This window comes from Caloenas nicobarica, chromosome 1 (assembly GCF_036013445.1).
Source record: "Caloenas nicobarica isolate bCalNic1 chromosome 1, bCalNic1.hap1, whole genome shotgun sequence".
Lineage (NCBI taxonomy): Eukaryota > Metazoa > Chordata > Aves > Columbiformes > Columbidae > Caloenas > Caloenas nicobarica.
The window spans coordinates 8481627-8552152 of NC_088245.1; the positions used below are offsets into that span (position 1 = coordinate 8481627).

The following is a 70526-nucleotide window of genomic DNA, read 5'->3' on the forward strand; positions in this document are numbered from 1 at the left end:
TTCTCCTCCTCCATGGCTAGAGGGCTTGCGTTGGGCTGGTCGAACGGAGCGTTTTCGTGTGCGTTTCCAAAGCAGGTGAGCAGGGCTGAGCAAGGGAAAGGATGCATCTTGGATGACAGGTTATCGGATCCGCTTAGCCTGCTTTCCACATCCGCATAATCAACAGGCTGCATTCACATCCAGAGGAGCGCCCAAAATGAAAGCCCAGGCATGATGTCATTCCAGCCTTCCTAAGAGAGAGCACCCCCTTTTCTGCTGTCGGGAGCATTCAGAAGCGGGGTACCACACCTCCTGCTCTGTCCTCCACCAAAGTCAGCCCACTATCTCCTCCCGGCCACCCACTCCTATTGTCTGCAAGCCAAAGAAGCACAGACAGAATGAAAACGTTTGCAACCCTTGCATGCTCTTCCCCCGGAGCTGTCAGCAGCTAAACAAAGCCCTCACAATAGCCCCATAACCCCGGCGGGCTATGGTTACAGGAGCGGACGCTACAGCATCAGGCGGTCCTCAATCAATAGTGCCGCGGCCTCAAGTTACCTGGCGAAAGAGGCATAAAGATAATGTAGCCCGAGCTCTCCAGCCATAACAGCATCAACACATGTATCAGTGTCATCATAGCAATTGTATAATTGGTTCCAGTTACGTCGCTTAGATATTTATTAGCAGTAAAACCCCAAATCGTCCATCTATCACTGCTGTAGATCAAAAATGTACTTTCAAGCTCTGGCTGGGCTGTTCGTTGTTAAGAAAGGAAACTGAGTGGCTGCTTTGTTGATGGAGGAGAAGACAGGGTGCTGTGTGGGCACCCCGTGTCCTGTCCAGCAGACACTCCAGGATCTGGCCCTGCAGCTCTTTCTCTGTCCATGCAGCTTGTTCCCCACCACGCAGCATCACTTCTCCCAGCTCCTCTCAAAGGCACCTGCTGCTCCTCCTGGCCCCTCCATTCCCCGGAAAAAACAGGGAAGCATCCTGCTAAAACTCATCTGCCGTCAGGCGGGCGTAAGGGGAGACGTTTCCTTTTTCAGTGTGCAGTGGCTCGATGCTGGCTACTAAAGCAAAAAATATTTGGGAAGTGAGGGAAGGGGGGAGAGTTTGTGATAGGAGCATCTGCCTCCAAAAAATCCCAGTTCTTTCTTTTTTGTGCTGCCACAAGCTTCCTGTGTGATAGTGGAGATGTTATTTGATCTCTGTCTCCATCTGTAAAAAGGAGGAGAGTAATCACTTCTTTTTTTCCACCCACTATACATATCCTGTCTCTTTATAAAAGGTAATAAACTCTTGAGGCCAGGGGCTTGCACTTATTTGCTTTTAAGCTGCTGATACAAAAGATCTCCGAATTCAAGTGTGGTGTATACCGGCTAAGAGCATCTAAAGAGAAATAATGAGTTTCCCAACAAACCCATACTCTTCCATTTATTTTTCTAGCTTGATTTGTTGTTAGTTATTGTTAAATGCTTGTAAGACCCTTGCTGTAACTATGCCTTTCATCTTACTGTAAGGTTTGACATTGAGCAAAAATGTAATATATTAAGAGAAAGTTACATTTCCAGTAGCTCATAAGGAACCAAAGCGCAGAAGGTTGAGGGTTAAATTCCCACTGTGGCAATTGTCAGTGCCCAAAGCAAAACAATCTCAGGTCCCTCATCCCCCAATAACCTGGTCCTTCTCTTTGTATCCCTTCCTAACCAATATCTCTTGTAGTCAGCTTGTCCAAATGGCCGGTGTTTGGCTTCAGAAAGGGCCAAAGTGGCCTCCAGCTTGAGCAGCAATGCGTTCTGAGCTGCAGGGGCCCTTGCTGTCCTGTATCACTCGCTCCCTGATTTGTAAATACTGCCAGGGTGGGGTGAGGACCGCACAGCTTCTGGGGTGACAAAGGTGTACCTGGTGACCTAAAAAAGCTTGAAAAATTGTAGGAGAGGATCTGATAGCAAACGCAAAGGCGGAAATGTGCTGAAAAACTGGAAATTCTTTAAGTGAAGTGTATTAACTGTGCTATAGTAATGGAAGAGGATGATTTTGGCTCAGGACCCATCTTGTTTCACTTGTGAGGTGAAAACATCAGCACTGATCTCAGTACTCCCCTTCCAGCGAGTGCCAGGAGACAAAAGACTGGCTGTGCAGATACGCAGCAGCTTCCCCTTGCTTCGCTTCCATCGGAGTGGACACAGGTCCTCTGGAGGTGGATCCATTGCAGATGGATCTGTTTGGCACCCACCTGGATGCCCTGCTCTCTGTGGGTGCCTGTCTGAACGTTGTGGGCGCTGCTTTGGGCAGCAAGTAGATAAAAGATCACGTTTGTTTGTTTGTTTGTTTTTCTCTGAACTTTTACATCACTTCGGTCCTTCACTGGATCTGACCTGGGATGCTTCTTTCCCTTGTTTTTCCAATTTATCAAAGGTAGGTAACAGTACTTCTTTGTCTCACAGATTTTAAACATTGTGAGTTGTTCCATTATCACAGCACTGCAAGCCTGATAGGATCAATCTCTGAGACCAGGGAAGTTCAGAAGCTGAGGAAGTACCCCCAGGCTTGGATATCTGAGTTTTACAGACCCGTTGAAGAGGTGAGGGTGACCCTGTGTCATAGAAGGAGTTTTCTCACGTAATTTCTAGTGACTCCACTCAGTTCTGGGCCCCCACAGCACAATGGGCACAGGCAAAATGTTTTCAAGAAATTACTGAAATATTCAGGTTCTCAGAAAATCAATTTGAGTCTAGACATAAACAAAAGTTTAGAGACTTTCTTATTTCTTGTAGAGTAAGTCCTTTCTAAGTACATTTCCCCTTATTAATCCTTAAGCTTCATAAAAACGTCTGAAACTAGTAAAATCCTCTAGGAGGTTTTTCTGTATTATCTTCTAAACTTAGCTCTACATTTCTGAGTGTTTATGTATTATCCTATGATTGAGCTAGATATGGTACCACTTGCATACTTGAGGTCTTAGTACAAGAGAATGTTGATAAAATCATTTCATCATGCCTGCATTACACAAGGGAGCTCAGGTGCTCTCAACATGTCCAGAAAATGCTGGATATTGGTTGCAAAAAGGTTTCCTAGCCCACCACGGCGGAGACTTCAGGTGTGGATAGACACCAGACAGGTTCCATGCCCGCGAGAGGTCCAACCAACAGGCAGGACTAATAGACCAAAGGAATAATTGCTTTTATCTGGGCGGCATTTGGTGGTTAGATGTGAACAGTAATTTCAAAGTGATGCACAACTAAGACTTTGGGCCATCTGACACATCTTTAATTGCACAATAAGGTGTCCTTGGTATTAAAATAATTATTTCAGCAAGTTAGTCAGCCAACGACCTGCATTCAATTCTTTCCAGGCCTTCAGCTGGCCATGCCAGCCTTTCTTTAGCTTTTTCTGAGAACCTTGTGAGTTTAAAGGGACACAGTCTACATGAAGGCCAGCTGCACAAGTGAGCCGTGACCACTTTAAGTCACCGTGCAGCACATGCCTGTGTGGAGAGGAGTTGTTCTAAAAATCAGGTGTCCCCATGTATTGCCTCAAAGGACGCTCATTGCCTCTTTGCTGTGAGAGCCACAGAGATGTTTTTTTCAGTCAATAAAAAGGGCTAAATGCTCCATTGTAACTGTAAGAGAAGTGATCAGGGCAAGGGTAATTAACCCATGAGTCTTGTCCTGAGTTTGAAGACACGAGAGACCTTCACAAGCAGAGAACGTCCAAAATGAATTGGTGGTGACATCAAATAGGTGACAGCCTTGAGCCACATCAGTCAGACCCAAGCCCAGCCTCCTCAGAGCTTGGGGCTATTTGGTTTTGGCCTAAGCCCATCACACTAGCTAATGCTAAAGACACAGTTCAAGGTTTATTTCGTTCAAGCAGATTTCCTTGCACAAATCAACCAGCCGTGCTAACCACATTTTTATGTGCAATGAGATATTATTAGGACAAGTGACAAGACTTGCTTTATTTCTCCTGAATTTGCTCATAAATTAATGACGAGCTAAAATGTACTGGCTTAACACCTCAGCAAGCTGGACACGTTGAGTAAATGGAGAAGGTGAATTTCACCTAACTCTTGACCTGTCTTCAGTATTATTCCTTCAAGATAAATTTTTCCTTCATGTGGTTTGATATTATACTCTCTTCTCAGCAGGAGACATGGGGTCAGATTTATTATAATATTTATTATTTCTTACAATATTATAATTTATTATTATTATTTATTATTTATTATAATGTTTATTTATTTAATAGCTCAGGCACCGCACCCTTACACCAAGGACTAAGCCTAGCTGATTATCTTACTTTGCAAGAGCCGGTTTTACAGTGGGCTTATATGTTGTCCCTTCTTCCTCACATGGTGCCCCTACAGTAGCACTGACTCTCCAAACATCTCCCAAACCTACATCTGTCTGTCTGGTGGAGGTTTGCCATAGCTCGGTGTTCCCCAGCATCTCCTCTTCCTCATCTTGCCATAAGCCCCAGCCTCTGTCTGCTGCCTCTGTGCTGCCTGCAGAAGGAATTATGTTCATTGCACCAATGTAAGTTAAATCTGAGCTGGCGATGGTGAGTAGAGCTCCACTGCCTTCGAATTAAGTTAAGAGGGTCTGAAAGGGCGATCACAGGAATTAAATCCAGTCTCCGGCTACCTCCTCCACCTCCTTCAGACTGTTCAAACTGTAGCTGAAAACCAGCTGAGCTTCTGGCTTCCCCTACTTCATATATACTTTCTGTATACACAATATATATATGTTCTATAGAAAAGGATGAGTAGGATGTGAACAGAGTCTACCTAAACCATGAAATAGAACGAGGAGCAACTTGGCACTATTTAGGCGGAGCTTAATGGAGGAGAGTTCAGAGACGAGCAATGGGGATGGCAGAGGGACCCGCTCACGAGGGAAGGTTTAAAGAGCTCAGCTGGACATGTAACGAGAAACCAATAAGATAAGCAGTAAGATAAGATGCTCTGTGTTTATCTGAGAAGCATAGGGATTGACATTAAAAAAAGAAGCCCATTATGGTAGTCAAAACATTCTCTAATAACCTGAGAGCTTCTTTCATCTCCAGTTGTACTTGCTTGTAGACATCTCTGGGTTAGAGGAACCATTAGGCTCATCCAGTTATGGCAGAGCCCATATTTCTAGACATGTCAAATTTAGGCTGATTAGCCAAAGAATTTACATCATAGTAAACCAGTTTTTAAAAATGCACAGGAAACTTTCTGAGTTTTTTTTTCACTAATTTTCTGAAATATCTAAATATTTTGACACTTTTAAGACTTAATCAAAATGTCTGATGCTTGAAGAATTCCAGCTAATTCTACAGCTCAAACATTTAACAGAACTGCCCCTTTTTGTCCAAAAAAACCTCCCAAAACATTCCACTGGAAATCTGAATTCTGACGCTGTTGAGCCGGCCTGTTCAGTTCCAAAATATTGCTCCCGGGAGGCTGCAAAAACCTCATGCCTTCGAACACCTAAAATCCAAGAGGACTAAACGATCGGCTGGAGGTAGACACTGAGTACACCCCTCTCTGTCTTCATGGGAAGGGCTATCATTTTGGGAGGCCATGAAAATGCTTATCCTGTTAAGGGATTCATGCTGACCACTGAGTAACTGGGAAAAAATGCAGGCAAAAAGTAAACCCAGCTGGAGAAATTACAGAAGGCTGGATTTGAAGGGCTAAACTTATGTCCTTTTCAACAAATTGTGCTGTCCTACTGCAGCATTTCAGAATAAAAAGCAGGTTAATTCTATAAAATTTGGATAGATACATGTGTGCATTCTTAATAACACAGGAGAGTTGTTCAGGTTTTCTATTTTTGGCCATGCAAATAATACTCTTACCAAACCAAAGTCCTGGACCTGGGACCCAGAAGCTCTTGTAAACCAAGTCTTGAGTTTGACATTGAAATGGGTACAACGGAGATGATAATATTTGTTTAACTATCTTCCAGCTAGGCAGGTTGCTTCCATCAGTGAAAGCTGGGAAAATCTGAAGGCTGCTTAATCAATTAGTTCTTTTAGTAAGTATTAGTAGTTTCCGAGGTGGAGTTAGAGCTGCCTTCTTTTAGTTATGTGTATAAATCCAGATGGCTTGACAGCAATTGAAATAAAACTTCTGTCTGAGCACAAGTTGTCCTTGAGACAGTGGAATTTCTTCAGTCTGTAGTTTAAAGGATTCAAGATTAAAAACCATATTATTGTTTTAAATGCCCTTTCATGCACTTGAAGATTCTGAGCCAGAAGGACATTTCAATATAATATAATCGACACTTTGTAACTGATCAGGTTCATTTAATTTCTGCACATTCCTCAATAACACAACCAGCCTTCACAACTTAATACATTTATAGCAATTTTCCACTTTTTACTCTCAACCACTGGTGTTAACATGGCGTGACTGCCAGCATTATGTAAAACAAAAGAGCGACGACAAAACATTTTCTTGGCTTTAGTGATCTTACTTTATACAGAGATTTCTTTTGAATATACAAATAAGTAGCCTCTGTGCAGCCCTTTTAAAATAACATAGACTTGCTTGATGGTCATTGTTTAGCACTCACCCCAAAAGACAGGTCACCTTCAAGAAATAAAAAGAAAGGGGATTATATTGTTTGATCAGAACTTAGAATCATAGAATAGTTTGTGTTGGAAGGGACCTTCAAAGCTCACCCAAACCAACCCCTGCCATGAGCAGGGACATCTTCACCAGCTCAGGTTGCTCAGAGCCCCGTCCAGCCTGGCCTGGGATGTCTCCAGGGATGGGGCATCCACCACCTCTCTGGGCAACCTGGGACAGTGTTTCACCACCCTCAGTGTAAAATATTTCTTCCTCACAGCTAGTCTGAATTACTCTCTTTAGTTTAAAACCATCACCCCTTGTTCTATGGCAACAGGCCCTGCTAAAAAGTCTGTCCCCATTTTTCTTATTGGCCCCTTTAAGCGCTGAAAGGCCACAATAAGGTCTCCCCAGAGCTTCTCTTCTCCAGCTGAACACCCCAGCTCTCTCAGCCTGTCCTCCCAGCAGAGCTGTTCCAGCCTCGGATCATTGCTGGGGCTCCTCTGGCCCCTCTCCAGCAGGTCCATGTGTGTCCTGTGCTGAGGACCCCAGAGCTGGACCAGCACTGCAGGTGGGGTCTCACCAGAGCGGAGCAGAGGGGCAGAATCACCTCCCTAACCTGCTGGCCATGCTTCTTCAGCCTCAAAAATTATCTTAGATGCAGCAGGCGCATCTCTGGACCCTCATGGCCTGATCCAGTGCCCCAGAGCCGTCCTCCATCCTCCCAGTCGGCTGCAGGGCAACTGCTCTGCTTGCACAGGTTGGCAATTGGATGCTGCAGATCACCAGATGCCCTTTTGGAAATGCGCAGGCTGAAGGCTACTTTCCCAGCGGGGATTTTCTCAAACAGCTCTGATTTTTACAGCATCCACATAACTGGTGTGGGAAAGGGGGGGTCTCAGCCTTCCGTTCTCTGGTCTGCAGCGGTGTTACAGCTCCCTGGAGCAACGGGCAGGCTCTGCTCTGGTGCAAACAGAAATGCCGACTGAGTCCAGCCTGGGGGAATCATTCACTGGCTGCCCCTTTCCTGCTCCGCTGGCTGAGCCAAGCCCGTTTCCAGTTGCACACCACAGATGGCTAATTAGGATCATGGAGAGAGGAAATTGTCTCTGTGGCCTTCTGCACAAGGAATGGGCTTTTCGTTATGCAGATGAGATCCATCGCTGTGTAATTCTGCAGTGTGCAGACACAGGCAAATGGACGGAGCCCACACGTTGCAGCCAGAGGACAGCACAGGACAGAGGCTACGGCACAGTCCTGCCCTCGGGGACAAAGAACCTGATTTTCACAGAATCACAGAATGTCAGGGATTGGAAGGGACCTTGAAAGATCATCCAGTCCAATCCCCCCGCCGGAGCAGGAACACCCAGATGAGGTTACACAGGAAGGTGTCCAGGCGGGTTGGAATGTCTGCAGAGAAGGAGACTCCACAACCCCCCTGGGCAGCCTGGTCCAGGCTCTGTCACCCTCACTGAGAAGAAGTTTCTTCTCATATTTAAATTGAACCTCCTGTGTTCCAGTCTGTACCCACTTCCCCTTGTCCTATCATTGGTTGTCATTTTGGGCATGGACAAAGCTGAGAAATGGAGCATGCAGAGGAAGGCAGTGATGTCTGCAAGCAGGAAAGGTGGGCATCCAGGTTTTTTTCATTCCCACTGATCTCTTCTTTAAGCCCTCCCCATACCCACCTAAAAATGTCATTAGTGCTGTTTAACTTCAAAGCACTGTCATTACCTCTCACCCTTAAAACTGCCTTTTGCTGCTTGACTGTGCTAATTAGAACGTAACAATTACCCCTCAGTATAAATTCATGAAATTCCTAGGACTCTGCAAGTCCTTCACCAACCAAGTGTTCATGGCTAGCAGAAAGATCTGCAGATCTGAGAGCCACGAGGAACCTTGCCAGGTACCCCGTGTTACATACAGGCCATGAAATCTCCTCTGAAATTTCTGAGGCAGGGAGAAGTACTTGTATTTCCTTCTTTCCTCACAAAGGTTTGAAAAGACATCATCATATAGGATTTCAGCCATATACTGTTCTTCGCCTTCTGTATACTTGCTGAACAAAACCTGGTCTTCACCTCAGCACAGCAGTGATTTGTGATAAAACCACAGTCAATTTAAAAGGGCAACATAGTGAGGTATTTCTAAAATGTATAATTGCATTTTGGTTTGTATTTCCCTGTAAACCTTTGGGTGTTTTGTAGAAACACTTCAAAAATGTTAACATTTCATTTACATGAAGAAAAACTCTTTTTTTCTCTGTATAAAGAAGTCATCTTTCTTGCTAAGAACATTTTTATGGAAAAAGAAGAACTACCAAAGCAATTATCATCTCAGGAAATTATTACTCTTTATTTTTTGGGAGCCTATTTTTAAAATCTCTAAATAAAACTGTACTTGCAACGGCCTTCACCAGAGCTAAGTGAATAATTGAAACAGGGTCCTCAATCATTTTGCTACTTTCAGTTTAATTTTGGCTATGTCTGCGCATCACTTGGCTTTGCCTACTTTGCAACATTCTTGCTTGCTGCTTGAGAAAATGGATAGCCGTGCCTGTGGCCAAGATCCTGTATTTAATCAAGAAACAAGATCACAGAATCGCAGAAAGGTGGAGGTGGGAAGGGACCTTGGGAGGTCATATGGTCCAACACTGTGCTCATCAGGGCTTCCTAGAGCCAGGTGCCGAGGACTGTGTCCAGGTGGCTTTTGAGTGTCTCCAAGGACAGAGACTCCACAACCTCCCTGGGCAACTCGTGCCAGTGCTCAGTCACCCTCACAGGTAAAATGTGTTTCCTGATGTTCAGAGGGAACATCCTGTGCTTCAGTTTGGACCAAGTACTCCAAGTGGGATCTCACAAGAGGGGAGTAGAGGGGAAGGATCATCTCCCTCAGCCTGCTGGCAATAGTTTGTCTACGGCAGCCCAGGATCCCATCTGCCTTCTCTGTGCTGCAAGGGCACTGTGCTGGGTCCTCTTCAACTTGGTGTCCACCAAGGTCCTTTTCTGCCAAGATGCTTTCCAGCTGGGTGGCCCCCAGCATATACTGGTGCCCGGGGTTGTTCCTCCCTAGGTGCAGGACTTGGCACTTCTCCTTGTTGAACTCCATGAGGTTCCAGTTGGCCCATTTCTCCTGCCTGTCAAGATCTGGACGGCAGCATGATCCTTCAGCGTATCAGCCACTCCTCCCAGTGTGGTGTCATCCAGTTTGTCACTGCATACAATCCATCTCAGGCAGAAGTGGGTGACTTAACAAGCTCCACTCATCGAGACCAGGAACAACAGCAAACAACTATCAGATCAACAGCCTCGGCTCCGACAGCAGAAGCTGGGAACCGACTGCCTGACCCGAAGCAGCGTGGGCAGCTGGTGGAGGTGGCTGCCCTTCCACACTGGGCTGCCTGCATCCAGCTCTGGGGTCCTCAGCACAGGACACACATGGACCTGCTGGAGAGGGGCCAGAGGAGCCCCAGAAATGACCCGAGGCTGGAACAGCTCTGCTGGGAGGACAGGCTGAGAGAGCTGGGGTGTTCAGCTGGAGAAGAGAAGCTCCAGGGAGACCTTATTGTGGCCTTTCGGTGCTTAAAAGGGGCCGATAAGAAAGATGGGGACAGACTTTTTAGCAGGGCCTGTTGTGATAGGACAAGGGGTGATGGTTTTAAACTAAAAGAGGAGAGATTCAGGTTAGACATGAGGAAGAAATTTTTTACACTGAGGGTGGTGAAACCCTGGCCCAGGTTGCCCAGAGAGGTGGTGGATGCCCCATCCCTGGAGACATCCCAGGCCAGGCTGGACGGGGCTCTGAGCAACCTGAGCTGGGTGCAGATGTCCCTGCTCATGGCAGGAGGGTTGGACTGTATGCCCTCTAAAGCTTCCTTCCAACCAAAACCATTCTATGATGGTTCCACGATGATGTTATGCAATACAGGCAGTTTCCAACCGACGGGCTGAAATACATGTGTGTAAATGGTGCAATGTGCTTGTTTAATGTTTGCTTACAGTGCCTGAGCTAAACACAGATGGTGGGGTTTGCTACTGCCTCTGCACCAGGGCTCTGCAGGCATTTCACTGCCTCAGCTCCTTGCTGAACCCTTACAGGCAACGATCCAAAGGCTATAATACCCTTACAACCTATCTTCCAGAACTTCAGGCAGGGGGAATGGTAACCCAGTTACAGAAGTTTTAACAGGGGTTGTAGTTTTTACAGACATTCGGAAATTTTCCTAAGCACAGGTGGTTCCTCGTCACGATGCGCTCAGTCCTCTCTCAGCTGAGCCTGAAAGATGGTTCATGATAGAGCTATTGCCATTAAACCTCCATAGAGCTTCCACACTTCAGGTTTCATTCCTTTGATCAAGCCTTTAAACTTATTTTTTGTTTCCCAACCCCACAACAGGTGCATACGCAGGTCCCAGGTGCAGCTTTCCACCGCTTGACTTGCCAGGGTTGGTTTTGCTGTCTGCAGCTGGCTGCCTGATCGAACAGGCAGGAATTCCCATCTCAGTGCCCACAATGCATCTAACAGCTGTCTTGCTCTTGTAGACTGCTCTGATTTTGACGAAAATGGTTTTGAATAGCTGCTTGCCCCTCACAACCAGCCTTCAGCTTCACAGTGATATAGTCAGGTCACGATAAACCACAGCACGGGTGTGTATGACTCCACCTTCAAGAACAAATGATTGGCAAGAACAAAAGTCACAGATGCATTCAAGGTGCTTCAGGCTTGGAAATTCTGGCCATTTAATTCACATGTCTCAAATGTGAAATTAACAGCCAAATTTAAGGAGCAACTTTGAAAACCTTACTGCAGCAAAATATCTTCTGAAGATGGGAGGCCACAGCAATCCATAGTGTGATTTAGATGTGGAAGAGCCGAGCCAAGCTGTGGTAGGGTTGTTTCAGGCCATATGAAAGAGTTGGTACTGCTGTGGTTAAAACTCCTGGTTCCCAGAGGCACATGAAAATGCCAGAATTGCAGAGTCCACTTTAAAAATACATCTCTGAGACCTTGGGCTTGTAAAACTGGAAAGTGGAAAGACTGAGGGGAAGTATTGTCCATGTTTCCGACATGGACCCGGATCTCCTCCCCGGCACCAACAATGCTGTTAACTTTCATGGAGTTCTTGGCTCAGCTCAGCACACAACCCGCCTCTTGTGCTCCTTACACGAGACACCTTCACCTATACACAGTAGCCGTGAGCACAGAAAGGGAGGTCAGATCCCAGCCTATGTCCTTTTGGCAGAACCCTCTTTTATGGCCCACTTGCCAGCAACAGTGACTAGTGTTTCACAACTTCCTCCTCTGCCACCAGCTCTACTGTGGGCGAACCAAGGCTGTTTCTTGGCATGGGATGTTGGGAGACAGACGGCACCTCTTTTGCCAGAGCCTGTGAAATGGTGGTCTCAGCAGCAGGGAAAAAAATAGCTTTTCAGGCTGCTGAGCTTGCTGGCATCAGCAAATGTGAACTTACAGAGCGAGAGAGCTCCAGAACGCTGCGGGCTGACGGCAGCTGTTTCTGCACCAGTGAGTCGGGTGCGGGAGTCCCACCTGGTACACAAAACATCTCCACTCCCACGTTCTGCCCAGAGTGAATATTTTCCTTCCTAATTTTAAAACTGCTACTTAAGAGCGTATGTGACTTGAGTGCATTTCCCTCTAAATAATTTTGCATAGGAACCTCCACCGAGCCATGGGACAATGGAAATTGTTCAGGCTCTGCTGAGCTAAATCGACTCATTGCAACCGTGAGTCCATCCTTTTGTGAACACCTGGCTACATGGTCACTCCATAGGCACATAAGTCACAGCTGAGCACACAAGAGGTCTTGAATGAGGATTTAAATACCTCTGTGTATTTTTAGATATACATATAAATATATATTCTTGGCCACAAGGAAAACTCTGGTACTTTGCAAACTTTAGACAACACAATTTAATCCATTTATTGAAATGCTTTGGTAATTAAATACAAATTTGTATATTTTGTATGTAGTTTTATACCTCACTGCAAAATTACGTAGTAGTTTTGGACAGGAAATGCATAATATCTTATGCAGACGTACCTGGGGGGAAAATGGAGGTAGACAAGAAGGTTTCAAGTAAAGTGTATTTGGCCACATCCCCAGAGTTAATACTCTGCTATTTTATGGAGAGCTAGAAAATCTTAACAAGCTGGAAGGAATAAGGAAAATGGATTTAACTTCTGCAACAGAGCACATCCGAAAGACAAGCAACATTAACACTACAGCAGGTCCTTGGTTCACTACTGATGTGGAAGTAGCAATTCTTCTCCACAGTTATCCTTACCAGCAAGAAGACTGAATTATGTGGTGTAGCTGATAATTAATTTTTACCCCACCCCCTCCAAAACATTTCTGTCAGTATTGTCATGGGGTTGTGCTGCCATTATCATGGAGCAAAGCGCTCAAGTAGCAGTTGGTTGGGCACCATCTTCTTTGGCACACCACCTCCAGAGCCGGCCTGGCCACCAGCATGTGGCCCACTGTGACGTGGAGATCTCAGCTCTGAGATCCAGCCACCTCATCTGAAGGTGGAACAACATCTCATCACAAAGATGGCTGAATGAATAACTGATAGTGGATAAAGAGAAGAAACCTGGTGCCTCTTGGTGGGTCTAGGTCTCACATTGTTTTTCTTGAGACTATCTAGAAATGAACATTTTGTTTTACGTGAAAAATCGCTTCTATAGTCCCTTTCTCAGAGAGAAGAAAACTGCATTTTTAAGATCTTTTCAGTTCAATATGGTTGTGATCTTTCCTAGGCCCAGGTCAGTTGGGAGATCTGAAAAGACCAGAAGACAGCAGAAGACCTGTAACTGGAAGAACAATCTTAAAGAGATTTCAAACGCTGGACTAGAAGTGAATTAAATGAAACCAACAGACAAATGAGTTGCTGCTGAAGTCAACAGAATCACATCAACAGAGACTACAGTTCCAAGGGTCTGGGTTTCCTGATGGCCTGCGAAAGCATTAACTCCCCATGCCATGAACTTCCTCTCCCACCTGCGAGACTGGAGTGTTGTCCCTAAGAATGCAACACTTCTGTCCCTCATACAAGAACTATACTGGTGGGAAGATGGATTCAAGCGCTCCAATTAGCTAAGGATAAGCCAACTGGCTTGTAGTAAAAATATAGTGCATTAGTGTAAAATCTGTTGAGAGTCTTTACCTGCTCATCACAGCATTTCATCCACATTTGACAGAATAATTTTCATGTAGTTCTCCACTTCCTTTTCCAAAGCCAATGTACCCACATGACTTACAAATACACATAGGTATAGTTATCTCTAGAACTATCTGTCTACCTATGTTTGTGACAGGAAATATTGAAAATCAATTGCAAAACCAGACAAGACAGGCTCAATTCACTGACCTCAACACAAGTATCTAGAGTAATTTCAAAGTCTTTCCGTTGAGACAACCAGTGTGGACAGATATGACACAGGACCTGCAAGAGAAGCACATCCTTCCAGCCAGCTGGGAGTCACACAGGGCACCCCAAACAGCACTAGAGATGCATTCTCAGCTGATTCAAGTCCAGGTTTTCCAGACGAGACAAGTCTTCCAAGGTTCAGATGTGAACTTTTAGGCATTTATTAATTTGTAACGTATTAGAAGTTTGCTTTTTGTCATTTTTGCCACTGCATTTAACCAACTGCGATCTGAGTCCTTTTTCTACTGGCACTTGATATGGTATTGAGCTACAAAATAACAGCATATTTCAAGAGCTTCCAATGCATGAACTTGGTTCTTTCCCGAGCACTGCATTTTGTTTTATTTTGTTCCCCCAGCTAGTAGAAAGTAGATTTAACTTTTTCCAGGATGGGTCAAGTTACCAGAGAAGTCACCATCCATGGAGGTGTTTAAAAGACACATAGATAAGGTTCTTAGGGACATGGTTTAGTGCTAGATTTAGGTTATGGTTGGACTCGATGATCTTAAGGGTCTCTTCCAACCAAAATGTTTCTACGATTTTTCCTGCCATTAAGGCATCTCCTGCCAGTCTCAGGCTTTGGGACCAGCTCAGATCCTGCCCACCAAGGCTGAAGCTCTTCACTCAGGTCTCAGTATGTCATGGCCTGTCCTGCTGCCACCCACACCTTTCATGGTGTGAGGGTGTCTGGGCATTGCAGCCCAGGATGGGAGATAACGCATTCCTTTCTGGTGGGGTTGGAAGGGATTCTGCTCATTCACACAGCGAGACAGGGCCTTTTTGAGGTACAAACACAATGAACAAGCTCTTTGCTTTCCTTTTATGAGTTGTACCATGGCCTTCTGCTGACCCTCCCGCAGCTTCATTTTTTGTACTTCGAATTAAGCTCACAGGCTCTACCTGTATACATGTCAAATAATTTCTTTAAATAAGCAGAATGTCCTGGAGTAGTGGGATTTTATGTTCGTGTTGCCATCCATTGTATAAATCTCTTATTGCAAGGGATTTGAAGAACACCAAAACAAGAATAAGAGAGTTGAGCACTCAAATTCTATTGAAATCCTCTGAAAAGTTCAGTTTAGCAAAGTAAAATGAGGTGGATATCTGGTGGATATCTATAGATTTTGGCAAAGAACTATACACCAAGGTGGGAAGAGCCATATTTAGAGCAGGTCTAAGGAGCTCAAGTTTTTATTTATAACAGCTTCAAGTGCACTAGACTGTGTATTTGTGATAAACTGCTACAAAGACAACAAGCAAATTAAAATGCAGGCTTGTTCAAGCATTATTCCCAAACAGCAAAGATCTGTGGACTAGGGCATAATTCCCACGAGTGAACATGTACATATACTGACTCTCCCGTCCATTATAAGATTACAGGTGCAAGGTGAAACACTTTAATTTTGTCCTTTGTGCCCTACATTCGGATTTTTGAAAAACGCTCTCTGAGATTGTTTTTTTCCAGGATTGTGCCTTATTCGGTGATGTGCAACGGACCCTGTCTCCTTCCTTCACTGCTAAGATGAAAGTCACAGGATTTGTGGCCAAGGAGCTGCCTGTGGAAGCTGCAGCTGGTGCCAAATACCTTGGTATGAGATTATAAGGTGATGTGATTTCTGGCTTCAGCTGATCAGGGTTAAACTGGTGCTTAGACTGTGACTTCTGCTGGTCGGAGCTCTCTCTGTCCTGCCTAGAACAAGACTATGGCACTTCCACACTGCTGATGCCACTGCAGGCAGAGCCCTTTCCTAACCCTGATAGCATAATGACATGCTGTACATAAACTCACCTGAAAACACCCAAAAATGTAAAAAAAAAAAAGTATTTTTGCTAAACTTTAATTTTCTGATAGAACGAAACTCTAGGTGAGACAAAACTACTCTAGGTGAACCTGCTCTAGCAGGTGGGTTGGACTAGATGATCTCTAGAGGTCCCTTCCAACCCCAGCCATTCTGTGATTCTGTGAAGAACGTTGGGAAGCAGTTCCATGTCGTGTTTTGTCAGGAGATCTCATGTATCAGCAACCAGCAGCAGACTGGGGAGGCACCATTGGGAAATCCCCTCCAACTACCAACTTAAATCGCAGCAGAGCTTGGATGCAGCTTGTGCAACATGGCCAGAGAGATTTAAAGCTGCCTCACATCAATATATCTTGTGCTTGTAAATTAAAAACTCTACTTGTGTCAGGCACACTTAAAAATCAATGGGGAACCTAATCTCCACTCTGCTCGGGTATTGATTTAAGTATATCGACTTAAATTCAAATACAGTAAATCAATAGAGCTCCCTAGCACTGACACAAAAATGCAGGTTAAAGGTACTTCTATCGGTGTAGCTTGTCCTAAGAAAAATAATTTTAACAGGATTTATATTTTTGCCCGGGTTTTCCTCTGGATATGGTTGGACAGTCACAAGCAGGCAGGTTAGTTCGTTAAGACGTAAAAGAGGCAACAGCATTGCTGGAAGGAAGAAACTTCCAGGAAAGGCTGGAAAACCAGAAGGCTGCTGTGTCCTGCAAAGCTCAGCTGTCCCTGTCTGCACATGCCCATGTGCATGTGAATTCTGCCAGTTTTCTGCCAGACAAAAATGGAGTAACTGAAGCCACTTGCACCTGTGATCTGAGGTTAAATTAAACCGTCATGGGACCTGAAGAGGACGCAATTCTGTGCCAGCTTGTAGAGGAAATTTCTTACTGGGTCTGAGGCAAAGAATATTAATAAGAAAATTGGAAGAGTGGATGCATACAAATGGGAGCAATGCAGAGTAAGAGGCAGATTGTTTCCTAGCAACACAGGCTTTAGGCTGGTTAGTTTTGGTTAGCATTTGCTGACTAATAGCTGCAATTTTTATCTGTACTGCTGCTCACTTGCCTACCTACACTGAAAGAGAGGAGACAGCAATAGAGAACATAGGATAGGATCCATCTGTGCTAGACTACATGTCTGAAAGTGAGATTTCTGCCTGTGAGGGGCTCACCAGCACTCCAAAACACAATGAGCTGAAAGCGCCTCTATGGATGCCGATTTCTGCCATGTGTGAACTAGCTCAGACCTGGACCTTGTGCTTTAGCTAAGCCAGGGCACACAAGTTTCACTTCCACTGTATTTCAGTGCTTTCCTCTTTCCCTACCTTCCTCCCACAGAACTGTGTGCTCCAGGAATACCCCATGGCTAATTCTGCCCTCAGTATCATCAGCAAGAGATCCTTGACTTCACCGGTAATAAGGCAGAGCCCTTACATTTTATTTATTTATGGATTTAGTCTGTGGCTTTGTTTACACCATGTCCTCAGAGAACAATGTAGGAAACCTGCTCCTCTATATGCGTGTGTCCCCCTGTGTGTGCATGTATGGGTCTTGCCATATTGGGACCTCAGATCACCTATTGCAAGGTAAATAATTAGTGACTGCATGCCTGTTAGGAACCTTTTCTGAAGGTGTTTGAAAAATGCCTTGCACTGCTTATGTGCTACAGAAGCAATTCCTAATAAAACTCCCAACCCTCTCTTTAGACGGTACCTGTGATCAAAATGTCCTTGATACCGGTGTCAGTTAAAGGTCTGATCTGGAGTTTCTGCACTTACGCTTTGGGACCAGCTCCTGCATCAGGCTCACCAGCTCTGCTTTCTCCATACAGACCGTGCTCACTTCTCCCAGCCTGTCAGTACTTCCAGAGCTCAGCCTCCCTCATCCTCCTGGAGAGCTCCACAGATTTTAAGTCCAGTTTCCTTTCTGCAAGAGGAAAGAATGTGAGAGATGCTTTATAGAGCACGTAAGTTTTCATGCTGTCCTTAATTCCTCTGTGCTGCAGGGAAGGAGAAAATGACCCAGTTCATGCAAATGCTGCAGAGCAATTGCAGGGGCCAGTAGATTTGGGGAGGAGTAGCTCCTGCACCCCAGATGACATGGGCATGAGTCCTGTGCCCTCTAGCGATCTGTCTGCAACTCCAAGTGTTTAAAGCCAAGGACCAGGGCTTTGCCAGTTCATGACATCTTGAAAGGTGGTGGCACCAGCTTCTCTGTCTCCCTTCCTTCTCTGTAGTTCAGGATCTCCACACCCTTCCTCCTCCCCAAGAGAAAGGCTGTCAAATAAATCTTACTAGGCACCAGCAAAATCACACTGGAGAATGAATCACGAGAAGTGCCCAGCCATGAGAAAAGCTTATGCCAACCCTTGCACTTTACTGGGACAAAAGAAGCAGGTCCACAAGACACGAAGCCACTGGAAATTGAGGCTTCATTCAGTCCAGGGAACTGGCTGGTTTTGTCCTACAGCCAGTTTTTATCTGCCATGAAAAATTGTCTGGGTAAGAGGAGAGCAAGCCGGTTTTTGACGTACAAAGAAAGCAAGGCCTGATTAACTGAAGAGGGAGAAGAGATTCCATTTATCCGGGTTATTTAAAACTCTGCAGTCTTTGTTAACAGCTGCTGAACTTGAACAAGCAACCTCTCTCCGAAGGACCCGGCGCTGCTCCTCCTGCACAGCAGAGCTGGGAAAGTGCCCATCACCACGCGTGAGTCACCTGGACAGGCCTCCAACAAAGGCTGATCTGCTGAGAATGAAAGCCCAAGCCACAAACTCTTTACTTTCCTGGCCTAAGCTGTAAGTAGATGAGAAAAGGGAGGGAGGGAGAACAGAACTATTTATTTCCCTTTTATGCTTATGTTTAGAAAGGCTAAAGAACAGAAGGAGTCTGCAGGCAGGGACCCAAAGGGATAAATGAATGTGACTAGATAATGAGACTCTGAGGCTCCAAAGCCCAGCAATTTGCTTTAAAACCTCAACCTACCTTATCTGAGCTCACTAAGATGAATATCTGCCGTGTTAAACTTTTCACAGATCTTTCAAAGGGGCACGTGAGTACCCACCATGCAACTGACTTCTGCAACAACTTTTGTGGGTGCATTACCGGTGGCTGCACAGTAACAGCACTGAAAAGCAGAGGATGGGGAGTTAGTGCCAAGACAAAAGAGAGGGGATGCTGCAAAGCTGGAAATGCTTCCACGCTCCTACAAGCCCGTGGGAGTAGAAGGCACCCAAAAGTCAGGGGTGTTGACTGCCACAAGCTACTTGCTAGGACCATGGGACTCCCTCTTCCATGGGGGAAAACACACGGCAAAGTGTACGGTACAGTGGTGCCAGACCTGCTCATAAACGATATTGATATTGTGCAAATAATAGATTGTCAAGGTGATCTTGGATGATACTATTACTGTCTGGCAACATTTTGCTTGATTTTGTACCTATAATAAATCCTGAAGGCAAGCCTTGGGTTGTGTCGGTGTGTCACATGAGTAAACATAGCAAATGTGCAATTAAATGAATTAATGAGTGAGGTGATACACCAAGGAAGCACTCCTCTTCATGGCAGAATGCATCCCAGTGAAAGCACTGGGGTTTTCCTACTGGCTTTTACAGCACAGAGAAGACAAACAGACCACCTGTGGTTTTAAATCAAGGATGAGACTCTTCCACCTCTACCCATCTAATTGTCCCACCAGGACCTATGGTGGGCAAGCTCTCTTCAGCACAGTGAAACCTCTGCATATCTTCTGCCCAGACTGATTCATTGTTTCTCTGCACCTCCAGGAACTCCTGTTGGCTTAGCTCATTTCTTCACCATTCACTTTTATTATGACTTTAAGTTCTTCAAGAAGATCTTGTCTTTTTGCTCTGTGGTGGAAGAGCACTCAGGAATAACCTCTGGGCACGAGAACAGGCCAGGAAAATCCGTAAGTAGTAACCTGGGAAAATCCAGAGCTGAAAATACAGCATATGGCTTTCTTCAAAGGGTAGGCCCATGGGAGAGATTGGTGCTGCAGGTAGATCTGCTGAAGTTGGTGGAGTAGGACTTGTCCCCTGTAAGCTATCAGAAAGCAGCACGTCTTCTGCAGCAGCTCTTCTGCAAAGACCTCACGGATTCCCCTCCTGCTTCCAAAGAAGTGAGGAGTCCCTGCAGCATGACCGATTAACATCAGAGGATGGAGAGATGTTACAACACAAACCACCTGATTGCACAAAGATCATAGAATCATAGAATGTCCTGAGTTGGAAGGGACCCACAAGGATCATCGAGTCCAGCTCCTGTCCCTGCACAGGACAACCCCACAGTTCACACCGTGTGTCTGAGGGTGTTGTCCAGTCTCTTCTTGAACACTGTCAGGTTGGGGCCGGGACACCTCCCTGGGGAGCCTGTTCCAGTGTCCAGCACCCTCTGGGGGAAGAACCTTTTCCTCATGTCCAACCTGAACCTCCCCTGGCACATCTTCCTGCCATTCCCTCGGGTTCTGTCACTGGTCACCAGAGAGAAGAGATCCAGTGGTAGGAACAGTCAACATCTTGTGCCCCAACTGCCTGGACCTCAGGTCTGCTCTGATCCAGAAGTCTTTCAGTCTCCATAAACACGTGTAGCTTTCCACAGAGGTGACAGCTACTCTTTTAGAGGCAGCTACCTGAACCCAGGGCATTAAAACCAGAACATACTACAGTAAAAAATACTGGATGCCTGAAAGGCCTCAGAAGCCCTGAAGTTGTCCTTTGGGGAGAAGGGCGTCTGTCTGTCCATCAGCAGCTCAGCTTCCCTCCTCTGCACCCCTGGACTTCCCCAGTTTCAGTCTGGAAAGGTGGACAGGGATTTTGGTGTATCTATTCGGTCATCAGCTGACGAGCTGCCAACAATTATGTTAATTTTCCCTGTTGTAACAGGCCGTTTAGGGCCCCAGCCAATGACCAGGGAAGCTGCTGGAAAGAGTCCCAGGGATTTCAATGGCTGTCCAACAACACGCAGCCACATACGCCGAAAATTAAACACAGATCCTCCAAATTCTCTTCACGCAGGCCACAGGACTGTCCTCTGTTCTCCATAATTATCATTATTATTGTCATTACCGGTTTTGAATTAATGCCCGAGAGTGCAGATGGACAGAGATTTTTAACAAACAGAAATTCCGTCATTTAACCAGGATTTTCTCAGAACTTAAAACAAAGGAGAATGGTTCCAGATGCTGCTCTTTTCCTTTTGCATCCCCACAGCTGCTGACCAGCTATGGTGTTCACAGCAAAATCTGCATTTATTTTAAGTGAAGTGTAAAACTTGTCCAAGTATTCTTTACATACTGCAACAAGAAAAAAAAAAACGTAAGCTGAAAAGCAGAAAATGGTAGAGCTGCCAAAGGAATGTTAACAACTTAGCTAAAGACAGGGATCATTAACACTTAAAAAAAAAAAAAAAGACTGCTCTGTAGTTTAAAGAAAAGAACTCTAATTTCATCTTTTAGCTTTATAGATAACAGTAGGTTTGTAGGAAAGGAAATCATTCTGTGAGCTCTGCATGGATCCCATTAACACTTTTTTAATAAAAGGATCTCACAATCTATCACCACTTTGATCTCTGTTCAATAAAGCTAAACTTAGCGTTTAACATGGACGTTTAATTGTGTTTAATCACCTTCTGCAAAAATCAATTTAGTTTACATGATACTGACCAGGACTGGTCAGCAGAGATAAGGAAGAGCTGTGTTCCAGCTACTCCACCCCATTACACTCAGCTCTAAGCAGACAACTAATTAATGTGGTTATTCTCATAACACCCTGGAGAGGAAGGGAAAATGCTACTCTTGGTTGGTTTGGGGTTTTGTTTTGTTTGTTTGGTTGGTTTTGTTTTTTGTTTTTCAGATGAAGAAGCCAAGAAACAGTAAAATTAAATTACTTCCTCAAGGTCATATAGTAAATATCGGACAGTGCACAGAAGGAAGTTCTTGTTTCCAGCTGGCACCCTCACACCTAGATCAGTTCTTTCCCTAAAATTAAGACATTTGTCACTAACTGACCTGATCCTGTTTTGGTAGTCGGCTCTTCTTAAATCGCTGGTTTAAACACCAGTCAGTTTTCTATTGAACTTGCCCTACGGAGTATAAACTTCATGCCAGTGCTCAATGAACACAAGGATTTCCACCTAGAGCACAAAAATGAATTTCAGGCGTATTTACCATGGAGCTTGCTTGGAAAACTCTGGGATTGCCTCATGGCACCCTTTGTAATTCATGTCATAACTTAGATCTGCATTATTGACCATAATATTTAATATTTACAGAGCACCTTCCAGCCAAGGAACTCAGTGCACTTCCTATCTATTATTAAAACCTTTCAACATTCCTGCAAAGGGAATTTGACCCCATTGAGGAGATGGAAAAACTGAGACATGGAGAGGGAAAAGGCCAAAAATTTAAAAAGAAGTTATTTGAAGGTTTTTCTATTATTTTCTTTGAGAAAAAAAAATCATTTGCATGTACATTTGAAAGTTCTCAGGCTTGACAAAGTAATAAAGCTGTTCAGCCAAGCATGACCATGATAGATGTGCCTAGAGATGATAGTGCCTGGTACAGTCTACAGCAATTATCAAAACAGCAGTGAGGATATTACGTACGCCTTGTTTTATTAACATAGACTTTACGTGAAATTATCTGTAGAATGTGTTTATTTTTACGCTAAAGAAAATCAGACATATTTGATTTTCATAATGGCCAGCAAAGCTTTGTCAAAGGTGACTTGTGTTAGTTCTCAATTCTGGCTATGAAGTATGTTTGCGGTGCTTAATTAACCATTAGTGTCTCCTTACTCTTGCCAAGAATAATTCAGAATTGGCTGAATGGCGGCAGAGAAGAACTGAACCAGAGTAATTTGAAAAGGTTTGTATCTTTGGGACAATGTTGCTTTCAGACAAACTGCGTCAGCTGGAGGCATTGGCCAATTCCCTCAGGGTACTCCAGCAATCAACCTTCCAGGTACAGGCAGGAGGTTTGGTTGTTCCAGATTGTAAGAAAACTGGATTTTTCCTACTTTCTGGCTCAACTTCGTGATGTGGAATGCAATAAAGGATGGTTTATTTTGCAGACGCTCAAATATTTTTTCAAGAAGAGAAAGAAAACTAAAATTCTTGACTTACAAGCAAAACCAGATATTTAATATGCTTTATGTAATCTAAAATATTTTTTTTAAATCTTGGGATACTCTCTAATAGGCACTCTGGGGTAAGAAAAATAAAAATCTGGCTTCAACTTTGCTGCAAACCTACTGAGCTGCCAAACAGATCAAATATTGCAGATGAGTTGTAGCATTGCAATTACACGCTGCGTTTATGCCACCTACAGGTTTTAGTACCAGCTCTTCAACTGGTTTGCCTGCCAAGCTTTCTATGTACTTCATCTTTTTTGGACTGCTGTGAGAAGACTTCATGGCTGTCAGCTCTGACCCTCGACCCATAAAAACATTCTGTTTCGCTTGTTAAAAATTAACACGATTATTTCATTAATCTGATCCACGAACTGAACTTGCCTCTTCCCTGTCACTGCTACCCTGACTATGAAGCTATGAGGATATTGTAATTAACTTTATCAAGTGGATTTTGTGTGGCAAACCCAGAAATAACCTACAGCCTTCACCAAAACCCAGCAACTTTGGGGGTGATATATAGACAGACCTCCCAACAGCACATATTCCTGTGCCAAAATAAGCAATGCAATCATTTGGGAAGATCTAGGTAATGAGTTCAAGAATTCTCTTTTTATTTAAAAAAAAAAAACCAACTCATGGATGTTTTTATGAACAGGCAAGTGATGGGGATGGAAAATTTTCAGCAGGATGTCAGCATCTCCATTCGGACTGTAGAGTCTCACACTGCCTTGGGGAAGAGGCTGTTTTTGGAGCAAGGTGGGAGGTGACAACTGGAAGACCAGGTCCCCCGCAACTGGGCTGTCCCACAGCTCTCCTGAGAATTGACTCCACTGGCTCTTTTTATATCCCCAGGTCGGAGATATCACAGGTCACAGTCTTGCAGCTACCATTTTGGAGGTTAAATTTCCTGAGAATTAAGTCAGAACATGCACAAGTTAATTAAAAGAAGTTCTCTCATCCTTCTTTCCTCACCCTAAGGGACATTTTAGAATATATACTATATACCTGCCGCAAAACAGTCTGTTGTTCAATAGAGACACTTGCTTCCACTTTAAATAACTCAGTAGATGTTACTGCCTTTTTGCCGTAATCTCTGTGATTTTCCTGCCGTCAGCCAGTAGGGATAGTGCCAGGGGATCCGTTTTAGCATTCAAGTGTCTCAGGCTGCCGGCGAACTCTCGGTACAGAAGGAGCTCGGGGGAGCTCAGGTCATATTGTGCTGACAGCTGGTCTGATGGTGGCAGGGCTGGTTTTCCGATGGCTGAGACATGTGGCACAGAGTGGGAGAGAAGGGGCAGCTCTGTCGCTGGGAAGTTTTGTGCCATTGTTTTGGCAGCTGGGAAATAACACCAAGCAGTTTCAGCTGAGTTTCAGCTAAATCAGAGGTGAGTTTGTCGCAGGGGGAACACAGTGGGCTTGTTTGTTTGATGTAGGTACCTGGAGATATGCAGGACTCCAGTCAGACTGGGGGTGGGTTTCTCTCCTCTTCCTAAGAGGGATAGCTTTCCCAGAGGTGTGAAACTAAATTTTCTTTCATCCTGAAACCAGAGTGCTGCTCAGACTAGTGTTCGCCTCCTTAACTCCACCGTTGATGAACAACAGGCATGTTAAGGCTTTCACTGACTTACAAAACGGCCACAGCAAGCAGGGAGGCATTTCCTACTTTTATTCAGAAGTGGGTTGGTCACCCCATCTCTCAGCTCACTCAAGCTCAGGACAACCTCAGAGCTTCCCATCAGCTAAGGACACCACCTGGAAAGATAGAAAGGGCACAGACAGGTCTTTCCACTCCTCAGCAACCACTACTGGTCACCACAAACCCCTGCCAGGGCATTTCTCACCTGCTTCTGTGCAGATTTGCTTACACCTGGAAGGAACACTAACTGCTTTAGTTAAGATAAACAGAACTTCTGTGTGTCCATCCTGACGTGTCCATGGCATAATAACTGGAAAATAACCGTGGGTGTGCTTAGTTGCATAGGAGATGTTAGCAGTGTGGCCACAAGCACTTTTTGAGGCACAGGTGACACACAGTGGTCCATTGTGATAAGTGGTGCAACTGATATTGGGATTTAGGGGAAAGCACAGGAAAATTACTCTTGGATGGATTTTGTACTAGGGGCTCCTGTTCTCCTTTACTGTCCTGTCTTCAGTGTGTCTCCACAGACTCTCCCTCCATCTTCAGCTCCGACAAATGCATCATTTCTATCATCACTTTTTCTACAACACCTGTTTCCAGGCCCCACAGGTCTCTCCTGCTCACCTCCACCCTTCTTCATGTTTCATTCCTCTGTTGACAAGAGGAGGCAGAAAGGAGCTACAACTTGGACACACTTCAAAGGTATTGTTCTCAGTTGTACAAGTTTTGCCTTTATCAACACTGTGAACATCTCCTGAGCACACTCTGCCAGCAATCTGAGCTCCAGCCTGTGGTCAGAGCTCAGCAAGCTCAGTTACTGAAAGAGCAATTCTCCTCTGACTGAGGAAGCCCAGAATCAGATTCAGGACACAAAAACCCTTTGTGACTCGAGACAGCTCCTTTAACCTCTACATGATCTCGGTTCATCCCTTTAACCCTCCAGCGTGTCATAGATAAAGGAAAGATAAGGGCAATATTTAGTTCTGAATGATGCGGTGTGGTGGCACTGCACGGCATTTAGACTCCATATAGAAATGAGAGGCAGATGGGCACCCAAACCTACACAAGCACCGTCACCGCTACAGTGAGAGGACCCAAAGCCACATATATCATATAATCTTAGAATCATTCTGCTTGAAAGAGACCCTCAAGATCATCAAGTCCAACCATAACCTAACTCTGTCACTAAACCATGTCCCTAAGAACCTCATCTATACATCTTTTAAACCTCTCCAGGGATGGTGACTCCGCCACTTTCCCTGGGCAGCCTGTTCCAGTGCATCACAACCCTTTCCATGATTTTTTTCCTAATATCCAATCTAAACCTCCCCTGGTGCAACTTGAGGCCATTTCCTCTCACCCTATCACTTGTTACTTGGGAGCAGAGACCAACCCCGTCCACGCTCCAAGCTCCTTTCAGGCAGGTCAGAGATCAGAAGGTCTCCCCTCAGCTCCTGCTCTCCAGCTGAACCCCCGGTCCCGCAGCCGCTCCCAGCACACTTGCGCTCCAGACACGAGCTGACCTGCTCCCTGCCGAAGCGCCCGGAGAACTTTGCTGCACCCACGATGGGGCCACATGCAAAGTGAGGAGCCCTCAGCACAGCAGTGGCTCTGGCCAGGGAGAACTGAGTCGTGTGTCGGTGATGTTAAATTCCCCCAGGACTGACTAGAATTGTTTTTTTTTCTCCTGTGGCAACGCCAAGATGGATTACTCCACAAGAACTGCGACGTAACGAGATGTGGTGCTTTGCTTTCAGACACTGGTGATGCCTGGTTAGATTATGCAAGTTCAGCACTTCAGCTTGACTGCCCCACCAATAACTACAGCACTCGGATTAAAAAAATATATATTTACACCATCTCCGTGCGCTTCATTGCCTGCAGTTAAACCACGAGGGATGCCGCTGACATAAAACACACACCCTCCAGCACATGCACGCAAAAGCTTCATTCGCCTTTCACCGTTTTAACCTCTATTTTCTCGACGTTTGGGTTTCCCGCAGTTAAATACCCCGCCCGCGCCTCAGCAACTCCCCTCAGTGGCCGCCGCCGCCCAACCGCCCGCGCCCGCGCACGGAGTCTGCCCCGTTGCCATGCGCGATGACACCCCGCTCTCCATTTTTCTCATTGGCTGCTGCGCCGATGACGGAGTGCGCCTCTCCGTGATCGGTTTGCGAGCGAGGGCGGTGCGAGCTTTGATTGGTGGCCGAGGAGAAAAGGGGAGCGGGATTGGTTGGGAGCGCAGGGCTGCGCGGTGCATTGTGGGGCGGCGGGCGCGCGTGGAGGGGCTGATGGCGGCGATCGGTGTCCACCTGGGCGCCACCTGCGCCTGCGCCGCCGTCTACAAGGTGTGAGGGGCCGCGGGGCCGCCGCTCGGGGCTGGGCTGGGCTGGCCTGGGGCTGGGCTGGGCTGGCCTGGGGCCGGGCCGGGCCGGGCCGGGCCGCGCCGCGCTGCGCTGCGCTGCGCTGCCGTCATCTCCGTCTTCTCCCAGTGCCGCGGGCGGAGGCCTGAGGGGCGCGGGGTGTCCCGGGGCGGCTGACCGGCCGGGCGGGTGTCTCTCCACAGGATGGCCGCGCCGACGTGGTCGCCAACGACGCCGGGGACAGGGTCACTCCTGCGGTTGTTGCTTTCTCGGAAAGCGAGGAGGTGAGGATTCCCTTCCGAGGTGGGGCTTGGGGAGGAGGGGAGCGCGGCCTCTTGCTCGCTGATTGGGTTTTTTTTTCTTTTCTTTTTTTCGTTCAGGTTGTTGGCTTAGCTGCAAAGCAAAGTAGGATAAGAAATATTTCAAACACTGTGGTGAAAGTGAAGCAGATCCTTGGGCGAAGGTAAGAGAGCAGGTGTGAAAGGGAAGGTGAGAAGTTCAGTTTTTCTCATTAGAGCTGCTCAATGAAATTTAATCTCAGCCCTGATCACAGAATCACAGAATGTCAAGGATTGGAAGGGACCTCGAAAGATCATCCAGTCCAATCCCCCTGCCAGAGCAGGAACACCCAGATGAGGTTACACAGGAAGGTGTCCAGGTGGATTTTGAATGTCTCCAGAGAAGGAGACTCCACAACCCCCCTGGGCAGCCTGTTCCAGGCTCTGTCACCCTCATTGAGAAGAAGTTTCTTCTCAAATTTAAGTGGAACCTCCTGCGTTCCAGTTTTATCCATTGGCCCTTGTCCTGTCATTGGTTGTCACCGAGAAGAGCCTGGCTCCATCCTCGTGACACTCACCCTTTACATATTTATAAACATTAATGATGTTGAGGGCATTTTAATCTAGTGTGACAGCAGTTAACCTGGCATTGACAGGAGAGTATGTCAGATGCTATAAATTAATTATATTATAGACATCTTTATGTTTCATCCCAGGAGTCAAGAGATGCATAGTATTTTATGTCTGAATTTGTCTATAAAAATGAAATTGTGAAATTTGGTAACAAGTTGCATATATGCCTTTGATACATACTCAAGTTTCTTGACTAAAATGTCTTTTTACCTGGATGTTTTCCTGTGGCTAAAATTCACTGTGGTTTTATTTGCATAAAACTTCATATTGTTTTTATTTCAATAGTGAAGCAGATTAATGTAATGCCTGTTGCAGTTTGTCAGTTAGTGAAGCTGTGGCAATTTGTACTGGCAGTCACAGCGATACTAGAACTAAACTTGGTAGTTTAGGTCTAACATCAGAGATGTGACAAAACTTTTCAGTGATAACCTACCTGTGTGTTACAGCCCTTTTCACTGAAAGAAGTTGACAAGATAGGGTCCAGTCTGATTTATTTCTTAGCACTTTTCAGCTGCGCTCCTGTGTATAGTCAATAGAGGATTAAGGATAGTCAACTCACTGCTGTCGTGTTATTTTGGTCAATGCAACAAAAGTGCCTGTAAAATATTTTATAATGATTCTCTGTTGGGGATAACAGGTTAAAACTATGTGTTGGTTTTTTTTGTTTTCCCTTTTCACTAACTAGTAGGTATTTTTTCTATCATTAGTTTGGGGAAGGGGGGTTGAAAGATACCAGCAATCAGGACTGTTGGTTTTTCTTCTCCTGTATAAATGTATCCATAGAGTGGAAATAGGAATTTTGGTTTAAGTATAGCTACAAATGCTGTAAATGTTATAAGGAATATCAGCAAGATGAATTTGTCCAATTACCATATAATTTATATTGTTATTTTCAATTTATCTGGACAGCTCTGGTGACCCACAGGCAGAGAAATATATTGCAGAAAGCAAATGTTCAGTGAGTATGATCTAGTTTTTTTCTTTTGTTCTCAGAATACTTTGTATGATTTTATACTGTTCTTGGCATTGTTTGTGCAACACCATGGTTTTGGTCTGTAGTGATCAGCTCTCATCATACGACATCCTTTTGCTACTGTATAGAATGTTTCTTTTTTTGTAAAGTAGAACAACTTCACTGTGTTCTGAGATCTTCCATCATAATATAGTCCAACAGAAAAATTGTATGTTATCTCTTGGCCGTTCTCAAAAGGAATGATTCTTAATATATTTGGGTAATAGTGTTGTGGTGTTTCTTAGTACTAGTAGAAGAGGCTTAGGTTACAGCATCTCATGATAGAACTTGTTTAACCACTTGGTTTAATCTCAGTATTTAATTTGGATAATACTGTGCTTATTACTAGAAACCTTTTTTGCAAAATGAGAGAAAAATCCTGGAAAATAGGTTCCTAAAGAAAGAAGTTTCTTTGGGTTTTGACTGTTTGTATTGACATACTTATATAAATAGTTGTTGTTTTTTCTTATGAAATATATAAGCAGGCAAGTACATTTTTCTAAATGTTGATTTTGTGCCAAGGAAAACTTCTTAATAAAAAAACAGAGTCTGGAGTCTTTATATGAATGTGACCGTCATGTCTGTTGGATAATACAAGCGTTTTTCGTGATTTTTGATAAATATCTTTCTGCATTAGTACTCTACTACAAGAGAACACTTAGACAGTCCAATGCTTTTTGTTTTAAACAGAAACTAAACATTACCTTTTCTTAATAACCGAATTACAATCTAACAAAGGTATGTTGGCTTTACTTACAGGTAATTGAGAAGAATGGAAAACTTCAATATGAAATAGATAATAAACTTATTAACCCAGAAGATGTGGCAAAACTAATTTTCAGTAAAATGAAAGGTATATAATAAGTAAGATCATAACATATTTTAGTTTTTTAAGCTTGCCTTGTATTTTTAAGACATAGTATATTAGTTTTTTGCTTTTAATCAACATGTTCTGCCTATGTTTATAAACAGAAACCGCTCAGTCTGCATTGGGTTCAGATGTAAATGACGTTGTTATCACTGTACCATTTGATTTTGGAGAGAATCAGAAAAATGCCCTTGGGTAAGAGGATTAAGATTTTTATTTTATTTAATGTACCTAAAGCAGAGCGGCTGGCAGATCAGCAGTGGGAATTCTCCTGCCAGACTGCAGCTTCTGACTATCAGTCAAGACATGGGGATGCTATCTGAATTGGGAAGATAGGAAAGCAGGAGATTAAACCCTGACTTCAGAAACTTTTCATGGAATTCACAGTTGTAACCAGAATAAAATTCTGAATCAATTGAAGTGAGAGGGAGTTTTGGTATCGCCAAGGATAGAATGTCATTTCAGATGTGGATCTTCAGTGTCCCCTTTGACATGCAGATAGTTCCATAATTTTCCATCGCTTCATACAACAATACTCCCCAAACCAAGTAGCATTACATGACTTTATTGAGGACTGTTTTGTCAGGAGATATGGAATACTGTACTGTATTCTACCTGGAAGTTCTATTTGGAAAAACTTCTGCTGGGAAAGTTCCTCCATATGAAAACATAAGTAGACTTAAGGCTGTGTGTCACTAGCAGCATCTGTTTCTACTTGCTGATGGGTAGAAGCCCTTACATTTATCTGTCATTAAATACTTAAAACACACTTAAGTTGGCCATAAAACATTAGTGAGCTGGATATTTGAAGAATGTGTGATGAAATGTATTGCTTTGGCATACAAGTCTCAAAATAACTTCCAAGTGGAGGAGGTGACTTGCAGGGCAGTCCCATGGTTACTGAAATTTCAAGAAAACATATAAAGAAAATGTTAGAAGTGAGGTGCGGTAGCTTGATTAGGAAATAAAAGCAATTTTCCTAGTGTGACATCTGATGAAATAATGTACCACGAACTTTTAATGCCACACCTGAAGGTAAGTTACCAAGTTTGATTGAGGGTGGGATTTTTCATCTTGTATTTTAGAGGGGCTTTGCGTCTTTCTTTTTTTTTAAATGGGGTATGTAGACAGGTACATCAGTGGTTTCTTTGGCAATAAGCACCCAGCAGATCCAGCTACCTGAAGAACACAGTAGCAACTGAACTTCTTGATAGCATTCTTTTCCAGTCACTTTGCCTTGTTAATACCACGCTGTAACCAAGTTCTGAATTGTTGGTATGTGTAGTTCAGATGAATCTTAATAGCATGTGTGACTATAGTGAAATCATCGAAGTAAAATGAAATGCTGTTATGCCTTATCACAGGGAAGCAGCTGCAGCTGCTGGATTTAATGTTATGAGATTAATTCATGAACCATCTGCAGCTCTCCTGGCTTATGGAATTGGCCAAGATTCACCCACTGGGAAAAGGTAAAATCCTAATATTTTTACTACTTAAATTTAAGTTTCTGTACTTAAATCCCGAGAAATCCTAAAGGAGGGAATTCTGTGTTGCCTTAGCAGTCAACACAAAATTAATGATTTGAGGCTTGTTTTTCATTTTTCTCTCAATAAAGCAAATAACAATTTGGAAGTTGTAGATCCGTAGTGTGTTAAATCCCTTTGTTCTGGTTTTTATTGTTTTAGAATTGTCTTTAAAGATTTGTCCCTGGATTCTGTCTTGCTCTTTAATGAGCTGATTGTCTTGAAGAAAAATGCATCTCTTCTTGAACAGATCTTGGCACAACCATTTTTTAATTGTGGGAGCTGGAGTGATTTTAAATATGTTAGAGGAACTAAAGCTGAGTTCCTGGGTTCAGTAGGTGCATTGGGTTTCCCTTATGAATATTCCAATAATTCACAAGATTTTAAAAATAGCGAAGACTGGTGTCAGTGCAAACAGTCTTTTTTTTTTTTTTCTTTGTTGATATTTTTTACCATTCTCATATCATTCTTGCCTATAATCTTGAATGTAATGTTCAATTCTCAAATGTATTGGAGGATATTCTCAATTCTGTTGTAGGAAAAATATCGACTGCTCTCACTGTACGAAATAGGCTAATTTTGTTCTTGAGGGAACATTGTCAAGTAGTAGCTGGTACCAAGGTGCTTGAAATACAACCCCCTCAATCAGATTCTCATGACAAAACTGATTAAAACCTGCAGTACATTATATAGCAGTCATCTTTTTAGAAAGCATGTCAAAGTAAACATAATTTTAGATGGCTTATTAATACTACTTTCTTTTTTTACCATGGCAGCAATGTGTTGGTCTATAAACTTGGTGGAACATCGCTTTCTATCACAGTTATAGAAGTAAACAGTGGAATATATCGTGTGCTTGCTACAAACACAGATGATAGCATTGGTGGAGTTTGCTTCACAGAAGCTCTAGCACAACACTTAGCTTCTGAATTTCAGAGGTATGTTTTGAATTCCAAGAAGGTCACTCTTAGGACAAGGACTTCATTATCTGATGCTTGCTTTCAAACCAAAAAAAAAAAAAAAAAAAAAAAGTCAAGATTCTCCGATCTAGCAGACTAGACTGTCTGCGAGTGAAATGATTCAAATAAAGATATTAAAGGAAAAATCAGTTTTGGGGGCCAAGAAGGAAGACTGGGAAATACTTGGTTTTGGGTCAATGTTGCCTGACGTCAGTGTTGAGCTATAGGGTCTCAGCTATCAACTGTTCTGTGTTTTGAGTGATGTACGTGACTACTCTGTTTGGTCACAAGTTTTGGGGTGGCTGGGAATTCACCTGCGTGGGTTTTGTTGGTTTTTTTTCTTGTTGGCATGAAGGACCATGGTGGGGTTTGGGTCATCAGACTGAAGTCTGTATGGCGCCTCATCCTGCGATGAACAAAAATGAACAAATGCTTTACCATTAGTGATCTTGAGGTGCTCAGTTGCATACTATCACAGAAAGAGACTTTTTGGATGAAATATGCTATTTTGTTGACATGTCTAATGTTCTGTGTTCTATTTCTTCTTAATCTGTGGTTAAAATTGGGCCTTTTCTTGCAGTCACAGGCTTTGTTCAGCTCAGGAACTGTTTAGAAGGACTTAAATCTGTATGATAAACACTAATGCCTGAGTTCAGGGTGCCTCTACAGAATGTTCTTTAGTTGAAATTTGAATAAACACTTCTGTTCTTTGCAGGCTTTCAGTAGTGGCATTGTAGATAATACTAAAATGTCAACAGAAAAAAGTTCAATAGCTTTAACCTGGTTTTCCTTTGAGAAAGTTAACATTGTCACTCAAATGCCTGTCTTTCTAAACTGATATTTCTTCTTTTTTTTTTTTTTTTTTAATGTAGATCTTGCAAACATGATATTAGAGGCAATCCCAGAGCCATGATGAAGTTAATGAACAGCGCTGATGTTGCAAAGCACTCGTTATCAACCCTGGGAAGTGCAAACTGTTTTGTAGATTCATTGTATGATGGATTGGATTTTGATTGTAACGTGTCCAGGTAAAGCAGATCTTGAAGCTACTGCTTCTATATAAAACTACGCTTGAAATATTTCTAGGTTGGACTCTTTCATCTAAATAAGCAACAGAATTACAGGAGTCATGGAAGTCTTGATGTTGCCTCTTCTTGACAGCTGGAGTAGAAGGCGGCGTTCTGTCTCATACTGTTGTGTTCTACTCTTGCTGCTTCTTTCTTGGGATGATCTCTTAATGAGATACATAGGTAATTTTGATTACTCTTTCCCTCAGCAGCAGCTTTAGCAAAATGAAATAGACTTTTGAATTCCAGAATTCTGTATCCACTGCTGGAGCATTTGGATCTGGTAAAATAAGGCACAATATGTTTCTAGGTGTGAGAAGTAATTCTGTGTAACTTGTTTTGGCTCAGTTTTGGATAAGGATGCTTGTCCCGTGGATTAGTGTTGCAGAATTTGACTTGCTGTATTTGTACAGAGTAAAACTTCTTCAGGCTTGAAAGAACCCAAAGCAACACAAGTTGTGTTTTCAGTTTGCTTAATTTACTCCCTGTGTGCAAATCAGGACAAAGCTTGCTTTACCTCTGAAAATTCAAGAGGTACACTTGAGTCTTTGTCTCCATTTTAAAGAGGATGAAGTGGTTCCAGGATTTCCCTCCACACACACTTTTTTTTTCTCACATATGGGTCAGGACAACGATACTGTTTTTTTCTCTAGAGTACACTAAAGAAGAATGAATGCGCATTCCATGTAGGTATTAATGATGCAATCAACAGCACAGATATTTTCACAACAACAACAAGAACAACAAAATCATTTCTTCAAGGTTAATAATTGGGAAATGAGTTTGTTTGGTGGTTTTTGGGGTTTTTTTGGTGGTTTTTTTTTTTAATCAGTAGCAGGTATAGCTAAAGAACCAAAGTATATTCTAAAAATTATCATTCTTCCATTTCAGGTATTTTTCTCTAATGTATGAGATGACATTTATTGAGTTTTTTGTTTGTTTTTTCTTCTAGGGCCAGATTTGAACTTATCTGTTCTTCACTTTTTAGTAAATGTGTAGAAGCAATTAAAAAGCTCTTGCAGCAAGTTGGATTTACAGCAGATGATATTAGTAAGGTAATAATAGAAACCACTTGTCCATAATATGCTTTTTAAGTCCACAAAAAGAATATTTATGGGGCCTGTTCTCCTTGCAGACTGAGATTATTTCATGATGTTTAAGCACTTTTTGCTCAGATCCAACAAAGTACATAGACTCAAGATCTTTAGAATTCCTGTCTTTGCTTTGATTTTGGTTACTGGAAGTTAAGTATAAGGTGGAGTTGAAGTCAACGATGTTTTTACTGCTGCATATTGAGTAAATGGTAGAGCATTACTCACCATTTGGTCTGTTTGTGTAACTCTTGGAACAGCTGAGGAGTACCTTCTTTAATTTTAGTATATAGACTTTCTTCTGCCTTCACTTTGGATGGGGTTTGCTGACACTTCTGAAGAGACCTTGAGTTTCAACGTTTTTGCCTTATGAGTTGAACAAATCATGTAGTGTCTGCTTGGTGCCTGTGTTCCTCTTTGTTAGCTTAAAAAAACCACAAAAACACATTAGATGCCAAACCAGAGTGCTTTAATGCCAAAGATGGTGAGTAAAGTAGCAAATGTTACTAGTGTCACTCATGTCTTTTTTTGCTTTGGTATAGATGAGTAACTTCATCTCAACTTCTGTGCATCTGCGTGGCAAATAGCGCTGCATTTATTATTGGTGGAATTGGCACATAAATTCTGCAGCAAAAGTTAGTTGGCACTTTTAATGATACTTGATGCTATTTCAGACTCTTTGTTAGTGTTCGCTGTGTCACATCTGAGTTTCACTGGTAGGATAATGAAGTATCCCTGCACAGTGTTCAGGGAACATCTTTTTTTTTTTTTCCTGGTGGTGGCACTTGTTAAGTGGCCCAATGTGCTGTCCTCTCAGGCCTAAGTGCTTGCAGGGGGATACACTTTAAATGTAAAAATAAATGAACTGAATTTAGAACTCTTAAGTAAAGAGGGGAGATTCAGGCTAGGCTTGAGGAAGAAATTTTTTGCCATGAGGATGGTGAAGCACTGGCCCAGGTTGCCCAGAGAGGTGGTGGATGCTCCATCCCTGGAGCACAAGATCAAGTGGTACGAAGTCCAGTAACTGGCAGCTGGTTGTCAGTGACATCCCTCAGGATTTAATGCTGGGGCTAATACCATTTAATGTCTCTGTTAAGATGGATGATGGGGCAGCATGTGCTCTCTACAAGCTTGCAGGCAGTACCACAATGAGGGGAGCAGTCAGTAGCACCGCTATTCAGAGCGGTTGAAAAAGGTGAGAGAAATGTATGGAGAAGAACATTATGAACATCAACAAAGGCAAATGCAGAGTCTGGCATCTAGGATGGAATAATCCCATACAGCAGGACAGGGTAGGGGTTGCTAGAAAACGGCTTTGCAGGAAAAGATGTGAGGATTCTAATAGACAGCAAGTTTAACAGCAGTCAGCAGTGAGGAAGGCCAGCTGCATGCTGGGCTGTAACAGCAAGGGTGTAGCCATGGGTGTAGGAAAGCGTTTATTTCCCTCTTTGGCACTTGGAGTGTCCAGATAAAATCTCATCATTTTGGGGCTTCACAGGACAGGAAACGTACTGACTTAGTGGAGCCGGTCCGGTTGGAGGATGAGATGGGTTGAGGCTGGAGCAAATGATGTGTTATACAAAGAGAGGCCAAGAGAGATGGGTTTGCTCAGCCTTAAGAAGAGGAGGCTCAGGGGAGACTTGTGGTGCATGACTGAGTGGCAAGCAGCACAAGTTTCAACATGGGGAAGTCTAAGATACCAAGAAAAGAATGTGTAGTGTGAGGGTGATCAAACACTAAAACAAGGGCCCACAGAGCCTGTGGAATCTGTGTCCGTGGAGATAAGGTCCTGAACAGCCTCTTGGAACTGGTCTGTTCTGGGCAGGAAAATGGACAAGATGACCTCTGGAGGTCCCTTCCAACCTGATGTTATTTTATGATGAATTCCTCAATTTTTAAAATGATACTACATCTAGCTGATGCTGACGATAAGAAACACTTTTTAAAGATACTATTTCAAACTTTAAGCTGTGTCCTTTAATTTCAAGTACCAGAAGTCAAGCAAAGATGGCATCAATTTTTATTTTTATTTCAACAGCTACCGATGATAAAATATCCCAGAGCAGTTTTCAGGTATTTCAGGTTGTGACCTGTCTGTTTTATCTGTCAGAAGAAAGATTTGAAATCAAGGCATGTTTTCCAGGTAGTTCTGTGTGGTGGGTCTGCTCGAATCCCGAAGCTACAGCAGCTGATCAAAGACATTTTCCCAAATGTGGAATTACTGAATTCAATTCCTCCAGATGAAGTTATTCCCATTGGTGCCGCCATAGAGGCAGGAATCCTGCTAGGGAGAGAGAACCCTTTGTTAGAAGAAGCAGCACTGTTTATTGAGTGTTCCGCCAAAGATATTCTTCTTAAGGTAAGACTGAAATTATTTTACTTAAAAAATTCTACTTCTGCAATGACCATACAGCACAACCTATGCATGATTGATGTTAGGAATATAAATTTTTTTTTTTCCTTGCTGTGATGGTAAATGTGGCAGACAGAATGTATTTTTAATTTCTTTTCTTATGGAGCACTGTTGTAATGGTTCTAGCTCACTAAAGTACTTAGAGAAAGGCATGAACGTTGTTTTTTTTTCTTTTTTAAAGGGAGTAGATGAGTCAGGGGCTGACAAATTCACAGTGCTGTTTCCATCAGGGACACCGTTACCAGCTCGAAGGCAGCACACCCTGCATGCTCCTGGAAACACTTCCTCTGTGTGCCTTGAACTATATGAGTCATTGGGGAAAAGCCCCATGAATGAAGAAGGTAAATTTGCACAGGTGAGTATTTACACATTCATAGGCACTGTTAATATCAACCACTTGGAAATCAAGTGGATTTAAAAAATAAAAATTAACCAATGCCACCCCTACCAAAACTTGTTAAAAATTAGAATGATGTGTGTCTCTTTGGAGCATTCTTTTATAAAGGTGTTATGAAATACTGAAGTACTTTTTAAAGAAATCAAAGTTTCCCATTTGAATTTTGAAATGGCTTCTGGGTTTGACATTTGGCACTACTGTAGTAAGCTCACCTGGGATGAGAGATTATAACCAGTCATTCCAGTAGTACACTGATCTCTGACATTTTAGAAATAAAACTGCTGGAGGTAATGATATAGCTAGTGTATCTACTGCTGATATTTTTTTTTTTTAATCTTCCTTAGATTGGGCAGGATCTTGGTATTAAATACCACATATGATTTTTCACAGTGGGAAGGTGATAGGATTAGGTTAGCACCCAATATAAATGTATTATTCAGGAGTCAACCTATTGAGAGAGAACACAGCTTGTGTGAAACAGTGATGATGTCCTCACCTTGGCTTCAGTGCACTTACAGCATAAGGGAGGGGGCAGATGTGGCTGAAATGGATGGAATACTTGAGAAAATGGTTATTCCACCTTAGTCCTGCCCAAAGATCTCTCAGGGGATAGGGAAAGCATGTTACCTAATAGTTACAGAACTGATCCAAAGTCAAGGAACATGGTCAGCTCTTGCTGTAGTCTGTGGGAATTGTGGGTATTCCAGCTACTTTAGTGATAGACCCTGAAACAAAACTGCTGAAACAGTGGCGCAAATCTGTGTAGTTTTAGCTATTTGCTCTACAGATGACATCAACTGGGGCATGCTTTGGTGTTGAATTATTAGTATGAGATGCTGAACAGCATGAATTGCACACCTCAGCTGTTGCATCACTTCATTAGACTTGCTGTGCAAGGATTTAGAGAACTTTATAATTTGACTTTTTTTTTTTTAATAGATTGTACTCCAGGATTTAGATAAAAAAGATGGCCTACATGATATACTAACTGTTCTCACTATGAAAAGGTACCCATAATATTTATTATTCTGCTGTTTAACTTGCTGTGTCACACTTCTGACAAGCAGTCTTTTCTCCTGCTACAGAATGCTTAATTTTGTGTTGAGAAATTTCTGCATTTCATTGCTTACAGGGCTTTGTCCTAGGAGGGGTAAATTCTTTAGAAATGTGGGTTTTATGCAGTACCTTCTGTGCTTTCATTGCTTGATTCCTAAAGACATAAAACTTAAAGTTGTAAAAATGATTTTTAGCAATTTTTGAACTGTTGATCAGTCTAACCTTGCTTGAGAGCAGCCAGTGCTTATCTGTTGGTGGCTGTTACTGAGTTCTTAATAAATCTTTTAAAATTTAAATAATATTACGTCATATTCTATTTACAAACCTGTACTAAATAAACTCAGAATATTTAAACACGTTGCTGAATCTGTTCCACCTAATGTAGAGAAGATACATGCTTTAGTGGAGAGCAAGAAGTGCTTATCTAAATACCCAATAAACTTAATTCCATAAATCAATTTAATCTATGTTGAAGCACGTTCTCCCCTGGATAATTGGTGCTCATCTGTCTCCTTTTGTCTGCATGAAGACTGTTCTTTATCCTTTATGGAACATGCAGTAAAGTACTTAGTGTTGTGTTGAGACAGTCCTAAATATACTTTTCTCTTTTATCTAGGGATGGGTCATTACACATTACCTGCACAGATCAGGATACTGGAAAGTGTGAAATCATTACTGTTGAAGTGGCATCATAGTCTCTTTTGAAAGGCGGCATTTTTCTAAGTTGATTTTTGTCTCCTGTTGGCTTTTCTGCCAAAGTGGTGACTCTCTGAGATGTCTTTAATGATTCTTAGGAGACTGGAATAAACTGAAGTGAAACATCAAACTGACCTGGTGGCAAATTAGAGTGGAAAGCGTGGTGCAAAACATTAATCAAGACATGGCAGACAGCAGAGCACTGAATTATCAGCACCTGATTTTAAAGAAATGCAGGATTTTTTTTTTCCCTGCGGTTTTTGTAAGATGGTTTTGTGATGTTACCTGAAAAATGTGTGTAAGGGTTATATGTGACTATTTATGTGTTACTAATAAAATATGGGGTTTTTTTAATGCAGATCCCAGTATCTTCCTTTCTGTGTGGCACTGTTCCAATCAGTATGTCGTCATATATTTGTTTGGATATAAGCTGGCAGCTTTTTTAATTTCAGGGGAATAATAGGAGACGGAGCAGGCAAGTGTAGTTACAGGATTTGAGGGTCGCAGCCTAAGGGGCAGCAGTTCAGCCCTAAGGGCCAGACAGAATCATGGAATTGCTTAGGTTGGAAAAGACCTTTAAGATGGAGTTCAACTGTAAACCTAACGAAGCCAAGTCCACCACTAAACTGTGTCCCTAAGCACCACATGTACGTGTCTCTTAAACACCTCCAGGGGTGGTGACTCAATCATTTCCCCGGGGCAGCCTGTTCCAATGCCTGACAACCCTGAGCCTGTAGCACTGCCTGGGGTTGTTGTGACCCAAGTGCAGGACCCGGCACTTGGTCTTGTTAAACCTCATACAATTGGCTTCAGCCCATCAGCCAGCCAGTCCAGATCCCTCTGTATGGCCATCCTACACTCCAGCCCAGCTTGCTGTCATCTGTAAACTTACTGAGGGTGCACTCAATCTGCTCATCCAGATCATTGATAAAGAGATTAAACAGAACTGGCCCCAATACTGAGCCCTGGGGACACCACTCGTGACCAGCTGCTGATTGAATTTGACTCCTCCACAACTCTTTGGGCCCAGCCATCCAGCCAGCTCTTTAACCAGCGAAGAGCATGTCCATCAAGATGTTATCCTGCGAAATATTCAAAACAGTAGAGCATCAGTATCAGAGACAGAAACTAGAGCAAGGGGTGCCCATCTCGATTTGAGGAGACCTGTGTTCAACCACCTGTTTTTCTACAGGCTTCCCAAGTTTTCTTGAGAACGTGTATTTCAATATTCTTCCTGCCTCACAAAAGCAATAGATACTGCATAGCATAGACATAAATCTTGGTGCATTCCAAACAAATGTCTGTATTTCTGTGGCTTTCCAGCCTAGACACAGGGTTTGAATTTATGAGGCTTCCATGAGTGGACAAAGCGCTGGGAAGTTCTGCCTCCTGCATCCCTGGGACTTTGATCTCTGGGCAATAAGTAAATAGTTCACCAGTTCCTGTGTGAAGACTTCTAAAAGGGGTCTTGGAAAACCCGAATTCTGGTTCTGTCATGGCAGCGGAGTCTCACAGCCCTTGTTTTTATAAATACAAGTGAAGAGACACTTAAGTACTAATGAGACGTCTGTAAGGGGTGTTTTGTTGTGTGTTGGTGCCAATTGGCAAGTTTATGGGGCTCAGGGCTAACATGAAAGCTGTATTAACAGGAAACCCCTGCTCTGAGAAGTGTGCTGTGATGAGAGTTTAAAAAAAAAAAAGTGTCTGAAGCCTTTCTTCATGGTTCCCACTTCTAGCTCTGTGGCTGACAGAGCAGTGAAGGGTCCAAGTCTGTCTAGTGCCCTGCGCTTCCCCTGCACCAGGTGCTGCCACCTCAGCCAACACTGGAAAAGAATCACAGAATTGCAGGGATTGGAAGGGACCTCGAAAGATCATCCAGTCCAATCCCCCTGCCAGAGCAGGAACACCCAGATGAGGTTATACAGGAAGGTGTCCAGGTGGGTTTTGAATGTCTCCAGAGAAGGAGACTCCACAACCCCCTGGACAGCCTGTTCCAGTGTCTGTTACCCTCACTGTGAAGAAGTTTCTTCTCATATTTAAGTGGAACCTCCTGTGTTCCAGTTTGTACCCATTGCCCCTTGTCCTATCATTGGTTGTCACCAAGAAGAGCCTGGCTCCATCCTCGTTGACACTCACCCTTTACATATTTATAAACATGAATGAGGTCGCCTCTCAGTCTCCTCTTCTCCAAGCTCCAGAGCCCCAGCTCCCTCAGCCTTTCCTCACACGGGAGATGCTCCACTCCCTTCAGCATCTTCGTGGCTGCGCTGGACTCTCTCCAGCAGTTCCCTGTCCTTCTGGAACTGAGGGGCCCAGAACTGGACACAATATTCCAGATGAGGTCTCACCAGGGCAGAGTAGAGGGGAAGGAGAACCTCTCTCGACCTACTAACCACCCTCCTTCTAATACACCCCAGGTACCATTGGCCTTCCTGGCCACAAGGGCACAGTGCTGGCTCATGGTCATCCTGCTGTCCACCAGGACCCCCAGGTCCCTTTCCCCTACACTGCTGTCTAACAAGTCATTCCCCAACCTATACTGGAACCTGGGGTTGTTCCTGCCCAGATGCAAGACTCTACACTTTCTCTTGTTATATTTCATTAAATTTTTCCCTGCCCAACTCTCTAGCCTGTCCAGATCTCGCTGGATGGCAGCACAGCCTCTGGTGTGTCAGCCACTCCTCCCAGCTTGGTGTCATCAGCAACTTGCTGACAGGTATACTCTAGTCCCTCACCAAGTCATTGATGAATATATTGAATAATACTGGTCCCAGTACCGACCCGTGAGGCACTGCGCTAGATACAGGCCTCCAACTGGACTCTGCCCCATTGACCACGACGCTCTGGCTTCTTTCCTTCAGCCAGTTCGCAGTCCAACTCCCTACCCGATCATCCAGTCCACACTTCTTCAGTTTAGCAGCAAATTCCCACGGATTTCGCCTCGCTTTTTAACCTGTGTCACAGCTGTCACTTTCACAGGAGCTCCTGCTCACGGAGAACCCGAGGCGGTTCCCCGCCCGAGGCGGTATTTCCCCCTGACGACATCTCCCCCTGACGACATCTTCCCCGCTGAGGCGGCCCCGCCGCGCGCCCTTCCCGCCAAAGCCCCTCGGGCGCGCGCGCGTGGGGGGGCGGGGCCGCGCTCTCCCCTTGTCCCGCCCCCTTCCGGAGGCCGCGGCCCCTCCAAGATGGAGGATTGGCGAGGAGGTGAGCGAGCGGGCGGCCGCGGCGGCTCGGGCCGTGGCGGGGGCCGGGGCCGGGGCCGCCCGCAGCGCCTCGCTCGGGCCTCCCCTCCCTTTTCCTTGTGCTGAGTGGGCCCAGAGGGAGGCCCTGCCCGCTTCCCCGCGGGCGCTCTGCCTGGGAGAGGCGGTGTGGGGGAGGGCGGGAAGGTGCCTGAGGTAAATCTGGGGGGGGCGGGGGGTTGAGGCGCCCTGGGGGGGTGTCCGCCGCCTTCCCCGGGGGGCAGCGCCGCCGGAGGCAGCGCTTTCTGGGCGGGTGCTGAGGCCGCAGAGCCCCCGCCGAGCCCCGGCCCGGGCTCCCGCTGCCCGCTTCACCCGGCAGAGCTTCCCGGGCCCGGCAGGAGCCGCCGGCCCGGCCCGGCCGCTGGGCGCTGCCCTTTAAACCCGCCCGGCTGACAGGGGACCGCGATCCTTCTGGAAGAGCGCTGTGGATCGCTTCTTGCCTCGTCCGGTCTCCATGGCTGCATCGCAAGTGCTCGGTGACACTCGGCTAACTACAGATATTTGGCGGGCTCGTTGAAGAATGGAGGTTTCCTCGTCGCCCGATGCTTTAGTTGTGGGGAGGTGATTCGGTTCTTAGTGCAGCTTTCGCCTGTGGAAGTCTCTGCCCTCCAAAATATCTGTTCTTTATAAATATACATACTCTACAAAATAAAGGTGCAGGAAGGGAATTGTTGACATTTTTTGCTTTGCCCATTAGGGTTGAGTTTGTGAGATGCTGTAGTTGTGCAAGACTCGTGGACTGTCACAAATGGTGTGGGGACTCTGGGATAAGGCATAATGATTTAAATTTAGCTGAGACATTAAATAGGATTCTCTACCAATTTTCTTATTGTAGCTTGGTATGTGCCATGTCTAGCTTCACTTGAGACCCTCCAAGAATTATGTAGGAAGGAAAATCTCAGATGTAAATCCATTGGAATCACCAACAGGAGTCTAAAGAGTTATGAGGTGGAATATTTGTGTGACTACAAGGTAGAAGAGGTAAGAGAAACACAGACCAATTTGATCACTCTTTCAGCTGAGATTTGGAAGTGAGCCAAAGGTAGTTTTGCTCATGACATGAAGTCACAGTCTGTGAGGACAAAGCTCTTGCTGACATCAAATGAAACTTCTTTTAAACTTTGAACTATAAACAGAAAGCGGTGTAACGACTGCTTTCAGTATGTTGAAGGAAGGTCTTTTTCGAAATTACAGAGATACTAGAATATTAAATGTTTCTCCTTTGCATATCTAGAAGTAAAGCAAAATGCTGATGCTTTTAGGTTGTAGCTTGGTATGTATTACGATGCTTCTCCTTTCTTTGCAGGTAACAGTCTATATTTCTATCTTGACTGTTGTAGTCTGATGAACAGTTAGGGCCACATTCTGCAACTGAATTCCTGCGGCTTGATCATGCTGGTGAAATTCAGTCTCAGGATTTGGCCTTGTTACGGTTATTTGGCCTTTTTAAAACAAGTACAATATGTATGCTTCTTGACTATAAATGCAAAATTACATGTTTTGAATGGGTTACTTCTTTGGGAGGATGGTTGATAAGACTTTTAAAGATTTTTTTTCGTTAAGTTTGGATTTTTTTTTTTTGTTCCGTATGCAATACAACTACAATCTGCTCGTGCATACGAGTCATACAACTCGATAGCATAACTTGCGTAACTGCTTTAGCAAACGAGCCTCCTCCAGGTATTCTGTTAGCGATCAGAGTTTATCCCAGCTGGGTTTTTTTTTACCCCTAGAAATGATACAAAAAGTATCCAAACTTGTCCTATAAGTTGGAAAAGCTGTTTGAAAGCTGGAGAGGGACTTTTTACAAGGGCATGTAGTGATAGGACAAGGGGTAATGGCTTTAAACTGAAAGAGGGTAGATTTAGATTAGACATAAGGAAGAAATTCTTCACCATGAGGGTGGTGAAACACTGGCCCAGGTTGCCCAGAAAGGTGGTAGATGCCCCATCCCTGGAGTGTTCCAGGCCAGGCTGGACGGGGCTCTGAGCAACCTGGTCCCGTGGAAAGTGTCGCTGCCCATGGCAGGGGGTTGGACTAGATGATCCTTAAGGTCCCTTCCAACCCAGACCTTTCTACAATGAGTTTATTTGCAAACGGAAATCCTAATTTTTCTCTTTCTCGTCATTTGTAATTGTTATGGGAACATGAAGATCCTCTGCACTGTGTTCCATTTCTTAACTCCAGAGCTCTTGTGTTTGTTCGTAGGACCTGTGATGCTGAATTTCGGCGAAATGAAATGTGGCTAAATCTGTATCTGTTTCTGTATTTCAAGGGCACAGAATACTATCTTGTGAAATGGAAAGGATGGCCAGAATCTTCAAATACTTGGGAACCTCAGAAAAATCTGAAATGCCCATTGCTCCTTCAGAACTTTCTTAGTGACAAGAATGAATACTTGTCTCGGGTGAGAGAAGGCAAAGCACTGAAAGTGAGAAACCATGTTAAAGCTTTGAACCCTGCGATTGCAGATTACATTGTAAAGAAGGCTAAGCAAAGAATAGCTCTGCAGAGATGGAAAGAAGAACTCAACAGGAAAAAGAATCATAAAGCAATGATTCTGGTAGAAAACACTGTGGATCTTGAAGGCCCTCCTTTAGACTTCTACTACATTAATGAGTATAAACCTGCTCCGGGAATAAATGTAATAAATGGGATAACGACTGGCTGTGAATGCACTGACTGCCCTGCTGAGAAGTGCTGTCCAAAGGAGGCTGGATTTATTTTGGCTTACAATAAAAGAAAGAAGTTGAAAATCCAGCCCGGTTTGCCCATCTATGAGTGCAATTCATTTTGTAGGTGTGGGCCTAACTGCCCTAATAGGATAGTACAGAAAGGTACACCATATTCTCTGTGCATCTTCAGAACTAACAATGGCCGTGGTTGGGGAGTAAAAACCCTCCAGGAGATTAAAACCAACAGTTTTGTGATGGAGTATGTTGGAGAGGTATGTATTTATGTCATATAGATTAATTATTTACAATAAAGGAAATGTCGGAGAAAATCTTGATGAGCTTTCTCTGTCTGTAACACTTCTTGACTTCTACTATATAATTGATAAGTCTACTTTTGAGTAGAGAAATACAGTAGATAGACATTCAAGATGACATCAAAATTATATTGTCCAGAACATTCCTCCGTTCCAGAGCAACTGTAGAAGATTGATTGTAAAGAGAATACTTATGTGTCACTAAACAATTATTTTAGATATCTGCCGTAATAGTATATCTAGAGGCAGGTCTGTCTTTTCTTTTATATTCATTCTTCACTGATCATCTTTATTATTGTAGATCTTGCTGTTCCCCAGGCACAGTTCTTACCAAACTCCTCACCCAGTCTGTCAGACCTTTTTCTGTTTTGTCTTTAGTTTTAAGGTAATATTTTCAATATATTCAATATTTATTACTTTTGATTAACAGCAGTAATAAGGCTTGTAGTATGGATGTTATCTGTTTACTCAATCTCATACTATATCGAACAGAACTTTCATGTTATAAAATACAGACTTTGAGTTACTCTCAAGGTGTGGGTGGTTTGGTTTTTTTCTTTTTACTTTTTATTGCCCTGTGTTTGTCTGGTCCAGCCTCTGTTGTGCTTCAGGGCACTTCACATCAGTAGCTCCTGGCACCCCCTCTGATCCAGTCGATTTCTGCCACAAATCCACCTTGCTGCTAAGGTGACTCAAAATAATTTCTTCTGTCCCTTCATACAAATTATTATGGTCTTTATTGTATTTCTTCTGTGCTTCCTGCCCCAAATCTTCTAACTGTGTATGTTCATATGTTTCTTGTAAACGTGCAAGAGGTCAGTTATTCAGAGTGTCTCTGTTGAGGTGTTAATGCGGAAAGATGATGATGATATACTTTTGTTGCTTAAAGGAGTGTGTGTTTACCCTTTCACCTGAATCTACATATTCCCTACTGCTAAATAAGTTCTCAACTCTGATCTGTCAGAAGGATTTTAGAGGGTTTTTTTTTTTGCCCAGTTCCACCACATTTTGTATGTCTTGCTGCCAAATTGTGATTTCTTTACTGAGCCTGCGTCACTGATTATATTTAACATAACAGGCTACAGATGAAGTTGTTTAAGCTGTTGCTTCTGTCAAAAGTGACTGTAGTTCTTGTCTTCCTTTGTAGAGTCTCTGGATTTCTAACTTGTGTTAGTATATACTAGAATAATTGCATCGATTCAGCTTGGTGATGTATCTGTCTAAATTATCATGAATAGGATCTTTCATTGCAGTCAAAAACAGCAGGATGAGATGCTTCTGGGGAGAGCAGAGATGAATACCGGACTGTAAATGTGGCTGGATTGTAAAGACTGATACCTGTTGATCTTCGTCTCTGCAAAGGGAAAAAGTTGAAACTTTATTTTACATTAAGTAAACAAGGCTTTCTGGGTCTAATGAAAAAACTGTGTGTATGGAAACTTCAAGTAGAAACAGTTGATTGTATCTGTCATCATTAAAACTTTTCATAGAAAGTGCTGGTATTTTTCTGGAGACAAGGTAGTGTTGTTCATCAGCTGTAGACAAGTTACATCCAGAGAAGCCTCAGTCACTAATTAATCTAGCTGTATGTATGTGTTCTTCATTAGAGAGGGAATGCTATTTCAACATCAAAAAGCAAATGTGGTATTTTTTTTACTAACTAGATTTTTCTAATTCGATTGTGATTTTTGTTTTAATTTAGTAATCATTAATAATATGATGCAGGGGTTTTTTTTTCTCTTTTTTTAGGTGATTACAAGTGAGGAAGCAGAGAGACGAGGCCAACTCTATGACAACCAGGGAAATACATACTTGTTTGATTTGGACTATGACTCAGATGAATTTACAGTAGATGCAGCTCGATATGGAAATGTGTCCCACTTTGTGAATCACAGTGTAAGACCTTGTTTTGTATACTAAGAGTTTTGAAAATTATCCTAATTGTGCCAGAAATATCTTCTTCTACTGTAAATGTTTTCTCACCATATTCACAGTTTTTTCTGGAGTAGTTTGTTTCCTGCCAGCACAGCCCAGTCAGTGAGATGACATAATAAATAGATGATATAATAAATAGAATGGAACAATTAACCTTACTCTGAGTAAGAATACCTACAAAAATCTGGGAATAAGATGGTAGCCAAAGTGGGCATTTGATAGGACTGGGGTTGTTACTGGTTGTTACTGGTGTTACTACTGGTTCTAGACAATTAAAATAGGGTTGGTTTTCCGAGTAACTAGAAGACCTAATATGCGAGAAGTACTTAATAAAATTAGTGACGAGTCAAAAATAAAAGGACTTGATGCATTATTTTCATCCTACAAACAGTAGAGGAAAAAATGAAAATCCCTGTGCTTTCTTTGATATCCTTTTCCCTGCTAAATCTAAACTTGAAAGACAACTCAAAAGTAAATTTTAAACAGGAAATTTTTGTAGTGTTTTTTTTCCTGTTCAACTGAGTACCTAAAGCAAGAAGGCTGAACTGTGTTTGTAAAGATTCCTGATCTAAAAATTATTATTTCTGCCTGATGTAATGTTTGTGAGGTAGATAGTCAGCGTTCTACAAATACAGTAATTTAATAACTTCATATGTATGAGCTGATGATGTTTGTATTTTATGTGGGCTTGCCAGGGAGAAGGATGAAGAAGAATTTTAGTGCCAATTGTTCTTCACTTTCGGAAATGGGAGTGAAGTATTCTCACTCTTCAGTGTAAAGTTAAATATCTGACTTCACGTCTGATTCCTTAACATGGGAATTTTACTGTTACAGAGCAAAAAACGTGCAGAGTTTAACAAACTGTCTCAGTGACTACTGACTTCTGACACTTAATCCAGAAAAAATGATAAAGTGCTTTCTAGTTCCCGCTTAGTGTCCTTGACCCTCCTCCTGCCACCCAGCCCATAGCAGATAATTTGGAAGCCAAGCAGGTTAGCAATTGAAAATAGAAATTTACACATAGTATGAAATATTTCTGGCCTGGAAGCAATGCTTAAACCTAAATAGGGAATAATGAGTGTTTTTGTGGACTGAAACACTAGGTTGTTGTGGTTTTTTTTCAACTTTTAATTCTTTTTTGTGGGTTTTGTAGGTAAATACTAACCTCTGAATGTAGCTTTAATTGTTTTGTCATCTTTCAAAACTATGTTTTTTTTAAAAGAAAAGCTGTTACATGTTAGTGTTGTCTACAAACTGTGTAAAGGTTGCTTTCTTGAAAGGCCTTGACTAAGCTATGAGTATTCTCCTTTAATGCTATTTCAAGAACGTAATTTGTTGATTTCAGAAGATAACTTAATTTCAGGCTTCTGTCACTGGGAGAAAAACCAGTTCTTCCTTTCCTGTGACCTTCCTCTACTCAAACACTTCAGTGAAACTTAGCGTGCATTTTTTTGTAACGGAAACTACATTAATTTTTGCCTTACAGTGTGATCCAAATCTTCAAGTCTTCAATGTGTTTATCGATAACCTCGACTTGCGTCTTCCTCGAATAGCGCTGTTTTCTACACGAACCATCAAGGCTGGAGAAGAGCTAACCTTCGACTATCAGATGAAAGGTCAGCAGATTTTGAAATTGTGTTTGCAGGAGGTTTGGGGCGCTGTTGGGTTTTTTTGCAGCTTGGCTGACGATAGCATTTTAGGTCAGGTCGTGCTTCTCCCTAACACAGCTCTGTGGATTCTAGAACATCGATGTGTGGTGCAGACGGAGCGCACCCAGGAGCTTTTGTGTGCACCTCTAGTACGTTATCTCCTTCAGTGCTCCTAGCTCAACAGCAAGGGATTGTGGCTGGAACGTCTGATGAGGCAAATTATTTTGAAGATTTGTCACAGGAATGCTCGAAAGAATAGTCAGGCTACCATTAAAAAAAGGTTTTCCTTTTTTCAAATTGGCATTTCTGGTAAACTGCTTTCCAAGTAATCTGCTAGTGATAGTTACAGAGATAGTGGTCTAAGGCACCAGAGGTTTATCTCTGAATTCTGGTGGATGTAGGTCCTATTGTAAAGATGTTTAGGACAGAAAAAGGACAGTCCAAAGTTTACTATTGTTCTGTTGGGTTGGATCATTATGCAGAGACTTCAGGAAACAATGGTTTTGGTGAAATACTATCGGCTCGTTATTAATTAAGAGAGAACAGCCTCTTGAGGAGGTGGTAGAGTCCCCATCATTGGAGGTTTTCAAGATGAGATTGGACAGAGTGCTAAATAATCTCATCTAGGTCCCCTTTCCCAGGAGAGGTCAGACCAGATGATCCTTTGAGATCCCTTCCAACCTGGGCTGTTTGATGATTCTTTGATCTTCAGTTCAGTGTTCAAGGCCAGGCTGGACAGGGCTCTGAGCAACCCGATCTATTGAAAGATATCCCTGCCCATGGCAGCGGGGTGGGCTGAGATGATCTTTACAGGTCCCTTCCAACCCAAACCATTCTATGACTTTTTTTCTTTCCCAGTACAATAAAAAATTATTGAGATTTGCTGGCAGGGGTGTTGTGTGAGTCAGACTTTACATGCAAACCATTTATCCACAACAGCAACGTACTGTTTGCCTTGCTGTTTTGTGTTCAGGGAAGCATGTCTACACTCCAGAGCTGTACCTCATTCTTGTGGAAGCTCTCTATAAGTCCTGACAAACTGATCTTACTTTGGTTCTTAAAACTCCTCTTTTTTTGTGGTGTCTGTGACACTAACATACAAGGCAGGTGGTGCTCCCAGCTGCCCAGTGTGGATACAGACCTGAGGGTCTAAGGCCCAAGTTTAAGATTTGGATTCTGTCCATTAAGTGTTGTGTAAGCAGTTGTAATGTGGGTGTCAGTAGAATTTGAGTAGAGCTTCACACACAGTTCTTTTAAGAACTGGGGTGGTGGCTTTTTGAAGCCATTTGAATACCTAGCGTGGTTTCAGTCTGTCTTTTAAAGCGTCCTGATTTGTGTTTATCTGTGTCACAGGTTCAATAGATCTGACCTCAGACTCTGCTGATAGTCTCAGCCCATCCAGAAAGAGGATCAGAACTGTCTGTAAATGCGGAGCGGTGTGTTGCAGAGGTTATCTCAACTGAGTGCGGGTATCCAAAGTCACAAATACTTTGTTCTCTTTTAAATGTGTTTTAAGAAGACTCTTCTTACACACAGATGTTCAAGTATTCTTACATCTAATACAAATAAGTACACTGAAAAAAAGCATTACATTTGTAATTGAAATGACATTGGCCAAAGAAAGAGATGTCGTGTTTCAGGCAAATACAAAACTGAAAATGGGGATTAAAAATTGATTTTTCTTGAACTGTTATGTAGGAACCAGCAAAATGTGTGTTAAGAAAACTCTTTAAAATGTACCTTGATTTGAATATTTGATTGTGAGCTTACAGCTGTAGGCCTTCTAGGAGCTGGTTTCAGTGGGATAAAATGATGTTACATATTTTCTATACCTTGAAAAGTGTTGGAGACATTTGATTTGAATCCTAAATTGTAGCTAACAGTTGTTTTTCTTTTTTTTCTTTTTTTTTTTTTGTTGTTGTATAAAGAAAAGCTTCAAGACATTAGCAATAATATTTATGGCACTGGGGTGAAAAATAAAGGACAGCCATCAGACTGTCTAAATGAAGGTTCACAGGAATGCAAATAGTAAAATGTCCATTGAACTCCATGCAAGTAAAGCAAATGGTTTTCGCAGATTCCAGATGCAAGATCGAGGTCTTGAATGTTTTTAGCTGATGGTGTGTTATTTACAAGTTTTACAATTTTTTTTAATTGATTTTTAGTTAGGATGCTGTAGGAGGTCTGCAGTTCTACAGAGCACTTGTAAATATGTAATATACGTTGTTTGTTTTCATTGCAGAAATTCAGCAGTCATTGCTGAAACAAATTACTGGCTACAGTTTGGAAATAGGTAACGAAGGAATAGGGAGAGCAGCCTGTTGTCTAACAAAGCTGATGCATTGTAGAGGTATGCTCAGTTATCTGTCAGGTGCAAAAATACCCTTGGAATTTATTTGTATTCAGAAGGGGTTTTGATTAAGTTTTTACATACTGTGACTTTTTTTACCTAGTGACAAACTTTTCAGATACTAGGCCTGTTTTTTCTCGTTGCAAAAACATTAACTTCAGTGAAGTTAGACTAGGAGGGAGTTTACCCATTTGCTGTAGACCTTTGTAAGATGTTCTTGAATGTAAAGCCTGAGAAATGTACTATTCTTCAGCTGCTTGAGTCGTCTTGAATTTCTTTTCTGGATATCCTAAAGTCATCTCGATCTGTATGCAAAGTTTTGCTTGGCTCCAAAAACGCTGAAGAGCAGTTGAGGCAGGTTATGAGTGAAGTTACAGCCAAGGTCCAGGCTCTAGTGGTGATTAAAGTGCTTTATTCTCATGGAGTTAAAAGCCTGTAAAACTTGCATATCGCTTACAAATCATGTAAATGTTGACAGGATCGGGCAGAAAAATGTTGCTCCATAAATGGATGCTTCCTAAGTGGCTGCTAGCTATGTATCATAGGTCAGCTAGTTACCTTTATAAGGTGCACAGCTGTTGGCTCAGGTGAATGAAGTCAAGTACCCAGCATATAAGCGTTTACCTAATTTGTTAACAAATGCCTTAAATTCCATCTTAATTACTAGCACTCCGAGAAGAGTGTTTCAAAGGATAGTACAGGTTGTTCATTTATTAAGAAGCACAGTCGCATTCGCACTGAAGATCTGGCTCTTTGGCAGAAAGCGAAGTTTTTATATGCTACTGGCCAAAATCGGCTTCACTGTTGGGGTGAAGAGTGGGGGCCACTGAAAGTGCTGTGTAAGTTTTGTAATCTACAAGACAAAGAGATAAATGTTGAAATAGATACTTTATATTGTTTAACGAATAGGAGAAAGTTTGCTTAGATTTAAAAGTATTTGACATTACCAGGCTCACCTGTATCCACGCACTTAGATAAATGCTGAATCTAGTCAATTTTTATCCTGCCACATCCCTAATGAGTTCTTTTTTAATATATATAAAGTTGAAGTGGAATGTGGAGCTTTACTATTAGCAAACTCTACATGATCTTACATCATTTGGAGTCATTAGTGCTTTCTCTTGCATGTAGCCCGACTCAGCGACGCGTTCCACGGGGGTGGGATCTGCAGTCTCCAGCTCCTTAATCTGCTGCAGGTTCCCTGTGGGTACAGGATGCTGAGAGTGTCTGCGGCAAGAAATGGATTCCTTACCAAATCGGTTTCTCTGGCCTCTCCTGTACAAGATGACACGGGGCTGGTTTGACACTCTTTTTGTCTGTGTCCATGCCCAGTTTCATTTAAAAATTGCAAGTAAATGCATTTTAAAAAAATAAAAGTCTTACTAGTTGTACTTGAGTTCAGTATCTGCCTCTTTCCCAAGGCAGCGTATGTTACCACCAGCACTGGAATGACACTGCTGTTCTTTGAGGAGACGTGTATTACCTCTTGCACGATAAATAAAGGACCGTTAATTTATGTTCTGGGAGGTAACAGCACTTTGCATTTCTTTGAAGTAAACCCGTGTATCCAGTTTCCAATTCAGAGCCTTGAACAGTATTTTCTATTTACATATTCACAGTGCATTTGGATTGCAGTCAGTGAATTAGCTTAATGGGACACTGTGTCACTTTTAAAAAAACTCCTCTTGCTGTTGTTATGAGTTTTGGGGAAAGTTGCCAAATTAGAAAAGGAGAAAAAGCTATTTTCGGTTTCTTAAGGAGCCTAAACCAGCCGTGCTTCTGCCTTTGTTTGGCTTTGTGGTCTGTTAGCACCATCATGGCCACCAGTTCAGTTGTGTATATGCACTTCTTAGAGACTGGTAACCTGTGATCTGTCCTTCAGCTGTTCTTTTTTTGGTGGGTTTTAATTTTTTTTTTTTTGGTAGCAAAACTAAATCTGCAAGATCTCCTGTAAGAAAAGCTATTGTCTATTTATTTAATCTCAAAGTTAAGTCAATCTTTTGGTTATTTCTAATGTATGTTTTAGGACTGTGTACATTAGAATATGCAGTTTATAAGCTCAGGAACATTTTCTTTTCATAATGTGTGATCTCTAGTATTGCTACCTTCCTATAGTTTTTGATAAAATAAATTAAATTTAGTTTTTTGCTTGTTGTTGTCATTCTTAACCAAAAAACAAAAAAAATCTTAGCCTGTCAAAATTAGCTGTAGAATTTGCTTTAAGACTGCAACCTCTTAATTCGTGCCCTGTACCCAAGTTTTCTAGTACTGTAAGGACTGTAGCAGAGCGATCATGAGGAAGTCATGTGTTTCCTATTCAGTTTATGGCTGATAAGAACTGGTATAAATTTACGCTCTTGACTTGTCTAAAGCAGACTGGGTTCCTGTATATTTAAGCATGCTGTAGATGCAGCCCTGAATGGGCATCTATAGTACAGTTAAGGAAACAAGCCAACAGATGAATTTCTGCTCTGTTTGACTTTATTCACAAAGGTAGTTACAACAGCAGTTTAACTCACTCAAGCTTGCCGAAAAAAAAAAAAAAGATAGGCCAAAGTTGGAAATTATATTGACAAACCCCAGGAACAGAGAGGGCACGGTAACAGTGGAGAAACACACGGACTTGGATATCCTTAAAACCATACATAGATTATAGCAATTTTTCTTTTTTCGCTCTCCTACCGCTGTTCCCACTAGCAGAATGCTGGCTGGTTTGATATTCATATGTTGCTAAAGATGGCAGAAAGACAGGAGACATAGGCAGGGGGGAGAGCTGTCACACTAAAAGTCTGATTCATTTTTGGGGACTTAAGGCCACCTGGATGGGAAACCTCATGGATTTTTAGATGACTTCTGCTGTTTTGGCACTTTTGTCAGTACTGCAGTTTAACAAAAACCTGAATTACATTTCCATTTAAGAAGCTAAGAATTTTGGCAAAGAGTTTAGTTACGATGGCACATATGCATGGAGAATCTGTTATCTTGATTTGAAAAAGAAATCTAAACATGTCTGAATTCAGTGAAGCCAACAGAATGTTGCAGAGGAGGTGAAATTTGGTAACAACCTGTCCAGGATAACAGGTCAGCTTCTGTCGCTGTGAGTGAGCCTGCAGAGTGGGCTGCTGCTGGGGGCTTTGGAACCACACACCACAAGATTTTATTTTGAAGTTGTTCTGAAAAACAATTCAGAACAAACCAAAACACAGAGGAATTGATGACAAGTTGTTTGCAATGAGTTAGATTCGAACCACAGACAATGGTGTGTAGTACCTCATTCAGGAGTTAAAATCAGATGATGACACTGGCTCAGTGTAAAGAGAGACCGCTTGAAAAGAACAATTGGATTTTTTTTTTCTTTTATAAAAACTTTTCCGTGATTTTCTAATCTCTTCTGCAGTTGTATTTAAAAATAACTGCAGTGAAAACTCAGGATTAATGTCGAAGTGCAACTACTGCATTGTTCGCATGGCTGAAATGAAAGATGTCATGTCCCTCCCCACAGTTAAAAATGTGATATTTTATTAAAACCTGAGATCACATGTGTGTATATATATATCTCAAAGACAAACTCTTAGAGCTCATGATAAACAGAAACACTAAATTTCATTTAGTGTTTTACCCTTAGTTTTGTTGTGGTCCAGTTTTTGTCTAGTTAGAGTCCTGGAGAACTGAACCTCGGGAGGCAGAAGGCTTTTACAGTTCCTCCTAGGAATAATTCCTTCTCAGTATTTCATAGACGGAACAGTGAAGTTATACAGGCTGCCAATTCCTCATGCTGACAATAACATATTTCTGAAAAAAAATGCAGGAATAGCTGCAGATAATAATTGGCACTAAAAATAATTCTGTGCTTAATAAACAAATTCAAGTATTTGTCATTGTGATGTAATCAGTTATACTTCTCTTCAGGAGACTTTTTTCTCCTTGAGAATGCTTTCACCTGCTGCCAGCTTCTTATATAAACTGTGCAGTTTATCTGGCTGAGGCACTTCAGCATCAGGAGTTGAGGGAATTTCAAAGTCAGAGGAGCTCTGAGAGTCCCTCCTCAGTTCTAGATCAGGAGTCCTGGGGTTGTCACTTATTTCTACCAGCACATCTTGAGCGTGAGCAGCCCCAGCTTCTACATCCTCAGTGTCTTTGCTTTTCAAGTCACAGGCACCATCGTAGGCACAAGATCTGTCTTGACTCAGTGGCTTCGACCTGCTGTTGTCAGGTTGAGTGTCTTTGGCAGCCTCCTGTGGGACAGAAGCAACTGCTCTGCTCCCACCTCTGCCCAAGCAGCTCCAGTCCAAGGCATTTCTCTCTTGGGAGGTGATGAGCACTGTGTCCATTTGGCTGTCCCAGCCCTGGCTCCCCTGCTCCGATATGTGTGTCGACTGAGAAGAATTTTGGGAGGAGATGTGTGTTGAGTCACTCACTCCATCCGAATCGCTGAAGAGTGGCTGGGACCCACCAGCATCTGCTGAAGATGGGAAGTTGTCCTCGTTTTCAGAGCTTTCTTCTAGTTTGTTACACTTAAAAAATGCATCCCAGCGAGGGATGTCACCATCCTGTTGGTCACTCGTTATTCTGTTGAAATTTGATGTGCAAGTGGCATCTGGCTCATGGGAAAAATCTTCAACTGTATTAATTTCAGATTCTTCTTCGTCGTCATTATCATCGTCATCATTTGATTCCTCACAGTCCATGAAGTCTACCTTGAGGGAGGTGTAAGTTGCGGTCGCTTTGTAACTTTCTGTGCTCTCATTAATGTTTTCTTCAGCATTTTCAGATTGTCCTGGGTTGGGGGGCCTGCTCTCTTCTCTCTGCAGTTTTGGAATCTTAGGCCTTGCAGAAGTTAATTCTGAATCAAAGAGATCATCTTCATCTGTCATGAAAAGAACAGGAAAATCAAAAGGCTTGAGAAAAGTCCAGATCTCTGATAAAATTCTATTGAGAGCAAAGTTTTAATAAAAATTCATTTAGTAGGAAGAGAGGAAAAAGTTCTTTAACCCAGACGCAGACTTAGCAGGACGTTATTGATAGTGTTTGCCTTGCCTGGTCCAGCACAGTGCCTGCCAGGGACACTGCCAGTTGTCATTCCCCATGTCACCTACAGCAGATCAGACGTAGCCCTGGCAGACAGTTATTGAGACCCCTGACTTTTTTTGTCAGGACTACGTCACCCTCGCGCACTTGACACTTCAGAAATAGCTGAAGCAGCAGGCCCGAAGTTGTCTTCTAGTGCCTAAGTGGGCCTCCAGAGGCTATGTACAGCGTCCATTTATCATCATAGATTTTAAAAAAGCTACTAGGTGCTAAAAAGCCAGCAGTATGAGATAAAGAAGAGGAGCAATTCCACTGATACACCACTCTGTCCCCCACAACACAGGAGGTGATGCAAGTAAAGTTGTGTTATGATGGTCTAGGACTCTGAAATGGAACTCTTCCAGAAACTTAAAGGGCTGTTAAGCATTAAGTACATTTTAAGACTGCAAACAAGTGCTCTCTCACCCTCCTAAAACCTAAGTTCATTTAACTTATATTTCCCCTTTCTAACTGTCCCTTTGAACAGACAGACTGTGGTGAACACTGTGGCTTTTGGCACCTCTGCTTGGTCTCAGACTTTCATTTAAGGCCAAGCAGCAGCAGCAGAATCTTTACCTGTGTCAGATAATTCTCTCTTGTGGACTCTCTTCAGTGTTCCTAAGGGCTTGTACCTGGGTTCCATGTTTCTCCTGTACGACCTGCATAATGGCTTTAATCTGAGGTCAATAAGAGAAGTGATTAATATTTATAACTCAGCAGATACCTTCAGGAACTTTTATCAAAGTACACTATTTCATGCCTTTCACAGGCACTGCAGCGAAATTGTTGAAGGCAGCAACAGGTAGGGAAAAGTTCTTAATTCCTCGGTGAGCTTAGGCAGCTTAAAGGTAGGAATCTGTCATTTCTATGTATTTAACTTAAAACATGTACACTGTTTGGAAACTATCTTTTAGTGCCTTGCTTAGAGAAGACAAGATGACAGCATTCAAACTCTGCAGTTTTATTCAATAACTGTAAAGTATCTCCTTTTTAAGGGGGAAAAGTAAAAGGAGCAAATAATCAAGTCCTCACTTTATTCGGACCGAGTGACACCGCTGCTCTCCTGCGCTTGCTAAGCTGCCAACATCTGTAACAGCACAAGAGTACAGAGGCCTCTGCGATGCTGTGCAGAGGTGAGGAGTTCAAGTCCCCAGAGAAACCCTCTTTAAAAGAAACTTCCAAGAAGCAGCAATGACAAATAGAAATAGGTCACAGAATAAAGTGAGATGAAGGTATATTCAGATAGACTTTAACAGCAGAAAAGCCTCTATACAGAAACAGACTTAGCACAACATACAAAAGTTCTTCAGAAAGCTGAAGTTTGCAGCACTGAATATGGGAAAAAAAGAAATCTGAACTATCAGACAAGTAAAGCAAAAGGCAGTGGCCTGCTCGAGAGGCTAGGATGCAGGGGGGAGCTGCTCTCACAGGACCAGAGATCAGGACACCTTCATTCAGCAGCCACTCGTCACTTACATTTCCATAGCTTTGTCCTCTGTCCCACCCACTGGCGGGACATTGGGATACACATTCACAGGACAGATATAGCTCAGGAAATCCTTGATCTAAATTGAAGAAAAGAAGGAGCAGTTTAACAACTTACACCAACAGTTAATAATTTCACTGAATGGCAGCACTGATCAGAGCACACCCACAACAAGCACTACCAGTTGTCTCATGTAAAGACCAGCATGACCCATGAGCCAAACTCTATCAAAGTGGACAGCTCTGTAATAAGAAAACAGGTCTGAAAGGATGCGGAGAACTCTGTCTCACCTAATCACCTCACAGCTTTTACTAACGCTATAGGGAGCATCACTGTCTCTGACAGAAAGGCAGACCCGTTCCTAGGGAATGTGATCCAGCACTTCACTGTCCTTACTGCTGTACGACTTTTCAGACCTGCGTTTTTCTTCCTGGACGTCAAGTGTTTAGTTGTGCAGATCAGGTATTTCTTCCTCAAAGACTTTCCCTAAAGTCTTCCTTCAGTCCACTATAAAAACCCTTTATCACAAAACACGTCACTTTTTCCAAGCCTTACTCTGTTGATTTCTAGATGCTTTCCAGACACTGTCTTGAAGAATTGTGTCCAGCTGAGGCTTTACCAGCGCCGAGCACTGAAAACGCTTACAGACCAGGAGGACCCATCTGTTTTTCCATGCGGAGGTACGAGTCTGTTACCCCCCCACATTCTGCCAGCAAAGCTGCCACGCTGTATGTACTATCCTAGTACCTCCATTTAAAATTCTGCATGGCAGAGCAAATTAAAACTTAACCAGGATCTTAAAACCAGGACTGTCTTCCTAGGGCTCTGAATAAGCTCCATGTTTTACATGCGAGGCTTTGTGACAGGTTGTTAGCACTGATCCAGCTCAGTTTCTTAGGAGAGGGAAGTATTTTAAGAACTGGATCAAGTCATATTAAATTAAAGTGTGTGATTCTGGACAGGATGCTGCTGTGACCAATTTTTATTTAGACTTTAACGTAGAAAGAGGAGTAACAGCAGCGGCTATGATGTGAGAAAATTCTGTTTAAGTGTGTGGGCAGGGAAAAGAAGGCAAACCCACCCAAAACTGAGTCACAGCAGATAAACAATGTAGTGAAAACTAAAATCCTAAGCTTTCAGCATTGCATAGTTACACAGTGATCTAAAATAGAAAGGCAGTCAAAACAATTGTAGCAGTGACCAATTCTTTGAGAAAAAAGAATTAAAAAAATGACCTTGTAATCCTACCCTACCTTGACATGTTCTGCTGCAGCTATATTAAAACAGACTTCTCTGTCTTCAGCTTCCAGAACTTCCTATCCCCTTATGTGTTATTACTGACAAGATTTTTTTTTTATTGTGATAAGTCATGTCATCCACTCCAAAATAATCAAAACTCCTTTAATTTTTTCTATCAATGTAGACTTAGTACTACAAGTATACAAACCTCACTGTATGACGAGTGGAAAGAGAAACAAGCTCTGTATGTAGTCTCCCCAGTCCTAAAAAAAAGAGGCATAAAACTTAGGTAACTGCTCTTCATGCCCAGTCAACAGGCAAGCACAACCTACTCTTAAAAAGTCCATTTTGAGATTCATTTATACCAGCATCAGGCAAGATGCACACCTGAAACAACAGGTTTCTGCACAGCCCAAATGCTTACCTCACTATTACGTTGGTTTTCTTCATCCTTTCTCCGAACCACAGAGTGGAGGGTTTGATGCTGATTATGTGCAAGGGAGTTCCATTTTGGCAAGTTATCCCACAGGGTAGCCTGTTCCCTCGCAAGTAGTCATCGTCCTGTCAAATGCAACATAAAATTAAGTGTAGTTCTGACCTTTTTTCCCCCAGAAACTGAGCAACGTAGCATCTAGCCAGACCAAGTTTTCATCTTGCTTCCAGCTCCTTTGAAACACTCTGTGTTGTCACGTCTTCCTTCCAAGAGTGCAGCTTGACAAAGCAAATCATAGAAACTAATGCCCTAAGGTGCCATCTCCAGTTCTACCTGCACTGCTCTGAGCTGGAGCCTTCAGCCTGACAGACATCCTGGAAAGGGAAGGCCACAGGCTACAAGCACACAGTGCGTGGCTGCAGGAGGCATCATCTGAGCTGCTTTTGATATATTTAAATTGATAATACCTGACTGATCTAATCTGCTGCTGGTCTGTCTTCATTTAAAAATACACTCTTCAAGTTTCAAATACAATTGAACTATTTCTAGCATCAGCTAATATGTTTTTCCCTTTTTTCCTGTCTTTTTTTTTCCTGTTTTAAACTTCAACCCACTAACTACAGTGCTCACTCTTTTTTCTGTTAAGCCACCATTTGGTCCAAGTCTTCATTAGCACAACACGACCAAAACATTAGCACCTACAACCAGTCTTTCACAGCAAGAGTGAACAGAGGCTTTGCAAAATGATACACACCCGAGGATGTCGACATGCGTGAATCTGAGTGTGTCGATCTGTAGTAACGTGGTAGAGGATTTCTGGCATGTTTCTGAACATATCTAGTTTGTTCACGTGCACCTGGAGAAAGGCAGAGTTTACTCTTAATTAGCTCAATGTGTTTGCCAAACTGCAGCTGGAGCAACTATACAGATGTGGTTCTGCTCACAACAAATGCTGGTAGGCATTTAAACAATTACTACCCACTAATAACATCTAAGCAGAGGAGTGTTAGCCAAAAGTAACCTGGATATCTAGAAAAAGCAGAAAATAACTCTTGTGCTGAAGAGGGCTGAATATTCATCAAAGAAAGTCAGAGTATATCTGCTAGTTATTAATGTAATGTGTAAATGAGAAGGCTTTTATCACTCACGAGATAAAAGGGAGAGTTAAACACAGAGCTTGAAAGAATGAGGATTAACTTCTTCCTGAAGAGCCCAGATGTTCCAGACTGAAACCAACCAGTTAACTCGTTTTGAGCACAACTGTAGCTTTTTAAGTGTAGTTAATGAAAGTATGCCCATCTTTCACATACAGCAGTCCTCTGAACAGCCACTTCCAGCTCCGTGACTGGCCACAACCATTATTGAGGATCTATTCTAAAGCAACAATTAGGGAAATGTTACCTTGATTCCAAGTTCCTCACTGAGGTTTATAAATAAATATTCATATCCGTAAGCAGCTTTGCAATTCAGCCACACAACATGATAGGGAGTCAGCGAGGTCCAGCTTCGCACTAATTCTAAGATCCCATTTAAACATTCCTCCTGAAAAGTATAGAAAATGTTGTGAATCATCTTTCAATCTACTTCCAAAGTGATGCAGTTTGGTAACGCAGAAAGGCATTGCCTTGCAAGACTTCCCTAACAAAGGGGTGGTTAACTAATTAGCAGCTTTCTTCTCACAGCTTATTTAGACTTACCCTGCTTGGTATATGATAAAATTTGGGGTCACAAAAAGTGGTGTCCAAATAAACGCTCTGGATGTCTTTTACTCTGAAAGAGAGAAATGTGATACCAGAGTGAACGGCACATCACAGTACTAAGATACACCCCTTGCTCTCTCTTCAAAACAATTCTTCCCCTTTATTACAAAGAGCAAGTGAAAAAGGGGCTTGCGACTGCAGTATTGCCTGACTGAAAATGTATTTAATCCAGAATAAAAAAATAAGGAAAAAAGAGTACATTATTCCTGAATGGTCCACACCTGTGAGACCTTTTATTCTTTTTAAATCCCATGAATTGCTAAAGCCTCACCTGGTCCCTGAATGCAAAAGCTCCATTCTGGCTGCTTCTCCTTTTGCAAGCCTGAAATCCCCAGTGTACAGCACTGTGCCTTTTTCACCTTCAAACAAAAACCTACAAACACAAGCGCTTTGGTCAAACTCAACAATATAAAGCATTAAATCCCAGGTGTCAATTCATTACCTTGCTTAGGGCAGTCTATGTGACTGACGCGTGATGTCATAGAAAAACTGGGCTCAATTTGGTCCTAGAGTAATTGCAGATAAACGAAATAATTCGGACTGAGAATGTCTGGAAAATAACCTGTGCCTAGGTTGGTCAGAGTTGAAGACAAAAGCCTCCTAGATTCTGGGAGGGTGGCCCAGTTGCCTGTTGCAGCCAAAGGAATTTATTCGGTGTGTGTACCAGGAAGCTAGGCACCTTCTTTTTAATGTCATATTTAAGAAATCAACGATTTCTCTTTAATCACAGTTTTGTAAGTCATTTTTAACAGTTGCGATCAAGAAAATTGTTATTCATAGGCATGGGGAAAAGTAATCTGCCCCACCAAGGTAACAACTTGTGTGTGGACAGATCCCAGAGAGTACAGTGGTTTCCAACCTCGACTAAAGCTGGTGGGCCCTGCACGATAGTATTATCTCCAAGTACGAATTTTAAATTCACTGGCTTTTTCTAATCATAAATAATCCAGTACTTAGTGAGAACTCTGTAGGTCAAATTTCTCAGCAGAGACATTTAGAGTATTGAAAGGACGTACATGACTGATCCTGGACAGTGACCAGCTGGGAGAAGTGTCACCACTATGTCTTCTTTCTGGAAGAGATAGTTAGCATTATTTTCACACTGCAGTAAGTACTACCAGTACTTTCATTGACATAGTGAAAGCAACACATTAATTACTCCCCGCAGCTTCTTGCAGCATTTAACATTGCTTTTGAACAAAGAGAGTGTCTCTTCCTATTCCAACAAGCCCTGAAGAGCAACAACCATGCTGTCATGCCAGAAGAGATGACTGAATATTGTACAGTGCTCATGAAAGCCACTCAGCCAGAAGACAGTCTTATATCCACGGTTCCTGGTCAACAAGCATCATGGAAACCTCCTGAAATATGCTTTGCCTGGAGATGCTCTACCAGACCTTTAAGTCCTGCACTTGAAGCTTGTTAGAATAAGTCATGAAATTCAAGGTGAAAAAAAAAATCTCACAGGAGAGGTAAGCTTGAAATCACTAATATCATGGAAAGACATTACAAAATAAATGGTATGATAATAGGAATAAAGCAGGGAAGAAGAATTCATGTGGCCGCACGTCTTGGAGATAAGGGGAACACGCATTTCAAAAATAGCTTGACCACTTGAGATATTACAGGTAAAGTCTGTTTCCCGTGCTCATCTAAACATTATTACTGCCCATTACAAATATATGAATCTTTGTGTGTGTGCAACTTACCTCACCAGATGTTTCATCTACTAAAGAAATCTGAGTTGGAGTTTCAACTTCCAATGCAACCTGCAACAAAATGAATACATGTATTGCAAGATTTACTGAACATTTTGTTTCATTATCTATTATCTATCTATGTTTCTATTTAGCACCCACTGCAGCTAATGCTAGGCCTGTAAAGTTAAGCCCATTTTCCTGTAGAAAGTGATGAATTTCCATTTCCAGTGGAAAAAAGGTTTTCTAAAAGTTGTCTAAAAACCAAATGGAGATACCCAAATCAAGATGTGCATGCCTAAAAAAGCTGGAACATCTTGTACTTTGCACAGCAACAGCTCTGGTTTTTCTGGCTGGATTATACACCTTCTTTTTGGATGACTGCAAAGCCCAAGACATCCCAGTCCCACATGACATGAGTGGATCTTGCTCTGACAGGTCTTTGTGCTACAGCACAACTTCTCATTATTTCCTGTTACCAGAAGCAAGGCCACAAATCACATGCAACATGAATTTCTGCGCTTGTGTAGAGGCGATTACCTATAGACTGCAGTTAATCCCCTGTTTTGCCATATCCTCTCCTGCAACATACATGCTCTGTGGCTGTTTGCAAGGTTAGCGCTGCTATGCAGGCTCCTCTCCCATCCTCCTGTTCTTTTTTTTTTTTCCTTTGTTTCAGACAATATTTATATAAAATTCTCCTGCCCAAAAAAGCCAAAGTGAAAGGAAGGTCTCCTTAGGTATAACCTCCAGCTTCTCAGCCAAGTGGTCTCCTCAGCACCTTGGGTTTCACTGATAGATTTTTTCACTGATAGATTTTTTCACTAGATGGATTCACAAGACACTGCATCACAAATTTCTGGGCAGCTCCACAAGATCCATTCAGCTGGAACTCACACAAAGGTGGTAACATATGGCTTCTCCACCAGAAAGCACAACACCAAACTCAGAGCTTGCTCCAAAACACAGATACGTGTGTCAAAAAGTATCTTATACTAAGAATTCAAACCACTGGCAAGAGCTGATTTTTTAAACATCAATACTAATTTTATTGTCTACAATTTATGAAGCTGAATAAACTCATGAGGCTGATCTAAATTCTGCATGCTCAATTTTTCTCAGCAATTCTCAAATTTCCTGCTGCAGTGAAACAATTGTCAAGTTTTAGATCTAAACTGCCTGAAGAATTCTTCACTGACAGCCACCGTTTAGCCTCATAAGCATAAATTATAATATCTCCAGCAGAGAGTTCTCCCCTCATCTTTGATAGTTTAAATGTTAAAGCCAGCAGCGATTCAAAGAGCCTCTCATGCCGTACGTACAAATAAAGGCCAGACTGGAAATTGTAAAAACACTTGTCTGGGAGCTGACATCATATTGCTTCTTTCAGTCTAGTGGATATGAAATCAGCTGCTAATTCATTTCCCAGTCATGCTACAAGTAGAAAGCTTATTTGTTGTAAGACAAAGCTTGTGAACAAGACATCCAGCAGGTACTGATATGGGCCTGTGCAGCTCATGCCATTACCTGGGAGCAGCAGCTGCAAAGATCTATGTATTTTTTTAATTATGTTGATTTGTGTTAATTGTGCTTCATCGTAGACTGTACCACCAGTACCTCTGGCATCTCTTCCCAGATTATGAATTTCTCAAACAGGGATATCAGGACCAGCACTGCCTGCTCTCTTTTTACTGCTCATACAAACTCCTAACAGGTTATAGGTATCTCCCCACAAGGCACTTGTTCTTCTACATTAAACTCAAGGGATACTGGAAGCAAACAGACAAAAGCAAAAATTAAAAAAATAAATTAAAAAAAAAAAAAGGTGATCACAAACCCACCCTATTTTATTTTTGCTAGTCCAAGAAGATCAGAGTCTTAGAAAAATTGTCACCTACACACACTGTGCTCCTTCACACATCAAAAGCACCAAAGGGACGTTCAGAGTATTTTTTACAGAGCCCTGAGTCACGTTCATGCAGAATCATTAAACCTTTCAATTTCCTGAGGCTTCATATAAAGCGAGTTATCTTCTCCCTCAGCTTCACAATTAAACAAGGACCTTGAACAGAAAAGTCCCCTACTTCTCTTTTTTCTCTCACCCAGACTTACCTCCTAGGTCCCACTCGTGAGTTTCTTTGGAGATGGAGCTTAAGACCCACACTTACAACATATTTAAGGAAACTGAGCAGTAATTTCCCCCCCAAAAAACCCAGTTTCAGCTTGCCTGAAGTCCTTCTTGACCTTCCACTTGACTAGAAAACTCTCCTGTCCTTGCTTGGGGGAGACAGCAAAATCCTTACACTATGTGATGATATGTGTACATACAGTTGTGAAAAGAAACATGTTCAGTTTCAAAACCTGCATCTGCAAATGGAAGGAAATAACTACAAGTCACACCGGTACATGACTACTGATCACTTGAATTTTGGCTCCAAACAGTGGAAATCAAGTCAACTCATCAAGTTCTTTGGTGATTTTACATCGCTACAACATTTTCATGTTAGAGATAGTCCATTTTCCCAAAAGAAAAAGGAAAATAATATAACTAAAAGATTATACATACTGCAAGCAGTGCGAGACTTTAAATGAAGCAAAAGGGAAATAAAATAAGGATGTGAGCAAAGAGACACGACCAAGGTAAGGAAATGAAGGAGCAATATAAATTATTATTGTTGAGATGGAGGACATCTAAAGCTAAAGTTGACAGAAAAGGATAAATTTTGTGGAGGGAAAAGTAAGATTAAAGCGTAAACAACAATAAACCAAACCCATATAGCAAGCAATGAGGAAAGGCATACTGATGTAGGTACTTAAGCCCTGAAACACTTTATCAACACCAACATGTAGACATTTCTGAGGAGAAGCTTCTTCTTCCCTAGAATCACTGCCTGGAAAGTGATAACTTAAAAATAAACAAAAACTCACAATGTGATTCTCCCAAAACTTGTATTTCCAGTTAGTCAGCAGCAGTTCCTTAGTTACTGGTGAGCAGTATAATTTAACATTCAAGCTATGAGGAGACAAAAAACACAGACGAGTGGGTTTTTTTAAGCAGAGGCAGGGAACAATCTAACAACACATCAGCACCTGCCACCCAATACATCAAAACGTGTTCAGACCCCTCTCTCATCTGCAGAGACCTGCAGAGCAGTAAGCCTGCAAGAGCAGTTTTGCCCCAAACTGAACCAGGATCAAGGTGAATTTATCCATCTTGTTGAGGATTTTCTTCAACACAGCAAACCCAAAGACTTACCTACGTGTGCCCACACATGCGTATTTTTGTGCAGAAATAAATAAAGTGTGTGGTACATGGTCACATGTACTTGTATCTTTGCTTGTTTCTACAACCACCAAGGCCTGTTTCAGATGCACGTGCTTTCCGTGGAACAGGCATTTGGGACAGTTCACGTTCAGCAGAACACAAAAAACTCCCTGTAAAGCTCCAGCTTTTGCACTGTGCACAAAGAGAGACCTGACGAGCAAAGAGAGATTCTCTGCTCACATTTGAGAAGATGAAACATCTCCTCTAATACATTAAACTGTGCCTGGGAACCGGCCCACAACCTCTCTGGGCCCATTCCCATGTTTGACCATTCTCATGGTGAAAAAGGTGTCCCCTTCCCTTTTGTTGTGCATTTCCAAGAAGAGTCTGGTTCCGTCTTCTATACCCCTACCTGCAAACAGTGATACACAGTTGCCTCCTATTCTTAAGGCTGAAGACATCCAGCTTGCAGCCTCTCCTCACACATCACCTGCTCCAGCCCCTGACCAGCTTGGTCAGCCTCCTCCAAAACACTGGCAGTTTTTGTCCAGTGCAGCCCAGGACTGGACTCAGTACTCCAGACAAAGTCTGACAAGTGCTGACCAGACGGAAAGAACTGTCTCCTGAGCTCAAACTGCTGCTACCTGCTTGCTCGCACACCTCAGAGCGCAGCTGGCCTCCTTCAGAGCACTGGCGCAGCACTGTCTCCATGCGTCAACACATTCCCAGGGAATAACAGCAGCAAAGACCCTTCTCAAGTTCAACAAGGCAAGTGCACCTGGGTCGGGGCAAGCCCCGGTATCAACCCAGGCTGGGATGAAGGGACTGAGAGCAGCCCTGCCGAGAAGGACTTGGGGGTGCTGGTGGATGAGAGATCGGCCATGAGCCGGCAATGTGCGCTGGCAGCCCCGAAGCCAATGGTATCCTGGGCTGCATCACAAGGAGCGTGGGCAGCAGGTCAGGGAGGTGATTCTGCCCCTCTGCTCCGCTCTGGTGAGACCCCCCCTGCAGTGCTGGTCCAGCTCTGGGGTCCTCAGCACAGGACACACACGGACCTGCTGGAGAGGGGCCAGAGGAGCCCCAGAAATGATCCGAGGCTGGAACAGCTCTGCTGGGAGGACAGGCTGAGAGAGCTGGGGTGTTCAGCCCGGAGAAAAGAAGCTCCGGGGAGACCTTATTGTGGCCTTTCAGTACTTAAAAGGGGCCGATAAAAAAGATGGGAGGGGTTTTTTATCAAGGCCTGCAGTGACAGGACAAGGGGTAATGGCTTTAAACTGAAAGAGGAGAGATTTAGATTAGATATAAGGAAGAAACTCTTTACAATGTGGGTAGCAGGCCAGTGTCCCAGGCTGCCCAGAGAGGTGGTAGATGCCCCATCCCTGGAGTGTTCCAGGCCAGGCTGGACGGGGCTCTGAGCAACCTGGTCCAGTGGCAGGTGTCGCTGCCCATGGCAGGGGGTTGGACTAGATGATCCTTAAGGTCCCTTCCAAACCAGTTCATTCCCATTCTGTGCCTCAACGCTCCACAGCAGTTTCCCTACCCTATTTCGCCCTCGCTTTATTTAGAACCAGCCGCCCCCACCTCAGGGCTCCTGACCCCGCGGCGCAGGCCGGGCCTGGGGACGCAGCCGCCGGGGCCAGGCCGCAGCGGGGCGGCCCGTCCCGCCCCCTCCCCGCCCGGCAGCCCCTACCTGCCCTCCAGCCTCCTCTTCAGGGCGGGCGCCCGCAGCCCCTTCATGTGATCTGGGGAGACAGGGCACGGCCGTCACCGGGGGGGACATGGAGCTGGGGCTGGGGGGGGCGGTTGCCATGGGGACGGGGCTCACCCTTGTGGCAGTGCGACAGGAAGTAGGCGCGCGCGCGCAGGTTGTCGCGGTCGAACCGGTCGATGGACACGGACGGGTACTCGCGCACGCGGCCCCCGAACCGGCTCATGGCGGCGAGTGACGGCGCCGCTTCCGCCACGCTCCCCCCAAGCCCCGCCTCCCAGGCTCTCAGCCAATCCCGAAGCGGCCCCGCCTCCTGCCAGCCTATCAGAAGCTACATCTGTCTATCTATCTACCTATATATATATGCATACCTATCTATCTCTCTATCTACTATCAACTTATCAGAAGCCTATCAAGAAGGACAGGGAACTGCTGGAGAGAGTCCAGCGCAGAGCAACGAAGATGCTGAAGGGAATGGAGCATCTCCCGTGTGAGGAAAGGCTGAGGGAGCTGGGGCTCTTGAGCTTGGAGAAGAGGAGAAATAAAGATGTAAAATAATAATAATAATAATTTATTTTTTATTTATATAATAAAATAAATATAATAGATATATAAAATATTTAAAATTTAAATAAATATATAAATATAATAAAAATATAAAATAAATTATATAAATATAATAAATAATATATTATTATTTATTTTGATGATGATGATGATGTAAAGGGTGAGTGTCACGAGGATGGAGCCAGGCTCTTCTCGGTGACAACCAATGACAGGACAAGGGGTAATGGGTTCAAACTGGAACACAGGAGGTTCCATTTAAATTTGAGAAGAAACTTCTTCTCAGTGCGGGTGCCAGAGCCTGGCCCAGGCTGCCCAGGGGGTTGTGGAGTCTCCTTCTCTGCAGACATTCCAACCCGCCTGGACACCTTCCTGTGCAACCTCATCTGGGTGTTCCTGCTCCGGCGGGGGATTGCACTGGGTGATCTTTCGAGGTCCCTACACCCCCTGGCATGTGTGATTCTGCGGCTCTGCGGTCAGTCGCGCGGCGGGAGAGGCGGCACCGGCTCCTTCCAGAGGCGGGGCGGTTGCCTGGCAACGCCGGCCGGCGGCCGCTGGCGCCCTGAGGAGCCGCACCGGCGCCGTTCGGCCGCCGTTTCGCACCGGCCGGCCCGGGAAGAGGCCCCGTTTTGCGGCCTTCGCACTCAGGTGGGCCGTCTGAGGGCCGGGCGGCCGCGTCGTGGCTGTGGCTGTGGGAGCGGGGTGGGGTTACGGTCACAGCGGCGGCTCAGGCGGGGTCCAGATGTCTGCCCGAGCACCTCGGCAGTGCAGGAAGCTCTCACAGAATGTCCTGAGCTGGAAGGGACCCACAGGGATCATCCAGTCCAACTCCTGTCCCTGCACGGGACAACCCCACAGGTCACACCGTGTGTCTGAGGGTGTTGTCCAGTCTCTTCTTGAACACTGTCAGGTTGGGGCCGTGACACCTCCCTGGGGAGCCTGTTCCAGTGTCCAGCACCCTCTGGGGGAAGAACCTTTTCCTAATGTCCAACCTGAACCTCCCCTGGCACATCTTCCTGCCATTCCCTCGGGTTCTGTCGTTGGTCACCAAAGAGAAGAGCTCAGCCCTGCCCCTCCTCCTCCCTTGTGATGAAGCTGTAGCCACCATGAGGTCTGCCCTCAGTCTCCTCTTCTCCAGGCTGAACAAACCAAGTGACTTCAGCCGCTCCTCATACGGCTTCCTCTCCAAACCCTTCGCCAACTTCATAGCCCTCCTCTGCACCCTCCCGGGTATCTTAATATCTTTTTCACACTGAGGCACCCAGACCTGCACCCAGTGCTCCAGGTGAGGCCGCTCCAGCGCAGAGCAGAGCGGGACAATCCCCTCCCTGCCCGGCTGGCCGTGCTGTGCTGGATGCACCCAGGACACGGTTGGCCTCTTGGCTGCCAGGCACACTGCTGGCTCATGTTCAACTTGCTGTCGACCAGAACCCCCAGATCCCTCTCTGTGGAGCTGCTTTCTAGCATCTCATTCCCCAGTCTGTATGTACAGCCAGGGTTACTGTGTTCCGGGTGCAAAATCTGGCACTTGCCCTTGTTAAACTTCATGTAAAGTCTATGGAAGTCATTGGAAATCTCTTATTGCTTATTCCAGGATTCCAAATAGGTCCTGTGAGTGCTGACTTGTGTGATCTAAGAAGTGCAGCTGCATCTTCCAGCCGCTCTGGACCTGCTTCCAGGACCTCTCCTGCCCGGCTTCTGCCCAGGCTGAGGGATGCAGCTGGTACTTTCCCGTTTGCTGGGTCAATGAGTAACAAAGCTGAGTACGTATCACAGACATGGCTGGTCACACAGACAGCCACAGGTGAGGCATTCCCTTCAACAGCGCCTACTCACAGGACTCACATAATACATGGACACAGATAAGTCCCTTTCACTCTCTTTGGCTGGTAGCAATAAAAGTTCACTAGCACAGGCACACACACTGTTTAGGCTCACAAGCACATGCACATTTATGGATCCCTTGAGCGTCAGCACAGGTCCTCTGTCTGCCCAGCACCCCTGCACACATCCCCAGCCCCTTACCTGCTTCATGGATTCCTTACTTGCCTGCTAGTCCAGCTTGGTGCTCACTAGCCCTGGACCCAAGGTCCCCCTACTCAACAGTGAGTCCAGTTTAAAGTTTTCTAGTAAATATAGATATGTGCCCCATGTATAGCTCAACTGGGGAAGATACACTCACCCCTCATCCCCAGCAGGCAGCA

General features: G+C 43.4%; 3 protein-coding genes across 4 annotated transcripts; 2 read left to right on the forward strand and 1 right to left on the reverse strand.

The window, feature by feature from the left end:
* Positions 1-26848: 26848 nt before the first annotated feature.
* HSPA14 (heat shock protein family A (Hsp70) member 14) lies at positions 26849-39276 on the forward strand. Its single transcript, XM_065651657.1, has 14 exons — positions 26849-26930; positions 27149-27229; positions 27326-27408; positions 28766-28814; positions 29628-29721; positions 29841-29931; positions 31101-31205; positions 32036-32197; positions 33091-33246; positions 34238-34340; positions 36520-36735; positions 36971-37144; positions 38126-38193; positions 38859-39276. The coding sequence occupies exons 1-14, from the start codon at positions 26874-26876 to the stop codon at positions 38935-38937; spliced, it is 1518 nt and encodes a 505-aa protein (XP_065507729.1). The 5' UTR covers positions 26849-26873; the 3' UTR covers positions 38938-39276.
* Positions 39277-42079: 2803 nt separating this feature from the next.
* On the forward strand, positions 42080-53186 carry SUV39H2 (SUV39H2 histone lysine methyltransferase). Its single transcript, XM_065641155.1, has 6 exons — positions 42080-42145; positions 43016-43161; positions 44456-45127; positions 46919-47065; positions 48591-48720; positions 50107-53186. The coding sequence occupies exons 1-6, from the start codon at positions 42127-42129 to the stop codon at positions 50214-50216; spliced, it is 1224 nt and encodes a 407-aa protein (XP_065497227.1). The 5' UTR covers positions 42080-42126; the 3' UTR covers positions 50217-53186.
* Positions 53187-53621: 435 nt separating this feature from the next.
* Positions 53622-67984, reverse strand: DCLRE1C (DNA cross-link repair 1C). 2 transcript variants are annotated; one of them, XM_065642393.1, is made up of 14 exons: positions 67876-67984; positions 67741-67792; positions 65714-65798; positions 62798-62857; positions 62105-62160; positions 61360-61461; positions 61026-61098; positions 60730-60870; positions 60083-60184; positions 59320-59456; positions 59104-59158; positions 57647-57735; positions 56747-56847; positions 53622-55970 (listed from the first exon to the last, which is right to left on the reverse strand). In XM_065642393.1, the coding sequence occupies exons 1-14, from the start codon at positions 67982-67984 to the stop codon at positions 55009-55011; spliced, it is 2124 nt and encodes a 707-aa protein (XP_065498465.1). In that variant the 3' UTR covers positions 53622-55008. The 2 variants fall into 2 exon arrangements, with proteins under 2 accessions (XP_065498465.1, XP_065498455.1); XM_065642383.1 differs by lacking the exons at positions 65714-65798; positions 67876-67984 and having other exon boundaries at positions 67741-67822.
* Positions 67985-70526: the final 2542 nt, after the last annotated feature.

Coding starts and splice junctions, on each gene's coding strand:
- HSPA14 (XM_065651657.1), top strand. CDS start 26,874: ATGGCGGCGATCGGTGTCCACCTGGGCGCCACCTGCGCCTGCGCCGCC. Junction 29,932..31,100: donor AATCAGAAAAATGCCCTTGG/GTAAGAGGATTA, acceptor GCCTTATCACAG/GGAAGCAGCTGCAGCTGCTG. Junction 37,145..38,125: donor AAGAAGGTAAATTTGCACAG/GTGAGTATTTAC, acceptor TTTTTTTAATAG/ATTGTACTCCAGGATTTAGA.
- DCLRE1C (XM_065642393.1), bottom strand. CDS start 67,984: ATGAGCCGGTTCGGGGGCCGCGTGCGCGAGTACCCGTCCGTGTCCATC. Junction 65,799..67,740: donor AAGAGGAGGCTGGAGGGCAG/GTAGGGGCTGCC, acceptor GTCTCCTCATAG/CTTGAATGTTAAATTATACT. Junction 62,161..62,797: donor TAGATGAAACATCTGGTGAG/GTAAGTTGCACA, acceptor TATCTCTTCCAG/AAAGAAGACATAGTGGTGAC.
- SUV39H2 (XM_065641155.1), top strand. Junction 47,066..48,590: donor CCCACTTTGTGAATCACAGT/GTAAGACCTTGT, acceptor TTTGCCTTACAG/TGTGATCCAAATCTTCAAGT. Junction 48,721..50,106: donor CTTCGACTATCAGATGAAAG/GTCAGCAGATTT, acceptor TCTGTGTCACAG/GTTCAATAGATCTGACCTCA.